The sequence below is a fragment of the Microtus oregoni genome, unplaced genomic scaffold, assembly GCF_018167655.1.
Source record: "Microtus oregoni isolate MIOR12 unplaced genomic scaffold, Mior012 000011F_ref0000422, whole genome shotgun sequence".
Lineage (NCBI taxonomy): Eukaryota > Metazoa > Chordata > Mammalia > Rodentia > Cricetidae > Microtus > Microtus oregoni.
The window spans coordinates 36,559,096-36,631,184 of record NW_024543070.1 but is presented as its reverse complement, the minus strand read 5'-3'; positions in this window follow the sequence as shown (position 1 = coordinate 36,631,184).

Genomic DNA, 72,089 nt, shown 5'->3' with positions numbered 1-72,089 from the left:
GACACTTAAGGTCATGCTCAACTTCCTTAGCGATCAGGGAAATGCAAATCAAAACAACTTTGAGATATCATCTTACACCTGTCAGAATGGCTAAAATCAAAAACACCAATGATAGCCTTTGCTGGAGAGGTTGTGGAGAAAGGGGTACCCTTATCCATTGCTGGTGGGAATGCAAACTTGTGCAACCACTTTGGAAAGCAGTGTGGCAGTTTCTCAGGAAATTCGGGATCAACCTACCCCTGGACCCAGCAATACCACTATAATCAACTTTATATGGAAAAACAAAAAACCCAGGATAGCCAAAACAATCTTATACAATAAAGGATCGTCTGGAGGCATTACCATCCCTGACTTCAAACTCTGTTACAGAGCTACAGTATTGAAAACAGCTTGGTATTGGCATAAAAACAGAGAAGTCGACCAATGGAATCTAGTAGAAGACCCTGACATTAACCCACAAACCTATGAACACCTGATTTTCGATAAAGGAGCTAAAAGTATACAATGGAAAAAAGAGAGCATCTTCAACAAATTGTGCTGGCAAAACTGGATGTCAATCTGTGGAAGAATAAAAATAGATCCATATCTATCACCATGCACAAAACTCAAGTCCAAGTGGATTAAAGACCTCAATATCAGTCTGAACACACTGAACCTGATAGAAGAGAAAGTGGGAAGTACTCTACAACACATTGGCACAGGAGACCACTTCCTATGTATAACCCCTGCAGCACAGACATTAAGGGCATCATTGAATAAATGGGACCTCCTGAGACTGAGAAGCTTCTGTAAAGCAAAGAATTACACATTCTTGACCATTACCATCTTCATATTCTTATTTTACCTTTGCTATTGAATCTACATATTTACTATTTTGCATATCAACCTATTGTATTAAAATGAGTATTTTTGTGTTCTCTTATCTCCTTCAGTTGTCATGAGCTTTATCATTTCCATTTTGTCACAACCAGTAATTCATCTCCTAACCCTACACAAAAGAGCAACATGTAGTTGGCTAGCCAAAATGATTATCAATGTTGTTACATTTTAGTAGAAAAAATAGTCTTTCTGGTATCTCAAAGGTATGAGCTACTAATTTGAAAACTTTTATGAGTTTGTTTTGTCCCAAGGCCTTTGATTTAAATTACTCAAAGGTTTATGGAGTTAGAAATGCTTGTGGGGGATCCCGGTATTGTGGCAGAAGACATGTCTATTTCTTAGTGTGTTGTTAATTAGCTTAGTTACCTTAAGCACATAACAACCTCTCTGGATGTCAGTTTTGTCAACTTTGAAATAAGAGATTGGATTACATGTTGTAAGTTTCCTCCTAGCAATGCCTGCTAAAGGATTCAGTTGACTGAAGCTGATTGAAAGATGTCATACAGCATAAAAGCTCATACTTGCAGGACTACATCCTTAAGCAAACTTGCACCTGTGCTTTTTAATGCCTTTTCTGTTTTCACTCTCACTATAATTCATCTGGAATCATTATAGCAATTAGACACCTATATGCAGAAAAACATTAGCTCAATTATGCTGATTTTTAGATGCAAGGTTTATTTTGAGAAAAATGCCCAAGGAATCAACAAAACACAAGATTATATCCCAGCATAAAGCTGGGCAGTATTTTACACACACACACACACACACACACACACACACACACACACACACTTTAGCCCTAAGTCAATATCTTATCCAATGAAAAAGCAAGACAAGAATATTTTAAAATTAAAACAGCACATGATTATTTCTTTCTTCTAATTAAAATGTAATAGAAATTATTTACTAAAGATATTTAACAAGAGAACTCAATTAGAAACATACAATAAAGAGAAAAGAAATAAAACCACCTGTGTTTGGGGTGATATGACAGCATACTGGGAAACTTCTATAGAATCAGTGATCATTCCAACCCAGATAATGAAAGAATTCAATTGGTAGCAGTATAAGGAATTAACCGACAAAACCAACAGCTGTCATATACACGAAAGTAAAATAACGGCAAGAGAATAAAATGGCAGGGGAAAACTCATTTATAATAGCAATAGGATAGTCCTTAACATTAAATTTAGGGAGTTGGGAGATGTATCTTCAGTTAAAGCACTTTCCAGGCAAGAGCGAGAACAGGAGTTTAAGTTCCAGAACCCACTTGAATGTTTAGGTGAATGCAACACATGCAAAGGGATCCTAGGACAAGCTTGCTAGCCAGACTAGCTAGATCAAACTGTCAACTGGACTGAGAGACCTCGCCTCAATGAGTGAGTTCTTTCCGTCAACCTCAGACCTCCACAATATATGTGCACACACTAAAAATCACCTCACCCTTATATGCATATGTCCCTACACATACAAACATACACACAACCATATTCATACCACACACACACACACATGAATGGAAGGAAAAATTAATAATGCATATGTGAAATTCATGAGGAATGTTTAAAATCTTCACAGACTTCCTCCACTAAATCTTCTTCTACTAAATTAGACTTGGGCCAAATGGAAGGATGCCCCCTGTTCTTGGATATGACAAATGAACTTCATAAAAAAATCATTTTAAGTTAGTTTGTAATTTTAACACAATCTAACCTAAAGAAAAATACCAATATGTTGCCTTAAGGAGTTAGAAATATTGAAATAAAGTTTTTATAGAAACAGAAATATGTAAGAATAGCCATTAGACAACGACATGGAGAAGAGACTGAAGTAGATCCCAGTGACCACCTAGTAAATGTGCTTTCTGTAAACCCTCTAAATTAAAGAGTGCCAAGCTGACTCACCAAAGACAACAACAGTGGAGCAGAAGAGAAAGCCCACAGTGAGGTCTTACGAAAGGGAAGCATGCGATATGATGAAGGCCTCTCAAACACCTGATGTAGTGGGTCAAGTTATTCATAGCTGATGCTTGGTCACCATGAGAAAGAGTCCTACAAAATACATTAGAGATTCAAACATTTAAAAAAATGAAAGAAAGCATAAAACTTACCTATCCCCATCCTTCTCTTCAATTTTTACCATTTTCCCCATCTTTTTTTTTCTCAACTTCATGTAATCCTTCTAAAGACCCACTGACCCCCTGTGTCAACTTAATACTTACTACAAGTTCATGGCTGTAGAACCATATACTGGATTATTGGTAGCAACTCAGAGCGAGTTCATGTATTAAACAGTTCTGCCATGTCTAGCAAGGACTTTTTCATTGTAGACATGTATTCCTTCTGGCTCTTGGAAGATGGTATGTGATATCAAATGCCTTTTAGAGTTATACACTCTAGTCTCTCATTCTCTGCACATTGACTAACTGTGACTCTCTGTATTAATGTCCACTGACTGGAAAAATGCTTCAAATAAATATAAGAAGAAAACTCACTTCCCTTTGAAACTTGTAAAGAACAGCTAGAAATAATTCAAAATTAAAAAGAAGTACAAGGTAAAACTGATTAAATAAAGATTAAAAACTATTTGCTTGAGTAATAAATCATAGATGAGGTCAAAAGGCAATTGAAAACCTGGAGAAAGGAGTTTCAGCAGATGTCACAAAGAGAGGGTTAGTGCCTCAAATAGTCTTAAAGGGTCAACACTATAACCACACCAAGAATTCCTAAAGCTAGGGCAGTGTGATTTAAAGTCCAATATACAAAAAATGGTAAGGAAATAAACAGCTCATACACGTTTTAAAAGAAAATCTCTCAAACATACCTAACACATCAAAATACCTAAACCTAGATAACTAGTCTAGCCAGTCGTAGGATATCCTGGAGAGGTGAGGGAGGGAGGAACACGAAAATAGCAAGCTGAAATGAAACAAAATGTATGTAATTTCTGTCATCACAAAGAGCAAAAGTTTAGAAAGACATTATTTTTTTCAAAAGTGGAGAGTCCTCACCCTTAACCATTTCATAAATGGATGTAATTTGTACCATTTGGGAGCAAAACATAGCCTTCCCATAACGAAATGAACAATGAACTTGCCTTTCAATGCAGTAGTTCCACTTCTAGATGGGTGTATTGAAAATGAACCTTCATAAAGGGATGTTGAATTTTGTCAAATGCCTTTTCAGCATCTAATGAAATGATCCTATGGTTTTTTTCTTTCAGTTTATTTATATGATGGATTACATTGATAGATTTTCGTATGTTGAACCAGCCCTGCATCTCTGGGATGAAGCCTACTTGATCATAATGGATAATTTTTCTAATGTGTTCTTGGATTCGGTTTGCCAGTATTTTGTTGAGGATTTTTGCATAGATGTTCATGAGTGAGATTGGCCTGTAATTCTCTTTCTTGGTTGAGTCTTTGTGCGGTTTTGGTATCAGAGTAACTGTAGCTTCATAAAAGGAATTTGGCAATGCTTCTTCTGTTTCTATATTGTGAAATACATTAAGGAGTATAGGTATTAGGTCTTCTTGGAAGTTCTGGTAGAATTCCGCATAGAAACCATCTGGTCCTGGGCTTTTTTTGGTAGGGAGGTTTTTGATAACAGCTTATAATTCTTCGCGACTAACAGGTCTATTTAGATTGTTCACCTGGTCCTGGTTTAACTTTGGACTATGGTATTTATCTAAAAAAGTGTCCGTTTCCTTTACATTTTCCAGTTTTGTGGCATACAGGCTTTTGTAGTAAGATCTAATGATTCTCTGAATTTCCTCTGTGTCTGTGGTTATGTCCCCTTTTCATTTCTTATCTTATTAATTTGCATATTCTCTCTCTGCCGTTTGATTAACTTGGATAGGGGTTTGTCAATCTTGTTGATTTTCTCCAGGAACCAGCTTTTTTTGTCATTGATTCTTTGTATTGTTTTCTGTGTTTCTATTTTGTTGATTTCAGCCCTCAGTTTGATTATTTCCAGTCTTCTACACCTCCTAGGTGAGTCTGCTTCTTTTTCTTTTCTAGAGCTTTCAGGTGGGCTGTTAAGTCTCCAATGTGAGCTTTCTCTGTTTTCTTTAAGTGGGCACTTAGTGCTATGAACTTTCCTCTTAGGACTGCTTTCATAGTGTCCCATAAGGACTCAGCAATACCACTCCTGGGAATATACCCAAGAGATGCCCTATCATATGACAAGAGAATTTGTTCAACTATGTTCATAGCAGTATTATTTATAATAGTCAGAACCTGGAAACAACCTAGATGTCCTTCAATGGAAGAATGGATGAAGAAAGTGTGGAATATATACACATTAGAGTACTACTCAGCGGTAAAAAACAATGACTTCTCGAATTTTGCATGCAAATGGATGGAAATAGAAAACACTATACTGAGTGAGGTAACCCAGACCCAAAAAGATGAACATGGGATGTACTCATTCATAATTGGTTTCTAGTCATAAATAAGGGTCACAGAGTCTACAATTGGTGAACCTAAAGAAGCTAAGTAAGAAGGTGAACCCAAGGAAAAACATATAGTTGTCCTCTTGGCTATGGGACGTAGACAAGATTGCTGGGCAAAAAATTGGGATCTTGGGGGTAGGGTGGGATGGGGGTAAGGGGAGATGGGGAGAGAAAAGGGAGAAGGGGAGGATGGGGGGAACTTGGGTGAAAAGGATGATTGGGATAAAGGAAGGTTGGATAGGGGAGCTCTGAAGCACAATTCTTAGTTAAGGGAGCCACCTTAGGGTTGGCAAGAGACTTGAACCTAGAGTGGCTCCCAGGAGCCCAAGGCGATGTCCCCAGTTAGTTCCTTGGGCAGCTGAGGATAGGGAACCTGAAATGACCCTATCCTATAGCAATACTGACGAATATCTTGCATATCACCATAGAACCTTCAGCTGGTGATGGATGGAGATAGAGACAGAGACCCACACTGGAGCACTGGACTGAGCTGCCAAGGTCCCAATGAGGAGCAGAAGGAGGGAGAACATGAGCAAAGAAGTCGGGACCATGAGGGGTGCACCCGCCCACTGAGACAGTGGGGCTGATCTATTGGGAGCTCACCAAGGCCAGCTGGACTATGACTGAAAAAGCATGGGATAAAACCGGACTCTCTGAACATGGCGAACAATGAGGGCTGATGAGAAGCCAAGGACAATGGCACGGGGTTTTGATCCTACTTAATGTGCTGGCTTTGTGGGAGCCTAGCCAGTTTGGATGTTCACCTTCCTAGATATGGACGGAAGAGGGAGGACCTTGGACTTTCCACAGGGCAGGGAACCCTGACTGCTCTTTGGACTGGAGAGGGAGGGGGAGAGGAGTGGGGGGAGGGGGAGAAGGGTGGGAGGACGGGGAGAAGGGTGGGAGGAGGGGGAGGGAAATGGGAGGCTGGGAGGAGGCAGAAACTTGTTTTTTTTTTCCTTTTCTCAATTAAAAAAAAAAGAAAATGAACCTTCAATGTACAAAATTGCATACACAAAGTTGTAAGTTAAAGCATCAAATATAGTTACAAAGTATCAAAAATAGTCTAACTGCCCATATAAATGATTAAATTTTGACATATGTATACAATGAAGTATAAAACATATAGAAAGGAAACTGTGAATTGATGTGATTCATAAATAAACACTGTTTTGTTTTAATAATGGAGAATATAAAAATCAGTAATATAGTACCTTTCATGAAACAAGAATAAATCATAACCAAACAGGCATGTGTTTACTTATTTGGACATATAATTAAATACAACAATAAACCAAAAGCTACAGTTATTATTCAAGTGAGGATAATGGCATGAGGTACTTGGAATGAGGAGAAGATATCTGTAGTGGCGTTTTATTCATATTTTAATAAATAAAGTTTTCCTGTAGATCACAAAAGTAAAACAGTCACACCGGCCAGCCCTACAGGCCAGGCAGCAATCACTGATACACACCTTTGATCCCAGTAGCCACACAGGCTTGCCACAGAAACCAGGTGGTAGCGGTACATGCTCTTAATCCCTGAAATAGAGAGGATTATAAAACAGGAGGAGACAGCTCTCAGTTTCAGTCTCGTTCTGAGATTCCTGGAGGCAGGAACACCATTTTGAACTGAGGTAGAAGTAAGAACCAGTGGCTGACTGCTTTGCCTTTCTGGTCTTAAATTTGAACCCAAACTTTTGTCTCTGAGTTTTTATTAATTGGACTATAGTTTTCAATTGTGAGAAATTGTCTTTTCCCATTATTCCTATTCTTAAATATATAGGAACATTGTGAATAAGCATTACCTAAAACCCCTAAAAATAAATCAGTATTCTGTAGTAAAGATGAGGATATAAATGTGGAACTGTGCTATCTAATTTAAACCTATAGATAGAAATATAGTACATTATAGACAGATAGATAGACATAGGATACATGTATACACTGATGATAGATAAATTATAAATACATGGACAATAGGTAGAAAAATATTAGAGAAATAAATAGATAACATACATTTATATATTGGATATATACATGATAGGTAGATGATGTTTAAAAATACACTCATGTACACAGACATGGACGCCAGATGACAAATGATATTTTAATTTTATGTATAAAATTGTTTATAAATAAATAATATATGATGGCTATATGATTATCTTAGTTTGATCTCTGTTGACATGATGATCAACATAAACAGTTTGACGGACTTAAAGAGAAGAAATGGAGAGAGAAATGTCATTAAATTACACTTTCAAACAAAGCTATATGTGTGCATCTGTTGATGTTGTATTGTTTCTAAAATATTATCATTTTACAAGGGAAAAGGCAACTTGTGGAGGAAATTACTTATGTCAGCTTGCAGGCAAGTTCATCGCTGAGGGAAGCCAAAGCAAGAACTCAAGGAAGAAACTGAAACAGAGACTATCGAGGAATGCTGCTCTCCAGCTTGCTCTTCATGACTTGTTTTGCTTGCTTTCTTTATACAGCCCAAGATAACCTGCCTAGGAATGGCATTGTTCACAGTGGGCAGGATCCTCTCATGTTTTAAAAAAGTGCTCCATAGACAGGCCCACGGGGCAACTTGCTGGAAACAATTTCCCAACTGAAGTTTTCTTTTCTCAGGTTAACTGTAGTATCTGTCAAGTAGACAGCACAATCATAGGTAAATGAGAGTTGAAAGATAGGGGATAGAAAAATGGATGAGTGATGGGAGATAAAATTATTGAAAGATAGAGCTCCCAAGGTCCCAATGAGGAGCAGAAGGAGGGAGAACATGAGCAGAGAAGTCGGGACCGCGAGGGGTGCACCCACCCACTGAGACAGTGGAGCTGATCTATTGGGAGCTCACCAAGGCCAGATGGACTGTGAGTGAAAAAGCTTGGGATAGGGCCGGACTCTCTGAACATGGCGAACAATGAGGGCTGATGAGAAGCCAAGGACAATGGCACGGGGTTTTGATCCTACTTAATGTGCTGGCTTTGTGGAAGCCTAGCCAGTTTGGATGCTCACCTTCCTAGACATGGACGGAGGGGGGAGGACCTAGGACTTACCACAGGGCAGGGAACCCTGACTGCTCTTTGGACTGGAGAGGGAGGGGAAGAGGAGTGGGGGGAGGGGGAGAAGGGTGGGAGGACGGGGAGAAGGGTAGGAGGAGGGGGAGGGAAATGGGAGGCTGGGAGGAGGTGGAAACTTGGTTTTTTTTCCTTTTCTCAATAAAAAAAAATTATTGAAAGATAGATGATGGATATAAAATCATTTGAACCACTAAACTTAAACCAAGACAAGCTAAACAGCCTAAATAAACCCATAACAAATGAGGAAATAGAAACAGAAATTACAAGAACTTCTAACTAAAAACTTTCCAGGCTTTGTTCACAGCAGAGCTCTAGCATAGTTTCCGAATGACATTTTCCAATTAAAGGAGGTGGGAATCACTAGACACGTGGTTGATTCCAAGGTTAAGAGAGGAAGGCGCACAAGAGCCTTGAACATTTTGTGGTCCTAGAAATTAGAAACGGCCAGAATAAATATAGGGGGCTGTGGAAAGACAAAAGTTGACAATATGAAAAGTTTTCTAATAACTAAATTGCATAACTTTAACACAATATAATGACAGCAGTAGTTTGTTTGTTTGTCTTTTTAAGACAAGGTTTCTCTGTGCACCCTGACTGTCCTGGATCTGGCTTTGTAGATTGTCCTGACTTTGAGCTCACAGAGATCTGCCTTCCCCTGTCTCACAAGTGCTGGCTTGAAAGGTGCACACCACCACTGACTACCACAGTATGAGATCTTTAACTCACAGATAAGATAAAGTTTATAAGTCCACAAAGGAATCAATAAATATTCAGGGCAAAGGAAAGAACTTTCTATACAATAGTGTTCTAATGAATAAATGTAAGCAATAAATGTATTGAAGATAAGATAAATTGGATACTCAAATTCCAGGCATAAATTTAGATAGAAACAGGTGTCAGCCTCAGAAATAATTAAGTTTGCAAGTGAAGAAATCTGAAAATACCATTGTGAGAATTATTAAAGTTGACATTATCCCTAATGAGTCATATCAATATCATGAATTTCTTGATAGGATACATTGAATACTAAAAGTAATTTCTGTTATATTCTTGACGTAAGTGCATAAATGCATTACAATCATGAGAAAACATCAATTTCAACTTGATGGCTATTTGGCAAAGTAATTTATGAGTTCTCTTCAAATGATTCAAGGTTATAAGGGAAAAGAAAGCCCATGGCTAGTCATAATATAGAGCTGAGAAGTAAAAACAATTAAGATAATTAACTGATACAGAAAAAGAAGACCCTGTAGGATCTAGAGTTTAATTAGGATATCAACAAAAATTTCTTGGATTTTGTATAAATTGTATAATAAATCATCATGAGAAGCAACCAGATGTGAAGTCTAAGTTTATGTCCATATGTCTATATACTTAAATCAGAAGAAGAATAAATTCATATCTAGAATCTAAGCTCTTCTAATCACCTTCACTATACCCCATTAACCTGGAGCCATCTTTCCAGGGCCACTAATCTCGTCCAAGGTAGTTTCTTGGTTCTGTTCTCCTTACCAGAATTTTCTATGAAAAATATCAGCCATGCTGCATCTTTTCTTTCTTCAAGATCCTCCAGTAGCTGTTACTTGTTGTAATATGAGTGGCAGGGCTACGTTCCTGGCACCCGGCCACCCACACGGCTAGCTTTATACCTGAAATAATTACACGGAAACTGTATTCTTTTAAACATTGCCTGACCCATTAGTTCCATCCTCTTATTGGCTAGCTCTTACATATTGATCTAACCCATTTTTAATAATCTGTGTAGCCCACGAGGTGGCTTACCAGGAAAGATCTTAACCTGCATCTGTCTGGAGTGGGAGAATCATGGTGACTCCCGAATCTGCTTCTTTCTCCCAGTATTCTGTTCTGTTTACTCCACCCACCTAAGGGTTGGCCTATCAAATGGGCATAGGCAGTTTCTTTATTAATTAACCAATAAAACAACAGATAGAAAGATGACCCTCCTCCATCAGTTACTGTCATGGAGGAAAAGCAAAATCCTAGCAAAGGATTTTTCCATACACTGGTGCCGCTTCCTGCTTTTCTTCATTTAAGTCCCTGTTGTTCCTTTGGCCATGCCACAGTCTTCAAGTCTTGCAGAGCTACTCTGTGTTCATAACACCTTCATTTCTGCCCCTGTACAGAAGCACTTCTGCTGAAATATTCCGGGCTGGCACTATTTAACAGTTACATCTGCATGTCACTTTTTTCACAACATCAGCTTTTCCTCGAGTTCTATAAAAGTACTCACCTTCTAGCACATGAGCTGGATTATTTGCTATATTTTCTTCTTCCTTTTTCCCCCTCCACTGATGGGCTCCTCCTCTTGGTTTTAGTTCCTTCAGAGAAGATATTTCTTATTTTTATTAATGAATCTTTTAAATGGGAACAGGTACATGATGATATTCAGTATACATGAGCTGAAATTGTTAATAATCCATACACTCATACTATGAAAAGAAATGAGAAATTTATGGTTTATTTTTAATTATCAGCTACATCTTTGCAAAGTGCACATGTATATCTGAGAGTAATGTGTTTTTTCTTATTTTCTACCAGAATTTTATTTCATGCAAATATTCTAAGCTTCCAGGAAATGTCTTGATACCCTCCTATATCAGCTCTGTTCCGAGTTCTATTGCTCAACTGAACTGATTACCAAACTCAATTACACTAAGGTTGAAAAAACATGAATAATAGTCAAGACATGAACACTGAAACTTAATGTTTGATTATTTTTAATTGGGAGTATAGGTCAGAGGCATTTTTTTCATAAATTAATTTCACCATAAGTTTATATTGACATTGTATTGGTGTCACAAGCCATTGTTTATTTTAGGTTCATTTAGTTTTGGAGTAAGATCCAAACACAGTTACTATTCCCAACAGAGCCACAAAGGTCATTCATGAATGGATTTTTAATTAGTCTTACTGTTTCAAAGCAGATAAAAATAGACTTCGTGTGCCTTCCATTGGCAGTGTCAATGCTTTTGCCAAAGTATAAGCTGTGGTAACTAACAAGAATCTATACTAGAAGGCTACCTTTAAGAAAGAGTTGCTTGCTTTTCAGTGCAATTTCTCTTTGCTTTTTTTTTTCCCATGCAAAATAAGAAATGGGTGTTGGCAGTGTCACCAACTGACACCCCCTTCCTGTATGCTACAGAGCTTTTAATCAGCCTTTTGTTTTGTTTTCTGTTCCTGGTCGGTTGCCCCCTTTAACCTTTTCAAAACAGTTAAATTTCTTCAAACTGTCACCAAAGCCATGTCAGCAGCTTAAACACGGCTACAGCTGACATGGCTCAACAAAGCCAATTTGATCTTTCACCCCTGAAGGCACTCTACACAGCATGCCAGCCTTCACTACCCAGGGCCTGACTTCAAGTTCAGCCCCTTCACCTCTTTATGGGGAAGGAAGCCACATGGGTCCATGGCAGCATTTAACAGCACCTCCCCTTATGGGTATTAGCACCTGGCTCTTTTCTGGGTCTGACTGCTGACTAAAGGGAAAGATGCTGAGAAAAAAGAGAAAAGTCCAGTGGGTTGCCTGCATGGCTTAAATAATAACCCAAGAGTACCACTGCCAGCTCCAATGACTGGGTGACAGCTTAGTTTCAAGGAATGCTTCCTATCTAACTCTTGATCGATTCCCTGTTTTTCCAATTCCCTTCTTGTTAAAAAAGGAGACAAAGACGAAGATCTCTGGGAGGAGATATTCAAATACCTATGTAATCAACCCTGCAAATCTATGGGTTCTGTACTCACAGATTCAACACACCTTAGGTTTAAAATATTCATTCAAGAAAAAAATGTATATATAGTAAAGGCATACTTGTCCATAATATTATAACAACTTTAGTGTAATATTTATATCATAATAGGTAATTTAAGTCACATAGAGATGATTTAAAGAACAAAAGAAGCTAGGTCGAGGCTATAAACATGTACTCTACTGTATATATATATATATATATATATATATATATATATATATAAAGGATTTGAATAACTCTGGATTCCAGTACCCTAGGAGAACCCTAGAACCAATTCTCAATGGATGTTGAGTTCTAGCTGCAGTTGCTTCTCCTAGACATTCCCATTTCAAACAGAGTTATTAAACATAAAATTCTAATTAATTATTGGAGGAGAATACACAACCACTAATACTAAACCAGTATAGCCCCTTGAATGTTTATCTTTATACTCACAGGTAAGTGTAGTCTTCACTGCTCATAGAGGAAACATCTCTTTGCAACACAATGAGACTATTACAGAAAACCACAATCAATTAAAATGTAATAGAAACATCTCCAAAACACTCTTGCAAATTATGGTTTGGGGAACACTGCAGAAGTGGTGCGTGTTGGAGAGCCAGAGAATCAGGAGTCTTCTGTAAGATTGTGTATCCTAATAACACCAGAGGATATAGCCACAAAGTCTCACTGACATGACTGCCCAATTGTGAGTTGAACAAAGATGACACTAATGAACATGCCAAATTGTACACATAAAAGCTCATGAGGCCTTGACCCTACACAACAAATTGTAGTCAACTGAAGACAGCTAGAAAGAGAAGAGGCAGCCTTTCTCTAACAATTCAAAGAATCCCCACCCACCCACCTAAAAGATAGAGGCCATTAGTTTGAAGGAGAATGGGAATTGGAGAGAGGAAAGGGAAGGGAGAAATACAATCAAACTATAATCTCAACAATTTTTAAGTCTATATGCAAAGTGACTTGGATCTTCAGCTTCTAAACCATGTCTTTTAAGACAAATATCTTGATAGTTTGGTCCCTTTAACTTAATTAATAATCACAAAATGGCCTAATTCATAGAACATAAGCAGTTTCATGACAATTATTAGTGGTAGGTTCCAGGTCCTTATGACAAGCTCCTCGAATGCTAATAAATACTAAAAAACTATTTGTACCCTCTGATTGATATGAATACTATTTCTGGATTGTAATGGTTTCATTATCTGAGTCTAGAAACATTACAGGGATATCAAAGATTTGTTGGCCTAGAATGGTATGGTCATCTGACAGGGTCAAAAATAGCAAAAAGTCCTTATAACTTGAGTGACAGACTTCAACAATGAATATATCTTCATGTGTCTTTCATAATTCACTCTAAGGTCATCTCAATCCTGCTTGCCATCTACCTATGTAGTGCTTTACCTTTCATTTTTCCAGATGCTTGAGTTTGAAGACAAGAGATTTCAATTTCAATAAGCAATCAAACTTAAAAGCCACATGCTGAAGAGATAGTTCAGTCAGTAAAGAGCTTGTTATACAAGCATCTGGATCAAAGTTCCATCCCCAACACCCACAGAAAAAGATGAGCGTGGTGATGTGTGTTTATAATCACAGACCTGGGAAGGCAGATAGAGTTGTAGACATTGCGTTCATTGGCCAAACAACAAAACCTGAACTGAGAGTCCCAGGTCCTAGAGAGACTTGTCTCAAGCAAAACACAAGGGTTCCTCAGAAACAACACTGAGGTTAACCTCTAGAACACACATACACACACACACACACACAACTATTCCGTGACCTTTGCATGATGTAGTTTATTTAAGTTGTTTTTCACTCTGCTGACTTAGTAAAATCTTGCTTTAAAAAGATTTCTTACTTGTTTGCCAGTACTCCGTATAAATATGTTCGTTTGCATTTACAGTGTCATGTAATCTGTAGAGTTGATCAACACTCCTATAAGCCCTTTAATACAACTGGAACTGATGGAATTCTTTCATTATTTGCAACACTTCTTCTTTGTGTCAGGTTGTGGTCTCACAGGAATTACAAAAACAATAAGATACCTCTTGCCTCTCAAAGTGTGGCCAGAATGTAGAAGCAATAAACAACTTGAAAAAATGTCATATACTAATTATTCTGTTGGTGGAATCAGGGTGATGCATTTTTATGGATTGGACACCATAAATCTCCACCTTTCAAAAATCATGATGTTCAGCCATTATATTAATGCTCAAAGGTCAGGAGCACACAAGCATGTCCTGTAAGACAGTGATGGAGATGACCTTCAATAGCCTTATTTGTTCACAATTTCCTGCTGAAAACAGCTGAGTTTCATAAATCAAAGGGAGACTCATGAAGCAGTTTTAAAGAACCAGCAGTAAAACAAATTGAATAGATTAAGACCAATGTCCACTAAGTAGTCTATCTAGAAGTCTCTGAAATTGCCAAAGCATCGAATTTTAACTGGCAGTTTTCCTAGCAGTGACACTTCCCTTCAGGGATATTAATCTGATTTCATTTTCACTTTACAATCCGACTGCAGTTACTATTCTCTCTTTGCAGCTATTCACAGCAGATAACTAACTATCATGGGACATTAGGCAGTGCTTTTCCTGATTTCTTTTTAGAATTTGCTAGTAGGTTCCATATGTTTCTTTTTGTTTCTTTTTCAACAGAACTTTTAAAGATATTTCAGCAAAATGCAAGCTTTGTTATTTGCGGTTTATGGAAAATCTTCCTCAACAGCTGGGCAACTTTATTTATAGCAGGAACCATCGTTCAGTGCACTTTCTAAGCCGTTCACATCTCTTGTGCCTCACTTCTTAAAGGAAGTTGTAATGATTCCAAAATAACCGCTTGCTTTCTTGAAGTATTTATTCTCTGCAAAGAATCACAGGGACTTCCGGAATTTTCATGGAAAATTTATGTGGGAGGAGTGGTTCATCTCAGCTTCTAAAAGACCTCTCCAAAAGCAAACCTTTGCCTCAATAGAAGAAAACAAAGGAATTCTTCAATAGGCTATAAATGCTTGGGACTTAAGAGATAAGTGGAGAAAACTATTTCTTTTCTATGTTTAACATCTTAGTTGCTAATAAGGTGCCCAGTGAAATCAAAAGCAACAAGAGAAGGTGACTGGTCAATGAGGAACCCATGATTATCATGTGCCTAGAATGTGGAAGGTCTTGGCCACAAAAATCAAAGACATTATTACCAGGAATTAATAAAGCCAGGGAGATGTCTTTAAACAACCATCCGTGAATGAGCCAAAGATGGTTCTGGGGATTAGCTTCAGAAGAGGAGGCTTGAACACATGTGATCATGAACTCCACACCTTTTTATTAGCATAGATTCCCTTCTTCATCATCTTCCTCTTTCTGATAATCTTTCCATTATAGCCATAGAAGGTCCATATCTTCTAAAATGGTCTTTATTGGGCACTGGTTCCGAATCCTCGAGGCACCCAAGCGGGCGGGAGTCTCTTTGTTTCTATGGCCTGCCTGCACCAAGCAGGGTAGGCGCTTTGTTTGCGACCTGCCCACCAGCACGGAGGCCTGATCTCTCGGTGCCAGGAGACCCAGCGTTGGGGTGAGTTTCTGACCCTGCAGCGCCAGCCAGCCCGGGAAGGGGAGTTCAGAGCTTCCTTGGCCCCCTATCCTTCTTGAGCTCTCGGCAGGGCCCCCACTCCCTGCATACCTCCTCTTTCTTCCTAGCCCACCCAGCTTCCATCCAGAACCCTCCCCAATTTGCCCCACCACCCTCTTTCTGCACATAACATCACCCAGCCCAGCCTGTCTGGGCACTGGGTCCGAATCCTCGGGGCACCCAAGCAGGCGGGAGTTCCTTTGTTTCTTTGGCCTGCCTGCACCAAGCAGGGTAGGCGCTTTGTTTGCCACCTGCCCAACAGCACGGAGGCCTGATCTCTCGGCGCCAGGAGACCCAGCCTTGGGGAGACCCAGCATTGGGGAGAGACAACGTTGGGGAGATCCAGCATTGGGTAGGTAAGGAGACCTGATCCGGTAAAGAAGATCCATAAGGGAGCATTTGGAAGAAGAGATGGGTAGACGCCAAGGCAAGAATTCGCACAACAAGCTGAAAAGCAACATGAAGCCACCAGAAACCAGCGACCTCACAAGGGGAGGACATGAACACCTTAATCAAGAAGAAGTAGAAAAGGTTGACTTCATGAAAGTGATTGACGCCCTTAAACAGCATGTAAAAAATGCCCTTATTGAAATGGATGAGAAATATAACAGAAAGTTTGAAGAACTGAATAAATCAGTGAATGATACCCTAGAAAACCAAGGAAAAACAATCAAACAGATAATGGAAACGGTGCAAGACGTGAAAACTGAAATGGAGGCAAAGAAGAAAACACAAACAGAGGGCCGGCTGGACATGGAAAATTTAAGTAAACAAACAGAGTCTACAGAAACAAGCATAACCAACAGAATACAAGAGATAGAAGAAAGAATCTCAGATTCTGAAGATACCATAGAGAAAATAAATACTCTGATCAAAGAAAACAGCAAGTCCAACAAACTCTCATCACAAAATATTCAGGAAATATGGGACACAATAAAAGATAAAAACTTAAGAATAATAGGAGTAGAAGAAGGAGAAGAAGTGCAGCTCAATGGTCCAGAAAATATATTTAATAAAATTATAGAAGAAAACTTTCCCAACCTAAAGAAAGATATACCTATGAAGGTTCAAGAAGCATACAGAACACCGAATAGGCTGGATCGAAAAAGAACATCCCCTCGCCATACAATTATCAAAACACAAAGCATACAGAATAAGGAAAGAATATTAAGAGCTGCAAAGGAAAAAGGCCAAATTACTTATAAAGGTAAACCTATCAGACTTACACCTGACTTCTCCATGGAAACCATGAAAGCCAGAAGGTCCTGGATAGATGTTCTCCAAAAACTGAGAGACCACGGATGCAAGCCCAGATTACTATACCCAGCCAAGCTTTCATTCACTATAAATGGAGAAAATAAAATTTTCCAGGATAAAAACAAATTCAAACAATACGCAGCCCCAAATCCAGCCTTACAGAAAGTAAGAGAAGGAAAATCACTAACCAAGGAGTCCATCAATGACCACAATAACTCAGACATCTAGAGACCCTTCACCAACACAAATCAAAGAAGGGAAACACACAAACTCTACGACTAAAAAAATGACCGGAGTTAACATCCACTGGTCATTAATATCACTTAATGTCAATGGACTCAACTCACCTATTAAAAGGCACAGGCTAAGAGATTGGATACGAAAACAGGATCCAACATTCTGCTGTTTACAAGAAACCCACCTCAACCACAAAGACAGGCACCTACTCAGAGTAAAGGGCTGGGAAAAGGCTTATCAAGCAAATGGACCTAAGAAACAAGCAGGTGTGGCCATACTAATCTCTAACAAAGTTGACTTCAAACTTAAATCAATCAGAAGAGATGGAGAGGGGCATTTTATACTCATAACAGGAACAGTTCAGCAGGATGAAGTCTCAATTCTGAACATCTATGCCCCTAATTTAAAAGCACCCACGTACATAAAAGAAACATTGCTAAAACTCAAGGCAGCCATCAAACTGCACACACTAATAGTAGGAGACTTCAACACTCCTCTCTCACCAATGGACAGGTCAAAGAGACAGAAACCTAACAGAGAAATAAGAGAATTAATGGAGGTAATGAATCAAATGGACTTAACAGACATCTATAGAACATTCCACCCAAATAGGAAAGAATATACCTTCTTCTCTGCAGCTCATGGAAACTTCTCAAAAATCGACCACATAGTCGGTAACAAAGCAAACATCCACAGTTACAAAAAAGTATTAGTAACCACCTGTGTCTTATCAGATCACCATGGATTAAAGTTAGAATTCAACAACAATGCTACCCCCAAAAAGCCTACAAACTCATGGAAACTGAACAGTCAACTACTGAACCATACCTGGATTAAGGAAGAAATTAAGAAAGAAATTAAAGTCTTCCTGGAATTCAATGAAAATAAAGAAACAACATACTTAAACTTATGGGACACTATGAAAGCAGTCCTAAGAGGAAAGTTCATAGCACTAAGTGCCCACTTAAAGAAAACAGAAAGCTCACATTGGAGACTTAACAGCCCAACTGAAAGCTCTAGAAAAAAAAGAAGCAGACTCACCTAGGAGGAGTAGAAGACTGGAAATAATCAAACTGAGGGCTGAAATCAACAAAATAAAAACACAGAAAACAATACAAAGAATCAATGACACAAAAAGCTGGTTTCTGGAGAAAATCAACAAGATTGACAAACCCCTATCCAAACTAATCAAATGGCAGAGAGAGAATATGCAAATTAATAAGATAAGAAATGAAAAGGGGACATAACCACAGACACAGAGGAAATTCAGAGAATCATTAGATCTTAATACAAAAGCCTATATGCCACAAAACTGGAAAATGTAAAGGAAATGGACACTTTTTTAGATAAATACCATATACCAAAGTTAAACCAGGACCAGGTGAACAATCTAAATAGACCTGTTAGTCGCGAAGAATTAGAAGAGGTTATCAAAAACCTCCCTACCAAAAAAAGCCCAGGACCAGATGGTTTCTATGCGGAATTCTACCAGAACTTCCAAGAAGACCTAATACCTATACTCCTTAATGTATTTCACAATATAGAAACAGAAGAGTCATTGCCAAATTCCTTTTATGAAGCTACAGTTACTCTGATACCAAAACCGCACAAAGACTCAACCAAGAAAGAAAATTATAGACCAATCTCACTCATGAACATCGATGCAAAAATCCTCAACAAAATACTGGCAAACCGAATCCAAGAACACATTAGGAAAATTATCCATTATGATCAAGTAGGCTTCATCCCAGGGATGCAGGGCTGGTTCAACATACAAAAATCTATCAATGTAATCCATCATATAAATAAACTGAAAGAAAAAAACCATATGATCATTTCATTAGATGCTGAAAAAGCATTTGACAAAATTCAACATCCCTTTATGTTAAAAGTCTTGGAGAGATTAGGGATACAAGGGTCATACCTAAATATAATAAAAGCTATATACAGCAAGCCGACAGCTAACATTAAATTAAATGGAGAGAAACTTAAAGCCATCCCACTAAACTCAGGAACACGACAAGGTTGTCCACTCTCGCCATACCTCTTCAATATAGTACTTGAAGTTCTAGCAATAGCAATAAGACAACATAAGGGGATCAAAGGGATTCGAATTGGAAAGGAAGAAGTTAAACTTTCATTATTTGCAGATGATATGATAGTGTACATAAGCGACCCCAAAAACTCCACCAAAGAACTTTTACAGCTGATAAACAGCTTTAGTAATGTGGCAGGATACAAGATCAACTCCAAAAAATCAGTCGCCCTCTTATACACAAAGGATATGGAAGCAGAGAGGGAAGTCAGAGAAGCTTCACCTTTCACAATAGCCACAAACAGCATAAAATATCTAGGGGTAACTCTAACCAAGGAAGTGAAAGATCTATTTGACAAGAACTTTAAGGCATTGAAGAAAGAAATTGAGGAGTATACCAGAAAATGGAAGGACCTTCCTTGCTCTTGGATTGGGAGGATCAACATAGTAAAAATGGCAATTCTACCAAAGGCAATTTATAGATTCAATGCAATCCCCATCATGGTCCCATAAAAATTCTTCACAGATCTTGAGAGGACAATAATCAACTTTATATGGAAAAACAAAAAACCCAGGATAGCCAAAACAATCCTATACAATAAAGGATTGTCTGGAGGCATTACCATCCCTGACTTCAAACTCTATTACAGAGCTACAGTGATGAAAACAGTGTGGTACTGGCATAAAAACAGAGAAGTTGACCAATGGAATCGTATAGAAGACCCGAATTTTAACCCACAAACCTATGAACACCTCATTTTTGATAAAGGAGCCAAAAGTATACAATGGAAGAAAGAAAGCATTTTTAACAAATGGTGCTGGCATAACTGGATGTCAACCTGTAGAAGAATGAAAATAGACCCATATCTATCACCATGCACAAAACTCAAGTCCAAATGGATTAAAGACCTCAATATCAGTCAGAACACAGTGAACCTGATAGAAGAGAAAGTGGGAAGTACCCAACAGGAGATGGGCACAGGAGATCGCTTCCTATGTGTAACCCCAACAGCACAGACATTAAGGGCAACATTGAGTAAATGGGACCTACTACAACTGAGAAGCTTCTGTAAAGCAAAGGACACTATCACCAAGACAAATAGGCAACCTACTGACTGGGAGAAGATCTTCACCAACCCCGCAACAGACAAAGGTCTGATCTCCAAAACATATAGAGAACTCAGGAAACTAGACTTTAAAATGCTAATTAACCCAATTAAAAAATGGGGCACTGAACTGAACAGAGAATTCTCAGCAGAGGAAGTTCAAATGGCCAAAAGACACTTAAGGTCATGCTCAACCTCCTTAGCAATCAGGGAAATGCAAATCAAAACAACTTTGAGATATCATCTTACACCTGTCAGAATGGCTAAAATAAAAAACTCCAATGATAGCCTTTGCTGGAGAGGCTGTGGAGGAAGGGGAACACTCATCCATTGCTGGTGGGAATGCAATCTCGTGCAACCACTTTGGAAATCGGTGTTTCGGTTTCTCAGGAAATTCGGGATCAACTTACCCCTGGACCCAGCAATACCACTCCTGGGAATATACCCAAGAGATGCCCTATCACATGACAAGAGCATTTGTTCAACTATGTTCATAGCAGTATTATTTGTAATAGCCAGAACCTGGAAACAACCTAGATGCCCTTCAATGGAAGAATGGATGAAGAAAGTGTGGAATATCTACACATTAGAGTACTATGCTGCGGTAAAAAACAATGACTTCTCGAATTTTGCATGCAAATGGATGGAAATAGAAAACACTATCCTGAGTGAGGTATCCCAGACCCAAAAAGATGAACATGGGATGTACTCACTCATAATTGGTTTCTAGCCATAAACAAGGGTCACGGAGTCTACAAGAGGTGAACCTAAAGAAGCTAAGTAAGAAGGTGAACCAAAGGAAAAGCATATAGTTGTCCTCTTGGCTATGGGAAGTAGACAAAATTGCCTGGGAGAAAATTGAGATCTTGGGGGTGGGGTGGGATGGGGGTAAGGGGAGATGGGGAGAGAGGGGGGAGAGGGGGAGAATGGGGGGGAGCTTGGGAAAGGGGGAGGATTGGGATGAAGGAAGGTGGGATGGGGGAGCACGGAAGCACGGTTCTTAGTTAAGGGAGCCACCTTAGGGTTGGCAAGAGACTTGAACCTAGAGTGGCTCCCAGATACCCAAGCCGAGATCCCCAGTTAGTTCCTTGGGCAGCTGAGGATGGGGAACCTGAAATGACCCTATCCTAGAGCAATACTGACGAATATCTTGCATATCATCATAGAACCTTCATCTGGTGATGGATGGAGACAGAGACAGAGACCCACACTGGAGCACTGGACTGAGCTCCCAAGGTCCCGATGAGGAGCAGAAGGAGGGAGAACATGAGCAAAGAAGTCGGGACCACGAGGGGAGCACCCACCCACTGAGACAGTGGAGCTGATCTATTGGGAGCTCACCAAGGAAGGCCAGCTGGACTGTGACGGAAAAAGCATGGGATAAAACTGGACTCTCTGAGCATGTCCAACAATGAGGGCTGATGAGAACCCAAGGACAATGGCAGGGGGTTTTGAAACTACCTAATGTGCTGGCTTTGTGGGAGCCTAGCCAGTTTGGATGTTCACCTTCCTTGAAATGCACGGAGGGGGGAGGACCTAGGACTTACCACAGGGCAGGGAAATCTGACTGCTCTTTGGGCTGGAGAGGGAGGGGGAGAGGAGTGGGGGGAGGGGGAGAAGGGTGGGAGGAGGGGGAGGGAAATGGGAGGCGGGGAGGAGGAGGAAATTTGTTTTTTTTTCTCTTTTCTCAATAAAAAATGTTAATAAAAATAAAAAATAAAAATAAATAAATAAAATGGTCTTTATTAATAAAGTTTTGCTTGTTCACTTTTACTCTAGTCCTTCCATCTTTCAACATACTGACAAAATTCAGAAGGAAATGTATCAATCTCAGTAGATCGATGTATGTTATTGGTTGGAAGGGAATTCATGTTGTGTGACTCACTATGATCTTCTGCCAAAGACACTGGGAAATTTGAGATTAGATAACTTAGTGCCCAAATAGGAAAACAGGCACAGATCCAGTAAAAGGATAACAAGCATTATCACATATAGCGTATGTTTATGTTTTCGCCTGTGCTTTTTTCAGATCTTCTTAAAAAGAATCTTTTCTCCAATGGTGGAAAATAGGAGATTTAACTCTTTACTGAAAACAGTAGATTATTAAATGTTGGTAACTTCCAGAAAAAGTACACTATATAGACTTGTAATTATTAGATGGTTGCCTTATTGCCAAAGTCAAATTTATGATATTAAAGATAGTACATAATGCTATATAAAAATGCTGTAATTTTAGATATATTAGCAAAAGGAAATAATATGGATTTATTTACATACATTTTAAATCATGCTTGCTATTTCCAACCTTCATTTAATATAACATAAACATTTCTAGGACAGAAGCAAAAATCAGTGTTTTCTTGGACAGCATGTTATTAAAGACACAAAAGTCGTTATATAATATTAAAAATAACAAGCATACTACGTCATGAATCTGTGATATCTACTCCTTCCCCTACCACAAACCTGTAACTTCCTAGTTCTGAAAAATAATCTCTGCTCTAGAACTTAGCAGATGAAGGATTCATAGAGAAGTCAACAGTTTTAGTCTGCTCCACAGCCTTACCTTCCTTAGCCAAACCTGATCCTTATGGTTTAGAACTTAGACTTGAATCCCTCTTGTTTATCTCTTACATAAGCTCTCTCTCTCTCTCTCTCTCTCTCTCTCTCTCTCTCTCTCTCTCTCACACACACACACACACACACACACTTCCCGATTCCATGAACCTCTACTCATAGAACCATAGAACAGCTATACAAAGAGCAATCAATGAACTAAATGTGAAAAAAATCCACATTTACATCCCAGGCCTTCCTAGATCATCAGCAGAATCTTCTGGTAGCATTCATTGATGTTTATTGTATCAGACACTATTCTTAGCTCTTCTCATTCTTCAGTTTACTTCTTGAAATATCAATGTGACATGACTATTATTACTACTATCCCTATTTTTCTTCTGAAGAATCTGAAGCACTGGCATGTTAGCACATGGGTTAGTAGTAGAATTACAGTAACTGACAACTAATTCATTCTCCTTGAACTTCCCTCTTCACCAGTGAGCTGGTGATAAGGTTGATTTTCTTATAAATCGTCTGGATGACTCAAGAAAATGTGGACAAAATTTCCAAAGTACAGAAAGCTCTATAAAAGAGGTTGTAGGAATGTAGTTCAGTAGCCTAATACACATGGAGGCTTGGGTTCATTCCTAAGAAAAGCACACAAAAGTTCTTCAATAGTACCAGTCTGTAATCTCAGCACCCAGGAGGCAAGGGCAAGGGGATCAGGAATTCTAAATCATGCTCTGCTGTACAGTGGGTATGAGATCCGCTGGTGATACATGAGACACTGTGTTAAGCAAACGCTCTATAAAATAACAACTTAATTGTTATCTGTTAACTCTTTGAAGTCCCTCCTTCCCTGACCTTTGGTATCCTTCATGGATATAAACCAAGTCTGTTTTACAATTTCTTCTTTTATCCTGGATGTCTTTTCTTTCCAGGTCAGTGTATATTGACTCATGTTTGTAACATGAGCCAGGCCAGTCAAGACCAAGCCCCTGGAACCATGCTGGACAAAGCAAAACATCCCATCTGGAAATTGATTTTTGGGTGTAGGGTGCTCTGTCTTACTGTTTTTATCTCTGTATTTAAGGCACACGTAATCTCTAGTACATGGGCAGGGTAGTTTATCCCACTCACTCCTCATTTTCATTTTTTTACTGAAGATTTATTTGTATGCAAGCTGTACTTCATGACTTTGAACCTCTTCTTTAAGACTTTATCTTTTAGGGAAATAAAAGCACAAAAACTTGAGCCCGAATGGAATCTTTCTCTTTCTGTAATAGAAGAAAAACTCCATTATCTCTCACAGCAAGGCTGCCATGGTGCTGCAGCCCCGTTCGCAAGCTGCCTCAGATGATTATATTGGGACATCTGGAATAGCCAAGTTAGCAGCAGGCAGAACGTGTCTGCATGTCTCTGCTTTGAGGCACAACATCTCTTCCTGGGGTGAACCCTAAGGGAGATAGAGAGCAAAGTCATCTCTGAAGATTCTTTCTAATTTTGCCTTCCAGCATTCTTTTATCGTCAAATCGCACAATTTTGTCTGAACATATAAACAAAGAAATGGATTCAAAAGAATTGATTTATGGAAAACTATGCAAATAATAGGAACATGTTTACAACAAACATCCAAAGTTTCTGCCTTCGATTCCAATTTTGTGTAGTACACCAATGCTAATAAAAGATTAACAAATATTTACACATCTCACTTTGTGCCAGCATGACCCTACCTCAAAGAGATTTTACATGCTATCTCTTAAATATAATATATTAAGCTATTCTTTGAGCATTCACATACAGACACAGTATACCTAGATCACATTGACCTTCTATTCTCTGCCTTCAAATCCCCTGAATCCCCCAAGGTCCTCTCCCAACCTAACACACCCTCTTTTGCTCATTTTAAAAAGAAACCCACTGAGTCCTGTTAGTGATGCCCATATGCACAAAGGTGAGACCACCATTGGAGAATCATAAACCTATCAGGGGCCACAGCCCTAAAGAAAACTGTCTTGTCCTTCCGAAGTAGTTATCGATGCTCAGTATTTCCTCAGCAAGGGGTGGGATCTCCTGTCCCCGTCTATGTTGGAATGTTGACTGGCTTGATTTTATGCAGGTTTTGAGAAGGTAACCAGACTTGCTGTGAGCTCATGGGTGCAGTGGTCCTGTCATTTCCAGATGACACTGTTTCAAAGCATCACTTCCACTCTTTGGATCTTAAGTTTTTACAACCTCCTCCTGCATAATATTGTTGAACCTTATGAGTAGGGCACTTACTCTCCATTTCTGAAAGTATATATAAATATGTGAAAAATTACACACTCCTTGACACATTACCCACAGGTCAAAAGAAAAGATGGCCATAAATATGCATGGCTTATACATTATTAGGTATTCAGTTTAAAACAGTGAAACCATTGAAGAAAGCAATGAAGGTGGTCCTTAAAATTAGCAAAAAATTTTTAATCTCACTTTATTGTTTATTTAAAACAATTGAAATTTAGATATCAAAGAAAGTTCACTGCAGCACTATTCATAGAAATTCATCAATACTTGGAAATAATCTACATGTCCACCAAGAGATAAATGTATAAAGAGAGTAAGTATGTCTTATACACCCAATGGGTTAATATTCGGACATTAAAAGTAAACTCTCATCAGGCGATGAAATCAGACAGAGACAGAGACCCACATTTGAGCACCGGACAGAAATCTCAAGGTCCAAATCAGGAGCAGAAGGAGAAGGAGCATGAGCAAGGAACTCAGGACCGCGAGGTGTGCACCCACACACTGAGACAATGGGGATGTCCTATCGGGAACTCACCAAGGCCAGCTGGCCTGGGTCTGAAAAAGCATGGGATAAAACCGGACTCGCTGAACATAGCGAACAATGAGGACACTGAGAACTCAAGAACATGGCAGTGGGTTTTTGATCCTACTGCACGTACTGGCTTTGGGGGAGCCTAGGCAGTTTGGATGCTCACCTTACTAGACCTGGATGGAGGTGGGTGGTCCTTGGACTTCCCACAGGTCAGGGAACCCTGATTGCTCTTCGAGCTGATGAGGGAGGAGGACTTGATTGGGGGAGGGGGACGGAAATGGGAGGCGGTGGCAGGGAGGAGGCAGAAATCCTTAATAAATAAATAAATTTAAAAAAAAAGAAAAAAGTAAACTCTGTAACATGGGACAACATTGATGACCTTGAAAAGATTAAGGTGAGTAAAATATGCTGCTCATGAAGAATACAAATACTGCAGAAGTTCACTTATCTTTAGTATCTAAAATTTTCAAATTCATAGAATCAAGGATTATAATAGTGAGTTGTAGGGCAGAATAGATTCTTATTTCATTATTATTTTTATTTATTTATTTTTGTTTTGTTTTTATATCCTTACCACAATTTCCCCTCCCTTCTCTTTTTCCAGTCTCTCCTTCACCCACCCTCAGTCTCCAATCTACTATTCCTTTTTTTTTCTTCAGAAAAGGGTGGGTCTCCCATGGGTGTCAACTAACCATGGTATATCAAGTTGCAGTGATACTAGGTACTCTTCTGTTAAGGCTGGACATAACATCCAGGTTGGAAGAAAGGGTCCCAAAAGCTGGCAACAGTCAAAGATAGACCCTGGTCCCACAATTAGGAGTCCCACAAGAAGACCAAGCTACACAACAGTAACATATATGCAGTAGTCCTAGGTCAGTTCCATGAAGGCTCCCCAGTTTTTGGTTCGGTCTATGTAAGCCCAGGCTAGTTGATTCTGTGGGTTTTCTTGAGTTTTCTTGACTCCTCTAGCTCCTACAAGCCTTCCTCTCATTCTTCCCTAAGATTCTCTAAGCTCTGCCTAATGTTTGGATGTGGGTCTCCACATCTGTTTTTATCAATTGCTGATTAAAGCCTCTCTGATGACATAGGCATAGGCATAAATATATGAGTATAGCAGAATATCATTAGGAATCATTTAATTGACTTTTTTTGCTAGTCATGTTTGGTTCTATCCCAAGTCTCTGGACTGTACTGCCTCTGGATCCTGGCCCTCCAGGAAGTGTCAGGAGTGATCTCCCTCTCACAGCATGGATCTGAAGCTGGAGTAGTCATTGGTTGGTCATGCCTGCAGTTTCTGTGCTACCTTTCCCATAGCACATCTTGTAGGTAGGAAACCACACAACGACTCAGCAAAGAGAATTATAGACCATTTCCCTCATGAATATTGATGTAAAAATACTTAATAAAATTCTTACAAACCAAGTCCAAGAATATATCAAAAAAAGTGTCTACCACAATCAAGTGTGCTTCATCACAGAAACGCAAGGATAGTTCAATATATAAAAGTATGTCAATGTAACTCAGCACATAAACAAACTGAAAGAAAATAACTGCATGATAATCTCCTTAGATGTTGAAAAGTATTTGGCAAAATCCAACACCCCTTCATGATAAAAGTTTTGGAGAGATTGGGATTTCAAAAGATTTGCCTAAATATAATAAAGGCAATATGTAACAAAACAATAGCCAAAATAAAATTAAATGGGGAGAAACTCAAAGCAAGTCAACTAAAATCAGAAACAAGACAAGGTTATCCACTCTCTCCATATCTATTCAATACAGACTTGAAGTTTTATCTAGCACAATAAGATAACTAAAAGATATCAAAGGGATACAAATAGGAAAAGAAAAAGTTAAAATAGTGCTATTTGCAGATGATATGATAGTATACATAAGCAACCCCAAAATTTTACTAGAGAATTTCTATAGCTGATAAATACTTTCAGTGAAGTGGTTGGATACAAAATTAACTTAAAAGAATCAGTAGCCCTCCTTTATGCCAATGATAAACAGGCTGAAAAAGAAATCAGGGAAACAACACCCTTCACAATAGCCACAAATAATATAAAATATCATGAGTTAACTCTAAACAAACAAGTGAAGGACTATGTGACAAAAACTTTAAGTTTGAAGAAGGCAGTTGGTGAAGATATCAGAAAATGGAAAGATCTCCCATTCTCATGAAATCAGTAGGATTAACATAGTAAAAATAACCATCTTACCTAAAGCAATCTATAGATTCAAGGCAATTCCCACCAAAATTTCAACATAGTTTTTTATAGACCTTGAAAGAACAATACTAACTTTATATGGAAAAACAAAAATGCAGGATAGGTAAATCAATCTAGGACAACAAAATATCTTCTGGAAATATCACCATACCAGACTTCAATCTGTATACAGAGCAATAGTAATAAAAACCATATGGTATTGGCATAAAAAAACAGACAGATTGATCAGTGTAATTAATTATAAAACCCAAAAGTAAATCCACAGAACTAAGAGCACTTAATTTTTTATTTAAAAAAGTTATAACTATACAAATGAAAAGATAATCTATTTTCAACAAATGGTATCAGTCTTACTGGATGTTAAAGAATGCAAATACATCCATATCAATCATCCTGCATAAAACTCAAGTCCAAATGGATCAAAGATATCAATATAAAACCAAAATACACTTAACATGATAAAAAAGAAAGTGTGAAATAGTCTTGAAATCATTGGCACAGGAGATAACTTCCTGAACAGCAACTCATATTCTAAGATCAATAATTAACAAATAGAATCTCATGAAACTGGGAAGCTGCTATGAGGCAAAGGATATTGTCATTCAAACAAAAGGGCAGAACGGGAGAAGAATTTTACCAACTTCGTTTCTGTTAAAGTACTAATATACTCAAAAAATTAGATATCAGAAACCCAAATAATACAATTTTAAAATGGGGAACAAATTTAAACAGAGAATTTTTCAAATATCAAACGTTTGAGAAACACTTAAAGAAATGTTCAAAAATACTTATCCATCAGGAAAATAAAAATCAAAGTAACCCGGAAATTCCATCTTTTAAGTGTCAGAATAGCTAAGATCAAAAACACAACTGACAGCTCATGTTGACAAGGGCTTGGAATTAGAACAGTCCTCCATTCCTGATGGGAATGCAAACTTGTACAGCCAGTTTGGACATCAGTATGGTGATTTCTCAAAAATTTGGAGTAGATCTACCTCAAGACCCAAGTTATACCACTCCTGGGCATATATACCCAAGGGATGCTCAACTATGTTCATAGCAGCTTTATATGTAATATTCAGAAACTGGAAAAAAGCCTAGATGCCCCTCAATCAGATAATGGATAAAGTAAATGTGGTACACATATACAATGAAGTATTACTCAGCCATTAAAAAGAATGACATCATTAAATTTACTAACTAATGGAAATAACTAGAAAAGATTGTTCTCAGTGAGGTATCCTAAATCCAGAAAGACAAACATGGCATGTATTCACTTATAAGCACATATTAATCATAAAGTAAATTACAGTCTAATCTACAATCTATGTATCCATAGACGCTAAGTAATAAGGAGGGATCAAGGGAGGACACATGAATCTCACTGTTACAGGGAATTAGAATAAACAGCACAAGTGGATGAGAGAGGAGGCTAGGAGGAGGGTGGGAATGAAAACAAGAGGGATCAGGTAGGGGGAGGATGGAGGGAGAGAGTCCTGGGAACGAAAAATGAAATTGGGGAATCTCCGAGAGGGAGGCATCTCTGCAAAGAGATAGAACCCTAGTGCAATGTAAACTCTCAGGAATCTATGTGGGCTACCCCTGCTTAAATTCTTCACAATAGGGGATACAGAGCCTGAACCAGCCATCTCCTATAACTAGGCAAGACTTCCATTGGAGGGGTTGGGACACTAATCCAGCCTCAAAACTTTCATCTTATAATTTTTCCTGCCTACAAGGAGTAAAACATTAACAGGCCCAAAGTTCCAACTAAGCAAGAAGAGTAAGTTCTAGTGAAGTTTGCATATCTTTGTTTCTACAGCCACCTGCACTGTTGTGTACAGTCAAAAATTTGTTAGACAGTAGATATTAGATAAAAAGTCTTACTACAATAAAAAGTAGGAAATGAGGAAGACAGACATAAAAAAAGCAATCAAGCGAGCTTGATCTTGTATCCCCGTGATTGTCAAATTTTCTATCCCAGTGAAAGAAATACCTGGTTCAGACAACTTGTGGGAGCAAGGATTTAATTCAGCTCGGATTTCAGAGGTCTCAGTCCATCATTGTGATTTGAACTTATGTTGTTAGGAAGAATATCATGGTGGTGGGATAACAGAGAAGAGAGAGGTTCACCAGCTCATGAAAGCTGGAGAACAGACTAAGGAACATAGGAAAAGCCAGGACAAGACATAGCCCCAGTGACTACTTCCTCTAACAAGTCACATGTTCTAAGTTTCACTACTTCCAGACAATGCCATCATATTATTAATCTATCAGAGAATTGATCCTTTGGCTGAGTCCGTAATCTCAGCATCCAGTTACTTACCCAAAGCCCCTCAGCTCACAACACAGTGCACAAGCCTGCAGTGGAATTTTACACTTAAACTATAATAGCCCTAAATACTTATAGTGACTATATATATATATATATATATATGTGTGTGTGTGTGTGTGTGTGTGTGTGTGTGACATTATACTAGTGAATGTCCTCCATAATAGAATTATAAGTTGTAGATATAAGTCATGAATCCTGTGGATTTAGATGAGGTCCTGGCTGGTAAGGAACTATCTAAGAGATAGAGTAATTATAATTTTGGATATTTATACTTAACTAAGTAACAATAAGCAGAGAGTGAGGAAAAGAGGTAAAGGTAAGATTCTAATGGTGGGTGGTATTGAATAACTATATAACCATGAAAAATCTGTTGTCCTGCTTTGGAGTTTATTACATCATCACTATCTAATCAGTCTCTAATATTTAATGTACTGGAGTCAGGTGTATAGGAAAATAGTGATATTTACACCACACTGACACTAACTTCATTTAGCTGGTTCATTCTCCTTGGAGCCTTTATGCATTTATTGAATTTATCTGTCTATGATGTAAATGGAATTCAGTTTTCCACCTTTTCTACACAGAGACAGGACCAGTCTTTGCTTTCTAGGTAGATGTTCATTTCTACAATTTTTACAGAAACTACATGTAGCTCTTTCTATAGTCACACTTACACAAAGGGTGTAATTGTGGGTATGATGTGTATGACTTTGTGTATCAACATAACACAAGAAAATTTACCATGTGTTCTCCTAAGTAAGTATAATCAGAACTAATCTGCTATGTTTGCAAATCTATCAACACCTGACTTAAAATTCCATGGGAAATTATAGACCATATTGTTATCAATCATACATTTTTGACAATATTCACTAACTGATATTCTTATATCATGAACATTTGTTAGTGTTACATTATATTTTTAACTGTAAATATCTGGGTTGGAGAATAAACTACAAATAAAAGATTTATCCCCCAACCCAGATCTTTACAGCTAAAAATAAAGCAATTAAATACTTGTGTGATGACCAGTATGACCTCAATATAGTGAACCCATTATGTAAGAAAAATAGACAAACATGTTTGTGTCTTTCCACAATATCAGAATTAACTGAATAACAATAAATTACAAGGTATGGTTATTTTAGTGAGGAAATTTTCCAGATCCTTCCAGTCTTCACTCTTCCCGAGAGCCCTGATCAGGGCAAATAAAGTTTCTTTTGTTCTAGTCTTCATTACTGGTGCTAACTCTCAGATCACAGATTACACACTACACAATAACTGTACCTATGCTATATGTATGGATACATGTAACGTATGTAATGGCTGCAGAGGATGAAATAGCTGATGAGTTTCAAAGAGCTCTGAAAAGCCAATGTGTCGGAAACTGATTGGGATGCAAGAGTTTCTGTACTGATAAGAAAAGTAACCAAGCCGGGTGGTGGTGGCGCGCGCCTTTAATCCCAGCACTCGGGAGGCAGAGGCAGGCGGATCTCTGTGAGTTCGAGGCCATCCTGATTTAGAAGAGCTAGTTCGAGGACAGGAACCAAAAAAGAAAAAAAGCTACAGAGAAACCCTGTCTTGAAAAGGAAAAAAAAAAGAAAAAAGAAAAAGTAACCAAATGAGGGCAGAGAAGAAGCAAGAGATACTGCAGAGGTAACAAGTCAGCCAGTGCAGTTAACGTTTTGTGAAGGCAGCTTTGGAACTGACTCTGTCTACAGAGGCAAAAGGGCAGGGCTGGCCCCAGGCCAAGCAATGAAGGCCTGAGTAAATGGTGGATTGCAGTTCCAGGTGAGTGAACAGAAGTTACAAGGAAAGAAGTTTAAGCATAACATATCTTTAGTGAGGCCCAAGATAAACTGAAGCTACCAGGACAGTCAGATGTTCTTTTTTTCCTGGTCCTTGAGACACACACTGGGTTGTCAGATGAGAGATTGGTGGCTGTCATCACTACAGCTTCAGGAGTTCTCCTGTTGCTTGGGGCCAGATTGAATCTTTTCCCCTACATGGCACACCTGTTAAGTTCTTAGAGCTGGTTTACATGACATTACTTTAATATGATCAACTGCCCCTATGGCCTCAATTCTTCTCAATAAATTATAGAATGACACACTTTCTACCCACAAAACCAAATCATCAGTCTTTGCTCTATAGGCAGTGCTGGACAAAGGGTCCTACCATTCGCTTCTTCACACAGATGCACAGCCATCCTCCACCTTTAAAAAAAGGCCTAAATCTACCTGGAGAATGGAGTCTCTTGTGACAAGGCACAGCATGAAAATAACCACTGTTTTAGATAATACAGAGTAGCTTGGCCTTAGCACCAGGTGTGCATAGACAAACACCATATGATGTGGGAGTCCTCTCTGTGTTCTGTAATCACCATTAATAAATAAAAAAAACTGCCTTGGCCTGTTGATAGGGCAGAACTTAGGTAGGTATGGAATATTAGATGGAATGCAGGAAAGAAGATGGCAGAGAGGAGGATGTCATGGATCCACAGCCGGAGGAAGGTGTGCTGAAACTTTGCTGGTAGGCCACCAAACTCTGGTAATATACAGATTAATAGAAATAGGTTAAATTAAGATGTAAGAGTTAGCCAATAAAAAGCTAGAGCTAATGGGCCAAGCAGTGATTGAAATAATATGGTTTCTGTGTGATTATTTCGGTTCTGGGTGGCCAGGACAAACAAGCAGCCTCCTCCTTCAACAATACTGTGTGACATCAAAGACTGTGACATTTGGGTTCAAGAATCTGCAGAACCACCTGTACTTTAAGACAGCGATAAGGAAACAAGGAGATGTACAGGTGTGTGGTACTGATGGAAACACTTCTAATTACTTCTTTAAATGACTTGTTAATTACCTATTTAGTGTGGGGTGGTGTGTGTATGTGTGTGTGTGTGTGTGTGTGTGTACTATGCTGTGCAGACAACTTGCAATAGTGGGAGTTGGTTCTTTTCTTCTACTTTGTAGCTCCTGGGAGTTGTGCTCAGGTTGTAAGGCAGCAAACATCTTCACCCACTTGGAATTTTGCTAATCATATTTTTTCTTTCTTAATTGGCAAGTCTTTTCTTTATTTTGATGAAATACAGTTTCTATTTCTGGCTCAGAAATAAGTTCTAAGATCTCTGCATACCAATTCTCCTGGCTTTCCCCTCTGTACTTACTCATCCTTTTCATGGTACATGGAATACACTCCATGAATCTGCAACTATTTGTAGCTTCCTCTCTGGCTACTTGAAAAATATGCAATCCTGAGCAGCAGTTACTTAGCTAGTCACAGTAAACAGTTGCCAAAATGGATTTCATCCAAACTGTAAAGACTATCTATTAAAGTCTCCTTCCAAATGCTCCAATACCCAATAACTGGTAACTAGTCCATGCTTAATTTAAGATGTAATTGTTTTAGCTTTATAGCATGTAATCTAGATATGGGCTGTTGGACAGACACATAAAGTGTCAACATGCAACAGGATAGAAACTTCTAATTATTTTTATAAATATTTAATACAGAGAAGCCAGACCATGCCTGAGAATTGCAGGCTTTGTAAATTACCATGGCAACAATTAGTGTTCTATTCTATGTACAGGTACTAATGAGGAATTTGGGACTTTTGCAATGATGGAGCATGCAATCTTAATCAGTGAAATTGATATTAAAGTTACTCTTGAAAATAAGAATATATCTAATTTTATTAGTAATGTGTTTCTCCCACTTGCTTGTATTAGAATTATTTTGTTCTCATGAAAGCATAATTTATCATGTACTTACATTTACATGGTACAATAAGCAAATAGTTTTTTAAGTGTAATCATAAGAAATATATTTCCTCTGTAAATTATATCAATGGAGTAAAATTAGCCTAAGAAGTTTCTCTGACAATGGATAAGATAAACGGGCATACATTATCCACGAGTGAATATATACTTTTACATAATAGAATGAGCCTTTATTGAAATTTATTAAATATATTAAGAATTGTCCAATCATCTTCCTTTACTATAAAAACATTATTTATCAACACTATTATAACCATTCATTTAGTGGATATTTAAGAACAAATATACTTGCATATGTTCTAGGAATGGCACCATGAACTAGAAAATGGGGTCCCACTTGTGTAGGTGCTAGGAATTGCACCATGGACTAGAAGACAGGGTCTCTGATTGTTTTGTAGATTAAAACTTACTAAGAGAGATGGACAATATACATGAGTATAAATTTTACTTTAATAAAATATCAAAAAATAATTGGTTTCTGAGCTAATTCTAGTAGCCAAGTCTCAGCTGGTTGGGGAAGGTTGTACTTAGTGTGCTGCAATTGGTGTTTCAGGATGGTGTTGCCAAGGAAACTGAAGTGGTATAGAACTCTCATAAGACATGTAAGAGCTTCTGTAAATGATGAGGAAGATATAACAAATAGTGGGATGACTTTTAGAAGGGACTACTGAGTATTATGAAGCAACAAGATGGAGTACAATGGTGGAAAACCAGTTCAAAAGCTAGGGAAGAAGAGAGTCACAAAGTTGTGGAGATCATGCATGTGACCAGCGATATTACAGGTCACTCAAAGCAACACATAGACAGAAGAGCCTCCTACAACTCACTGGTAACAGAATCATTTCCTCACAAGATAACCATTTTTTCAAACCTGGAAGCTTATGAGGGAACATTTAACCATGATGAAGACCTTGAGAGGAAGAGATTATTCTGGGCTATCAATGTGGGCTCCATGTAACAGAAGGAGATGGTAATGTGAAGCAACATTCTGTGAGTCTGAGCACTGAGAAGAAGTATTGGCAGAAGCTGGATCAGAATGAGGTTATAGCACTGACTTTGGAGACACAACAAACCAATGAGTTCTTGGACTCTGAAAACTGGAAAGTGCAAAAACATGGATTCTCTCATAGGAGATCCAGAGAGGAAGGGAACGGAAATATTGTGGATAGCTTGTTTATAACCCACTGCTACCATTGTGAGACGTCATATGACAATATAAGAAAATTAATTTGTAATGTTTTCAGTGACTCAAGCTGTGGTGATTGTGACAACAAGAATAAAACTAATGCTGTGGTTTGAGCAGGGGAGAGAGGAATGCGCTTGTTAAATTCAGTCTGTTCTACTACAGTGTGTGGAGCACTAACATCTGAGAGGCAGGATGGGGACATGAAGAACACTCAGAGAGACACTGTGGAGATCACCTGTGGCCACTGTGGAGACCACCCGTAGCCACTGTGGAGACCACTGTCTGTCATTTTAGACATCATCCACAGCCATTGTGAAGATGATCTGCAGTTCGGGAAGTGAAGACAATAGCGGCGATAAGTGACAATATCACTAGTAAAACATAGAATAAAATCATCATGAATATAGTTTTCAAAGCCATAGGACTGGACAAATCTATCTTAATGTGCAGCCCAATATGGCACCCACTTGCTGAATGAACTATAAATTAAAATTAGTGAAATTAAATATTCACTTTCCATAGCATAGTAATCCCGCAGAAATGCTCAGGAGCCACATGTGATAGTGTAACTGTACATTGGATCCTATGGAGAACAATACCGTCAACACATAAGATCATGCTGGAATGGAATAATAGAGGACAAAACAGCGTAAAAGAAAAGCATGGGATAGAGGTGTGCGGTCCTTGGGCTTCCCACAGGTCAGGGAACCCTGATTGCTCTTCGAGCAGATGAGGGAGGGAGACTTGATTGGGGGAGGGGGAGGGAAATGGGAAGCAGTTGCAGGGAGGAGGCAGAAATCCTTAATAAATAAATAAATTAAAAAAATAAAACAAACAACATCTTTATAAAAAAAAGAAAAGAAAAGCATGGGAAGGATTGAAAATAGATCAACTGTCAGAAAGGGAGATACTAGCCCAACAATGTAGCCTGAGGTTGCTTAGTGTTTGCCTGTTTCAAGACTCAAAAGGATCGAAACACAAAGACATAGCTCAAAAATGTTTCTACATGTATTTAACACTAACTCACTGGCATGGACTTAGCCACTGAATCAGCTAATAGCTGCTGCATTGACTGTTTCTCAGGTTTTCCTTATTGTTGAGTCCTTCCAGGACTGGAAACTTGGCTCTGCGGGAAACAGCAAAGAAGCATCTTAGTGAACAGAGAGGTGATGTAGCATTAAAGAACACTTGTCATCCTAATTATACATCACATCATCTTCGAATGGGAGGTAGCAGAGAAGGGAGGCCTGCGGAGAGAAGAGGGGAGGCCTGCAGAGAGAAGAGGGGATGCCTGGGGAGAGAAGAGGGGAGGCCTGGGGAGAGAAGAGGGGAGGCCTGGGGAGAGAAGAGGGGAGGCCTGGGGAGAGAAGAGGGGAGGCCTGGAAAGAGAAGAGGGCCAGTCTGGGGAAAGAAGCACAGCCTGGGGATAGAAGAGAGATGGCCTAAGGAGAAATGACTTGAAAAACAGAAGCAGCTCATTTCTTATGACCATTACCAGACTCACTCAGAGAAGCTCAAACTAAAGTTTTCTCTTTTTGCTTTCTGTTTCCAGGCTAACTGCCATTCTATCACTAATAAATGATCACTGGCAGAGGATTCATCAAATGTCTATTTGTCCTCAGCAGCAGAAAAGCATTCAGTGTCTTGGACGCAGTTGGCCTCTGACACTCCACTGTTCGATGGCTGTGATGTGTGTGTGCAAAGGCCAGGAAAGGGCAAGACTCTTACAAGGAGTCAGATCTTAGGTGAGGGATGAATGGGACTGAAAAACGGGAAACGAACTTTGAGAGTCAGGGTTACGAAGAAGGCAGAAAGAAGTGGTAAAGGGGCAGCTCTCCCTCTTTATGACTGTGTGATAGCCTTCACCCAATTAACATTTCTCCAGTTCACTCAATTTTTCAATGTCCTCTTGTTTTTGTTCTGAGATAATGTCCAAAAGTAGAGCCACTTTCTCCTCACATAGGTGTCACCTCACTGACACTAAAAGAAGTATAAAAGAAGTATATTGAAAACAATGAGTAAAATCTCCTCAGAAGACAAAATTTATTGAGAAAAGAGAAAGACTAAAAGTAGAAGAGATAGCAGCTCTATTCAGCCAACACACATTTGTTGAGCACTTACTCTGCTGAGCCTTTCCTTGGTGTGAGAAACACAAGAACCTGACAAGGCTAAATCATTTCTCAGGAAACTCTTATTCCTGACAACATAGGTTTCTGGGGCAAAGCAGGTGATTTCTCTGCCTTGCATTTTTGTTTTGTTTTGTTTTTCAAGACAGGGTTCCTCTGTGGTTTTGGAGCCTGTCCTGGAACTAGCGCTTGTAGACCAGGCTGGTCTCGAACTCACAGAGATCCGCCTGCCTCTGCCTCCCGAGTGCTGGGATTAAAGGCGTGAGCCACCACCGCCGGGCTCTGCCTTGCATTCTTGAAGATGGCAAAACTTAAAACCAAAGAGCAACAGCTTCACCTGTCCAATTCTGTCAATAAAAACCTGATAGTAATTCCACATGATTTATAGGAACACAGTCATGGGTTAGAATTCAGGGATTGGGAAAACTCCCTTTCCATCACCTAGGTTTGTACCCCCAGTTCTACAGTAATGACTGAGACGCTACTCCACTCGGGTCAGGGTCCAGTCATTAACTCATCAATAAAATGTCAGCAATGCTATTCACAATCAAGTTTCAAAGCCAACAAGAACACATTACCTGGGGATAGGAATCTAAGATGGCGAGCTTTCCGTCCCAGTAAAACAAGACAAAATATGAGCGCATTGAGCATCTTAAGAGAGGTAGTAAAATGTTTCAAGGCTGAGAAGATGGCTCAGTTGCTGGAGCGCTTGTCATTCAAGCATGAGAACTTATGTTCAGTCTTAGTACACACATTAAAAATGTAGACCTCATTTGGCAGGCAACATGTTATAATTTCAGTGTTGTGGAGGTGGAGGCAGGTGGATTTTGGGGGCTAGTTGCCCTGACAGTCTAACGAAATCTGAATTCTGAGCTCAGTGAGACTTGCATCAAAAATAATATGGAAAGTGACAGTGGATGACACCTGATGTTAATCACACACACACACACACACACACACACACACACACACACACACATGGGGGGAGAGAGAGAGAGAGAGAGAGAGAGAGAGAGAGAGAGAGAGAGAGAGAGAGAGAACTTTATATTTTTATATTCAGGGCAATTAAAGAAAACAATATTTTTTCTCCTCTTTTCAGTATACTCTGTTTCCTTAGCAGTTCCTTTTGTTAAACCTGTGATGATTCCACATGAAATATGAGTTTTTATAGTGACAGAATTGACCAGTATAGGTAACATAGACAAAATTAAGCTCTGCTGAAGTTCATGGCTCACATAGGTATTGGTGATCAACCTAAAAGTGTAGAAGAGGAAGGAAGGTTGGGGACAACAACCCAGCTCACCAATGTTTCTGCTGAAGGGTATGATAGAGGCATGAAGAGTGCCTGTCCTTAGGAATGCTACACTTTACTTAACCCAGCAAAACCTAGATTTGTAACATATAGAATAATTGTCTATCCTTCAAATCCTTCTATACTTTCCTCGATTTTTCCTTTATCTCTTTGTAGGGAATATAACACAAAAGCCTATACAAAGTACTGCCTGACCCTAGCTTATTAAAGCATGCATAGGTTCAGAGTTCTGGGAACCCTGAAATTGGGTTCTCATTAGTTTTAATATCTGTGTGAGTTTATTTTTTTTGTAGACAGCTGAAAACTATTGTTGAAATAAGAGCGGTGGGCTGTGTCCCGCCACCCGGCTAGCTTTACCCAAAATAATTACACGGAAACTGTATTCTTTTAAACATTGCCTGACCCATTAGTTTCAGTTTCTTATTGGCTAGCTTTTACATATTGATCTAACCCATTTCTATTAATCTGTGTAGCCCAAGAGCTGGCTTACCAGGAATGATCTTAACCTGTGTCTGTCTGGAGTGGGAGAATCATGGCGACTCCCTGACTCAGCTTCTTTCTCCCAGCATTCCGTTCTGTTTACTTTGCCTACCTAAGGGTTGGCCTATCAAATGGGTCTAGGCAGTTTCTTTATTAATAAGAAATCACTTCCACATCATTTTCCCTTTTTCTGTTTAAACAAAAAAGAAAGGCTTTACCTTTAACATAGTAAAATTACATATAGCAAAACAGTTATCAAGCAAGAATTACAGTTACAATATTTATATCTATTTTATCTTTTATCATAACTAAGGAAAACTATAACTATCTATTCATTCTTCAACTCCATCAAAGACTCCAGAAGGATATAATACTACCTAAGTAAACAAGAAATAAGAAAACTCTAGAAATGACAGAGACATCTTGCTGCCTGGACAGTCACCCAAAGTTCTTTTGTATGGTTGGGGCATCCATCTTCAGCCTTCAGGCCCATAGTATCCAGCAGACATTTCCATGAAGCAGGAAATTTCAAAGACAGTTCAGTCACTATCTGCTGTGTCCTGCAGAATGTCTCGGAGACTCTTTCATGAGTCATGAACCCCAAAAGACCGTCTCACCTTTAGGCAAGTTCAGAAGTCCTCTCTCTGCGGGTTCTCTGTGTCCATTTTATGCAACAGTCCAGGCAAGAGCAGTTTCTTGCCCAAATCGCTATCCAACTCCATAAGGATCCTCTTCGATGCCCATCTTCCTCTCGAAGTAGATTGGTGCCACCAGGAGCAGATATGTCTCATTGTCATGAAAAGTCCTAAGTAATTAAAACATTAAATGCCATATTCTGCAGTCTTTGAAAGATATGAAGAATGTCTACCTAACTGAAATGTATCTCTATATATCTAGAAAATCTAACTAACATGACTACAAGCTTGACTATTATTGATGATTAACCATTAACCTATATTTCTTAATTATACATTACATTTTTAAATGAACTACACAATCACAATACCTTAATCAAGATCAGAAATACATATACATATAACAAAATTGACCTTAAAATCCATACTAATGCAAATTATTCATACCTATATCAAACTATAAAACCTTAGCCCTGTCTAATGACACAGGTGTGGGTTCCCAGACCCTAAGGAGCCTAAGAAAGAACAGGTAGTAAGTTAAAGCCAGTATGATGCTATAGTGAAGATTCAAGGGCAGCCCAGGTAGCTTAGCATGAGCCTGTCTCAAAATAAAGGGGGAAAGAGGAACCTGGATCTGTTAACTAGTATACATGAGGCATCACTAGGTTCAACCCCCAGTGTGTGACAACGAAGACAGTTCTTTACTAGAGAATATTCCAAGGTAGATCTGGAGACATTCATGTTTACAATAAGGACCTCACAAATTTTAATATCACCCTGATGACATTTCTTGTGACTAGATCTCCATCTCTGCTTCTCTCTATCTCATCTTTCTTCATCTATCTTCTATTTCTCTTTTTCTTTCTTCTTCATCTCTTCCTTTCCTCCCTCCCTACCACCACAAGCTTTTGACATAATACAGCAACTGTAGGACTTGCTAATAAGAATCATCAGGGAAACATGATTCAGATGGATGCCCCAATGGTACAGAGGAACTTTGGGTGACTGTCCAGGCAGCGAGTTGTCTCTGTCATTTCTAGAGTTTTGGACTTCTTGTTTGCTTAGGTAATATTATATCTTTCTGGAGTCTTTGATGGAGCTGAAGAATGGTTAGTGATAGTTACAGTTTTACTTAGTTATGATAAAAGATAAAGTAAACATAAATATTGTAACTGTAATTCTTGCTTGATAACTGTTTTATTATATGTAATTTTACTATGTTAAAGTTAAAGCCTTTCTTTTTCGTTTAAACAGAAAAAGGGGAAATGATGGAGGTGGGTCTTGTATCTTATCTGTTGCTTTCATTGGTTAACTAATAAAGAAAACTGCTTGGCCTGATAGGACAAAAAATTAGGTAGGTGGAGTAAACAGAACAGAATGCTGGGAGAAAGAAGCCGAGTCAGTCAGTCGCCATGATTCTCCCACTCCAGACAGACGCAGGTTAAGATCGTTCCTGGTAAGCCAGCTTGTGGAGCTACACAGAATATTAGAAATGGGTTAGATCAATATGTAAGAGCTAGCCAATAAGAGGCTGGAACTAATGAGCCAGGCAGTGTTCAAAAGAATACAGTTTCTGTGTAATTATTTCGGGGCATAAGCTAGCTGGTGGCCGGAAACTGGGTGGCGGGAAGCAACCCTCCACTCTTACTACACTGAGTCAAAATCATGCTTGCACATTTACTGATAGTGTGACTTTGGTCAGCAGCATCCTTCAGCATGAACACCTGAACATAAATAGAGGACCAACCGGAACAGCATCACCTACTCCACAGAGTTGCCCTCAGTAGCAAAATGAGCACTAGAGAGATCAGCACAGCGGAGATACTAACACATGTAACTGATGTTTGTGTATGTGTTCACATGTTCATATGTATAATCAGATGCATGCTAGCATATATGTACTTGCATATGAAGAATAGAGGCCAACAAGTCCATGTTAGATGTCTTTCTCAATTGCTCTCCATTTTGTTTATTTATTTGTAGAGACTAGGCTGTTGGCCTGTGAGATCTCCACACTCTCCTATCCTCAACTCCCTACCCACCAGCAGCACTGGGCTTACAGACTCATAACACAGTGGTTTTCTTGTAATGTGTGTCCTAGTGTGCAAATGCAGGACTTAATTTTTGCACTTTAACCAATGAGCAATCTTTCCAGTCCCACATTATTATATCCATATGTGAATAGCTCCTTTTGGTCTCACTATGGAATATCTCTAAAATTCTTCATCTCCACAATTCAATATAAAAGACTGCACTTTAATGATAATTTTACATCCTTGAGCATTATTTGGTTATCCTTGCCATTAACAAATGAGTTAAACTATTATAAATGTGGGTGTTTCTAAAACTGTAACCTCTGTAAGATAAAAGTGGACAGGAAACCTATGTTAAAATATGCTGACTGACAAACAAGGCAGACCAATAAGAGATCTTTCTCTGACCTCTCTCTTGAGTATTCTTGAAATCAGTATATTCTTCTCTGCTTCCTAATCATTATATTCTGATAATCCTCTATCTCTTATTTTTCTCTCCACCCAATAAGTTACATGAAAATAAACTATGGATGAAAGCATACAGACCTACACAGGGAGAGCCAAACAGAAAATATGTCAATAACAATGGATTTAAACTAAGAAACCAAGTTAACCTATACTCTGACCATGTTGGGTGATAACCAACAAGAACCGTTTGCTCGGGTGAATTCTCCTAATATCTGAATGCAAAAAACTGTGTTAAAAGTCACAAAGGTAAAGGGTACATAAGAGGTAACTGAAGGGTTTCTAGTTGTCAAAGAAAGAAAATTTTAACTAAAGAAACAGCCGGGCAGTGGTGGCACACACCTTTAATCTCAGCACTCAGAAAGTCAGGTGGAGCTCTGTGAGTTTGAGGCCAGCCTGGGCTATAAGAGCTAGTTCCAGGACAGGCTCCAAAGCTACAGCAAAACCCTGTCTTGAAAAAAACAAAAAAAAGAGAAAGAAACAAATAACAAAATGTTGCATTGTAGAATCAAATACAGCATATATTTGTGCCTGTGTCTCATATACATGTTTGTATATCAACATATATAATACATACTCATTAAACACACAGCTGAAATTTTACAAAATAAGATTAGGTAAATATCCTTTGCAGAAAAATTTCAGATCATTGCTATTGGTGCCCCAACCTAAAGGTCAGAGAACAAAGCTCTTCACTACTTGTATTTGGTCTCACTAAACTCACAACTTAGAAAGAAGGGGAAGAAAGAATCACCTTACAATTGAGAATCCTGACATTTTATCACTCCATGTCCAGTCAACATCTTCAGCAAAGCTGTGTGGATAGTTAGCACTCTTGGTGCAGTTGGGTAATGTTGACGCTGAGCCCGGCAACCAGTCTTGATCCTATGCAAACATAGATCTAATAAAGAGACACTCAACAAGCAAACTCCAACTGGAAGACATTCTACAACATGGCTGAGTGGTAGTACTCCTCCAAGTTGTCAATATCATCTCAAACAAACAAAAAAAAATGTGAGAAATTTTCATAGCAGAAATGAGTCTGAGCAAACCAAGTGACTCTAGAGAAAGTATTTCCTTCCATCACTGATTGTTTCATTAATTATGGCACATGCATCATATTAATGAAAGACTCTACTAATGGGAATTTAAGTACAGGCTCCTGGTAAGCCTATTATTTTCACAATTTTTCTTTAGTTGCAAAACTACTCTTAAGACTGCTGTAAGTGAAGGGTAAAACATGGCTGTTTAGAGAAATGAAAGATGCTATGCTACAGTCTAAGCCGGGTGCATGCCAATGTTAGGGAATACTGGGGCAGAGATAAGAGGGCACGAAGATGCATGGCTGTCCTGGCTCACAAGTGAGGGCAATGAGACTTTCCTCCTGTGGTCATGGGGTATAGAAGCTTCTCTTTCACTGTCTGCTTCATCTACAAGCTAACCATGCACATGATTTACCATGGGTCCTGCAAGCATGGCCCACCACATAGACCTTTCCCATCTCTCAATTGTGACCTCATAATCTTCACAGGCTTCATTGGAATTTCTTTTCAGGTTAGATGTAAATCTTATTATCAACTTTCTGCCAGTCAGTGACTTATCCTCCTTTAAAACATGTGCTATCTGAGTCTACAAAATCATTTTGGGACACTATGATGAAAGGGCCAGTGGTAGCTTCTTATAGAATATCCAAGAAAGAAAAAAGATTAATGTTAAGTGAAACATAATAAAACATTTAATACATGTGACAAACACATAAATATATCCCTGTATTATAAAATATAAATCATAATATAAATACAGTCTGGCCTCTGTATCAATATAACTCTGTAGGAGAAGGGCCCACTTTTTCATCCTGGTCACCTGGCTACCTTAGACCGAAATAACCACATAAAAACTGTATTAATTAAATCACTGCTTGGCCCATTAACTCTAGCTTCTTATTGGCTAACTCTTAAATCTTAATTTAATCTGTATATCGCCACGAGGCAATGGCTTACTAGCTAAAGTTTTGGCATGTCTTACTCTGGCGGCAGCTCCATGGCATCTCTGTCTCCACTTTCCTTCTCCCAGCATTCTGTCCAGTTCCCCCCCTTCCTAAGTTCTGCCATATCAACAGGCCAATACAGTTTCTTTATTCATTAATAAAAGCAACACATAGACAGAAGGACCTCCCATATCATATCTCTATGTATTTGAGCCATCCAGGAATCAAAACTGTTTTGGAAAAGAAACCCTACATCTGTGTTGAACATGTAAGACTTTTTTCTACCATTTATTATTCTAAAACTAAAACAGCACAGCTACTGATGCATTGAATTTACATTGTATTATGTATTAGAAGTCACCTAGAAATGATTTAGAATATCATATACAAATGCTATATCAGAGAATGAAATTGAGCATCTGATCACTTTAGCATCCATGTATCTATTTCCAGAAGCAATCTTCAATGGATACTGAGGTATATACACAGAAGTTTTCACCTGCTATATACCGGAACAGTACAGCTGTACAATAATTAGGTAAAATAAATCCATGTTCAGATAATTAATATGAATTAATACATCTGTTTGTAGAATTTATCAGACCTGCACTGAATTCAACAGGGATGGCCAACATCTTTCATTTCCTACACCTACTGTGACAATTTCATCTGGAGGTTGACTATCATGAGATATCATGTGGCTGTGTGGCCCCATGAGTCTCCCCTCTATCAATCAAGGCTGGACATGTTCTCACAACAAAATTGTAAGAACAAAAGAGGAGATGGGGATGGCTGGTGTTTTTCCTAGCATCTTCTCTAAGAATCATAGGATGGGAACGTTATTGGCCGTATCAAGATATAAGGTTCTACAAGGATTGAGGGGACACACTCCTTGAAGGTTACGGACTGCTAAGTCACTTTGCATAGGGTATAAATATGGTTGAGACTATGATGATAGCAGTGATAATGGACAAATTAGATAATTAATAATATCAATATGCCACACAAAATAAATATGTAGTAAGTGAAGGATTAATTTATGAAATGTTCACAAAGGGAAGAACATTGGCTACATATTTAAGCCAACTGTAGAAATGTACACTAAGTGTATTCACCATTTGGTCTGCCTTGAAAGAAATTCTGCTTTCACTGTTTTGTATAAAGGATCAGGAGGGGACAGAATGTAGCAGCTTTGTGTCCTGGAGTGAAATTATCATTCGGTTATTAACTCTGGTGCTCAGTAGCCCACAAGAAGTAATGTGGCATCCTTCAGTTTTGCCTTATCGATTGTGACAAGGCTCCAGGGAACTGATGCTCATGAAATTCATTTCATGTCTCACTCACAGAATGCCCGAATTTGAAAATACCTTTATGATGTTGCAGGTTTCGGTTTCCTAGTGTGTGATCTCACAAACTCGCGGTCTTCAAAAGAGAGAACATTAGCTTCTCAGAAACCTGAGCTTCTTTGTTAGGGGACCCTTGAGGCATCGTTGCCACAGAAACACACAGGAGCATGCAGGTCACTTTTGATAAAATGTCATGTACTGTATGGTAATAGGAATAAGTTTTTTATGCAAACTCAGAGTTGAATAGATGGCATGGGCTCAGATAAAATAGACCCAAGATAGCCTTATGTATAATACATTAACAATAGATCATAATGCTCTCATATCACAGGTTTCTCAGAATACTTCTTACCTATAAGAAGTACAGTATGGTGATGATAGCACCAGATAGATATATAAATGTGCAAATAAACGTAGGGATGTTTTTAGATCATCTAAGGGAAAGCAGAATTAATGTCTTTCTTTTGGTAAATCTGATGTGGTAAAGACACACAAAAGACCCAAGAGAAAGGCATAACTCCCCCCACCCCAATTCATTTTCCAGTGTTTTCCCAATGTTGTTTTTTATCAGGTGCATTCCTTTTCTTGTTACAAGTTACAATAACTACATTACACATTTATATTTGGTTTCTTTTCCATCAACCCAACAACAAGCAATGAGGGTGATTTTGTAAATACTTGTCTTCCTCCTTGTCAACATCTGTGGCAGATGTCACAGAACCTGGAGCATTTTCTAGTGAAGGCCTGATCAAATTTAAATCCATTGCCGATAGCCCCCTGGATAGTTTCATGTGGAACTGGAGATAATCAAATGAGAGAACAATATGGCTTCCCTGAGCCCTCCTTGTATGACTTGCTCAAGGCAACTAACTCTTACTTTGCAATTTGAATTCACTGCCTTCTCTCCACAAAGCTTCCCTTACCAATCACTCTTATCTTGATACTTCTGAATATCTGGACATCCTGATGAAGGAGTAGTCACCTTCATATGCCTCTACACTTACATGTCTATTTGTACTTAAAATCATTTGAAGTCTTTTTTTAGAAATAAATTCTAGGTCCAAGAAATACTGAGAGACCCAACCCTGGTGGTGACTGCTGTTTAACTTATTTTATATGTTATGCATAGAATAATCAAACTATATTTACATGATTATTTCCCAAAGAATTTAATAAATTAATTTCTTTAGACAGTTAAACTGTGAAGTACATCTTTCTGGCAGATTTCCACAAGGAAGCAATAGGAACGGCAGGAGAAGCCAAGCTTTCTGCTCAGACAGGCTTGCTCTCACACACAATACTGGTGGTAACTCAGCTTGAAGAATAAATAAATTGCATCTCAGTTGGTGTGGAAGAATTCTTTCAGCACAGCATGTATAAGATTTTGTTCTGTTTGCTTTTAGGATTAAGAAGCATTTCTATGTGGGTGTTATGTAGGAACAGGAAACTGCCACCCCTGTTTATTTTCAAATAACCAACACACTCCTATATAACGTGGCCACACTAATATTTTTCCATCATAGTATTTCTCTTAATTATTTGGGTATCTCACCCTGATCATCTTCATTAATGGTCTTCCCAAGTCCAGCCCTACCCTAGTGATGTTCACCTAAGAAAAGAAAAACAAGTTCAATTTGTGCTTCCCATATACTCACTGAAGCATGGTCAAACTCCAAGTGATCAGTCCCTTACAGGAAAATAAGTCCTTCCCACCCCTATTTATGCCAGAAGCCATGAATCGTGATATTGCTGCTTAAAGAAAACCCATGCTTTACCTACTCATGCATACCTGAATACCTACACACCTATACACTCAATGCCAATCAGTTAATTTGTCTATAATCACCAATGTCTTTTTTCTTGTAAGAAATGGTTTTGGATGCTTAGAAAGTGGTGATTTTTTTAGACCTATTTGCCGTGCAAAGAAAACCTGAAGACTTAAGCTGTTAGAATTGAGGGTGGCCAACCCTAAATAGGACACTAATACCAACCCCCTTCTCCCAAGGGTGACAACACGTTGTGGTGGAGTAGTTGTAAAGACTGTAAGAGTCAGAGATTGGGAAAGTTAGCTGAAAAATGTCAATTTCTGGGCATGGCAGGGCCATTGCTCTTGTGAGCTCATAGAAAATATGGTTGCCTACACAAGACCTGTAGAAATCATAATCCCAATGTGGATGATAGAGGAGTTCATGAATCCCAATTCCTATCCACAGAACTTTTGACAGTTGATGGTGTACTAGGGGAAAAGAATCTTTTCTTCAGGGATATGGCCCCAGTAGGTTGCTCCATGCATCAGTGGTGACCCTGCACCCAGGCACTTATGGGCAGCACTAACTGAATTCAGTGGATTTAAAAAAAAAAGTCTGACGCTGATAGGTGGAGGGATTTGGGAAGACTTTGTGGATGAAGTGGGGCATGGATATAATAAAAAAGCAGTATATACACACATGTATAAAAAATTATCAAAGAATAAATAAAAGCTATATTTTTAAAAAATAATAAGGATATGACAAAATATTAAGTACAAATCTCCAAGTGCATAAACTTGAAAGAAAAACCATATCCTAGGGAACAGCTATTTTTCCTAGAAATGGAATAGAAAACCTATGTAGGCTTGGTCATCGGTGACAGCACCATCCTCTGGCTTCCCTTGGGGCTCTGCATCTTTCGCAGACTGTTACATGAAACCTTCCCTCTTTGTTCACGACACAAAAGCCTAAGGATGCTTTTTTTTTTCTCCCTCATAATTTGTTTCACAGGCCCTTTGTGATTCAGCGATAAGGGGATACTCAAACTCTGTAAGTACTCTGGGCTTGATGATAAATGCCATGGTTGGACATTATTTCCATTCAAGTGTGCAAAGCCTAGAGAACTGATTGATAGCTGAGGGATTGCACAGTGACAATGAGGCTTCTCTTACAACTCAGCAGTTCCTCTGATGAAAGGACTTGACCTGACTCTCATCCACATACCTGCAATTCTAACACCAGAGACATTTGGAAGTTGAGATTCTCAGTGATTGTTATCATAGCAGGATAGGGAATCTAAATTTCAGACATCCAAGATGCTGAAGTCACCCTGTGATCCTGTCCCACTTATCTGGTGAACAGATTGCCACCAAAATTCTAGAATAAGAGAAGACAGTATTACAGAATTACAGGCAACCTTACCGGAGCCATCTTCTCTCAAAAAAAAAAAAGTTTTTTGAAGTTTATATTTTGAGAACTGCAAGTATATTACAACTTTTTGAAACTAATTTTAGTCAGCCTCGTCAAAATCCACCTAACTGGGAGGGAACCACAAAGTTAAAGTAATTTGTATAGATTTTGAATTGCTGATACAATTTCAGAATAATGTACAGTGTCAGTTTAATCAAACTGCATTAGGCGAAGACGAATCTTTAAGGGATTAAATGAATAATGAAAATGGCCATTTTAGCCAAGATCACAAGGTTATAGATGTGTGTGCCCAAGTGTGGGTTTGCACATGCACACAAGCACACACAAGTGTAGGGGTGTGTTCAGGCTTGAGAATGATCTACAAAACATGACACTAAAAAGATACAATGAAATAATCAAGAACTTTATAAGTATACCAAACCCAAGTATCTTTGAATTACAGTAGCAATGAACACATACTCTCTCTATCTTTGCAGAGTGTTTTATATTTACACACACACACACACACACACACACACACACACAAAGATTTCCTAGTTCTATGGAATTGTGAACATTGTGGAGATTTATAGGACATAAAGGGAAATTTTTATTCTAATAGCAAAAGAAGGTGTATGTGTAGGAGGAGGGAAAGGAAGGCACCAAAGGCAGGAATTTTCTCTCTTCTTCTGCAAACAGGAAGAGGAAAGTGAGCGGGTGTGGCAGGAAATGATAGGCCTGTTTTCAAGCTGTGCCGCCCGTGCTTTCACCGCAATGATTGCTCACTGCTTCTTGTCATCCCTCCTTATGCATTTCCTTCCACTTTCTTCTTAGTTCTTGTTACATTTCCACTCAACTTCTAATCTTTCTGTTTTTCATAAAAATCTTTGTAGGTGGATAACACACACTCTCTTTGCAGAGATATGGCAAAGGAGGTTTTGCAGTATGGGATAGAGATGAGACTCAGCTAATAAAATGGGGAAAAATGAAGATTATCAAGGTGTGGGATGGCGTGCAGATGGAAAATTGCTGGGAGGAAACAGCTTCCCCGCAAGACCAACTGACCACTTAACAGGGCTTTTTGCTGAGGGTGAAGAGCAATGAATTTAGTCCTTCATTAAAGTCACTAGGCTCAAGCATGGTTCTTGTAAAAGCTTGGCTAAAAGAGCCAAGGACGCAGGCAGACTGTGCTCTAATGAGCACAGTGAGCAGTAAGGACCTGAGACTCTTCACCTAAAATGCGACAAATCTTCCCTTCACTTTTGTTCTCTGACCCACCCTAGAGAGATATTTTCTACCAGATTTTTGAGCACAGCCCCAAACGTTGGCTTCAAGATTTAGAAACAGGCTGCAGTGTGGTGCCACACACCTGTAATCCCAGTAAAGGAAAGGCAGAAGGATTGCTACAGTTGGAGGCCAGAACGTCTCAAGAAAACAAAACAAACTAAAAGACCAACACAATATGTCTCAGAAATAAGTGTATATGCAGCTAATCCTAAAGACTAATCGTGGACAAAACTCCCTTCATCAAAACTGAGCATTTACATTTTGTTTTGCTACACAGGGTTTCAGCAGATATCTGTGTTCAGCTCTAGTCTGCACTGTCCCTCACAGCAAGCACATCAGTGTGTCTCAGCACTGACAATGTCCAACGTGTGTTCCAAACAATTTGTTCCTCTCTGGACCAATGGCCTCTTTGTCAACTCACCATACCTGACTTCCTGAATTACTCCAACTGCCTTTTAATAGCTCCTTCTAATTTTGTTTGGCTATTGTACCATCTGATCTCTTCCATGGTTTCTAAGCAAAAGTAAGGGAAATAACATTTTAAACTTCAATTCTATCATATGACATGCCCCAAAAAAATCACTTCTCCTGGATGTTCCAGAATGACTAACAATTTTTCAACTCTTTCTTGCTGTAAATAGTAATCATTTTGTAGAAATAAAACCTTAAATTTTGAATTTAGATTTTTTTTCCAAACTTGATGTCTGTGGCATTACTTACTCTTTCAGTGCTAGGCAGTAACAGTAAGATAAAGGGCCCTGGCATCCACACAGTCAGAAAGGAAAGCAACACTGTAGTATATCATCTTGGTATGGATGCTGGCTTGATGTTCTCAAATTCCATTATGTCAACAAAGTGTCTACCTTGTGTGGAGCTGTGGTTTGCCACATATTACTATAAATTATGTTTTTGTTGGACAATTGTGCCCAGCTGTAAGCTAGATTTATGTAGCCTAGTCTATGCTGTCCTACTCAGTAGGTTAGGTATACTGAATGTATTTTCCATTTACACATTTATAATGTTTTGATTTGCAATGAGTTTTAGGGGTTTAACTTCATTATAAGTCAAGAATCATCCGCATTTAAAATATAATCCAAACTTATTGCTTGAGTCTGTAGACCTGAACATGTGTGGACCCCTATGTTTCTCCCCATATTCATCTCCTTTCAGTCTCCCTCTGGACATGGCTTAATTTATCTCACCTCAAGTGTGCAGGTGTCGTGTGTGTGTGTGTGTTCTCATGCATACATTTCTAAAGATGGCAGGTGATCAAATGTGTATGCATGGGTTTCCCTTAGGCACCATTCACCTGGTTTGTTTTCTAGCACAAAATCTATGACTTGAACTTGGACTAGAACTTGCCATATATGTTAGCCTGACTTGCTAATGAATCTCAAAGATCTTCATATCTTCTCATCCTCAGTAGGAAAATTAAAAACACATTGCACAATGACCCACATTTTTAATGTGGGTTCAAATTGCATTAAGGTCCTTTTTGCAAGGCGAGCAGTTTAATAACTGAAGTGTCTACAGTGCAGGGTTTATGTTTATGCTTTATCTATGCAGAATTAATTTGCCTCATCTCTGCTTGTTTTTCTTACACTGCCTTCTCTCTACTGCTTTCTTTGCATTTAGAGGTAGCCCTTTTAGCTCTTCAGTGCTTTGCTCCCTTCATCGCACTTCCTGGATCTAAAGTCTTTTGTTCCCTTCCATTTTTTCACTTGTACTACCCTGAAACATTAATTCCTACAAAACTAACACTTGAACAACGTGAGGAATTGCCTGAAACTTAGTATATGCCCAGTAGTTGGTTTTCTTAACAAATGAAAGTCCTTAATAATATCTCAACAGGACTTTCTAGTAAATGTATGTCTGTCGGATTTTTAAAACTTATTATCTGAGATGTGAAATAATTTAAAATTATTTTAATGAATATCAAATTCTCTATTCAACTTTTCCAACTGTGCTCCAAGTAAGCTTATCGATGAGTGTAAGTCATAAGATAGAAATGCCAGGAAGAGCTAGAGAAAAGGTATATATATATATAAAGAAGGAAGAATTTACTAAATTAGTAACTTTGCTTCCCCTTTATGGCATAATCTTGCCAACAAATAAAAAGATTTTAATGTGGGCTACTGAAATGGAGGTCCTCAAGATCACAACCACAGTTCCTCCAGGATTAGATAGGTTCCAGTAGTTAGGACAATGAGCCAGACTTGTCCCTGCACAATCTGTGAAATCATTAGGACTGTCCTGAACTGAGGTCATGTTTCTTCCTTCACTAGGAGCAAATGCAGGATTTAGAATTGTTTGGACTTGGAGGTGATGGCACATGCCTTTAATCCCAGCACTTGGGAGGCAGAGGCAGGTAGATCTCTATGAGTTCAAGGCCGGCCTGATCTACAAAAGCTAGTTCTAGGACAGACTTCAAAGCTACAGAGAAATCCTGTTTCAAAAAACAAACATAAAAAAAAGAATTTTTTGGAAGACCAAGACAGCTGGTTGAAGCCATTTGGCCTCTGGCAGATGGTCTGGCAAAGTCCTGAAACATACAGTCTCCAAATAAAATGCTGACCCTTTCTTCAGATAATCAGGAAGGGATCCATAATTATGACATCCAATATCCATCTCAAAAGAATCTGCATTTCATAACTGTAGTCACTAGTGTAGGTTCAGATGTGTGGCAGATGATGGGATTCCAATGTCCATCATCAAAAAGAGTTCCATCATCAAAAAGGCTAGTACATTATTTTATGGAAATATTTCACTCCCAAAATAAAATTAACTCACTGATAAAGATATCACACAGTTGGTTTTAGGAAGCCACTCAAACACTTGCCCAATCTCAAACACCATCCATACAAAATGAACTTCGGCCACTCTGAAACAATAGGGTTTCAATTTTACACTTTAACTAACCAATATTTTTTATTTACTTTCATACTTACTTCCTTATTCTCATGAATCTTGTTATGTTAGTGCCCAGAACACTAACTGAATTTGTCTACCATGGCAAAAAAAAAAATTTTAAAAAAAGTAAAACTGTGACAGAATTAAAATTCAAATAAGTAATTAGGTTATAAACTCTTCTATGAGTCTTGTGTCCTCTGGAAAACATCCTGTCCATTTTTATCACATATATTAGCCTATATATTAATATAGGGATATTTCTAGTAAGGGATGGATACATAGTTTTTGTACTCTCTCAAATGTATTTATTCAGATTAATGTTCATACTAAACATATCCAACATAGATTAATCATAGTAGCTTCCAAAGATCCTGTTTCAAAGACTTTCTCTTCTTCCTGCTTAATGTCATTCAATTTCTTTTTTAAAAAAAATTCCATAAGTCAAATGCAGTGATACAACTTAGCCAGAGCCATGGAAACTTCAGGGAGACCATCACCAGCATCATGGGAGACAGCCTGAAGTGAAAGCCTATCTGTCTTTGTAGGAAATGATGCCTCGTGTTCTGCAGGCCAGTGAGCCCCAGCTGCTACAGGAGGTTGGCACTGTGTTTCCCTGAACACTCTTGGGTTGACGGGGCCTGAAATTGAGTTTGGGTTCAGAAGCATAGGAAGAGCTAATCCTGAAACAGGCTGAAAAGAATCTGGAAATGAATGGACACTAAGAGTGGTGACAGAGGAGAAAAAACTGAGAAATTAATGATTATGGGGCAATATAAAGCAGCAGAGTAGTCAGGAGACTGTTAACTCGAGGGACAGAGTGTAGCCCAGGCTGGGCTTGAACTCACGATGATATTCTTGTCTTAGGTCCTCCTGAATGCTGAGATTGCAAATGTGAGCCACATCCCTGACTACTAAAAAGCCTTTACAATAAATATTCAATAAATGTTTTCAATTTTTAAAAAAACTTTCTACAATGACAAACCTCTCCATGTACTAACTCCTTTGGTTAAAAACACTCTGTGTGTGGTGTGTGTGTGTGTGTGTGTGTGTGTGTGTGTGTGTGTGTGAAAGAGAGAGAGAGAGAGAGAGAGAGAGAGAGAGAGAGAGAGAAAGAGAGAGAGAGAGAGATTGGAGAAGGTTCAATTCCTTTTTAACTCTACATAACATAACAAGGAGAACAGAAAATCCACTTACGACAATGATATGATTAAGTAGGAAAGAGTCCCAGAACTAGAAGTGACCTCAAGAATTCAATCCCACTCTGATCTTATAGTCATTTCTGAACAGTGCCCAATCTGGAGAAAATTTAAAGTCAAAGAAATCCCTTTAGTAACTGCATTTAAGATGGAGAAGGGCTCTTGCTAACCCCATAATGGCTCCCTCAATCAGGATATTTCTTTCCTCGTTCTCATCTCTGTCCTTCTCCCTTCTCAATTATCCCATTTCCTCACCCCTCCTCTTCTCCCCTCCTCTTCCACATTCACCCCCGTGCTCCCAGTTTTGTCAGCCGATCATGTTTATTTCGACTTTCTCGGTGGATCTATATATGTTTTCCTTAGGGTTCGCCTTATTAGTTAGTTTCTCTAGGATCATGAACTATAGGTTCGATATCCTTTATTTATAGCTAGTACCAAGTTATTCATGTTTTTAGTATGCACTTATTCATCTTTTTGGGTCTGAGTTACCTCACTTGGGATAGTATTTTTTAGTTCCATTCATTTGCATGCAAAATTCAAGATGCCATTGTTTTTTACTGCTGAATATACTCTAATGTATACATTTACTTTATCCATTATTTGGCTGAGGGGCATCTAGGTTGTATCCAGGCTCTGGCTATAACAAATAATGCTGCTATGAACATAATTGAACAAATGTCTTTGTAGTATGATTGAGCATTTTCTGGGTATATGCCCAAGAGTGGTATTGCTGGATCCTGAGGTAAGTTGATTCCCAATTTTCTGAGAAACAGCCACACTGATTTCCAAAGTGGTTGAACGAGTTTGCATTCCCACCAGCAATGCAAGAGTGTTCCAGTACATCCTCTCCAGCACAGGCTATCATTGGTGTTTTTGATCTTAGCCATTCTGACAGCTGTAAGATGGTATCTAGGAGTTGTTTTGATTTGCATTTTCCTGATGACTAAGGATGATGAGCATTTCCTTAAGTGTCTTTCAGCCATTTGAAATTCTTCTGTTGAGAATTCTCTGTTTAGTTCTCTACCTCATTTTTAATTGGGTTATTTGGAATTTTGATGGCTATTTCTTGAGTTCTTCATATACTTTTGAGACCAATCCTCTTTCTGATGTGGGTTGGTGAAGATCTTTTCCCATTTAGAACACTGCCTTTTTGTCTTACTGTGTCCTTTGCTTTACAGAAGCAACTCAGTTTCAGGAGGTCCTATGTATTTATTGTTGCTTTCATTGTCTGTACTGGGTTGTATTAAGGAAGTGATTTCCTGTGCTCATGAATTGAAGGCTACTTCTTACTTTCTCTTCTACCAGGTTCCGTGTGGTCAGATTCACATTAAGGTCTTTAATCCATTTGGACGTCAGTTTTGTACATGGGGATAGGAATGATTCTATTTTCATTCTTCTACATGTTGACATCTAGTTATGCCAGCACCATTTGTTTAAGATGCTTTCTTTTTTTTCATTGCATAATTTTATTTTCTTTGTTAAAAATCAGGCGTTCATAAGTGTGTGGATTAATATTCGGATCTTCAGTTTGGTTTCATTGGTCAATGTCTCTGTTTTAATGCCAGTACCAAGCTGTTTTCATTACTGTAGCTCTGTAATAGAGCTGGATGTCAGGGATGGTGAAGCCTCCAGAAGTTCCTTTTCAGGATTGTTTTGGCTATTCTGGGTATTTTGTTTTTCCATATGAAGTTAATTATTGTTCTTACAAGGTCTGTGAAGAATTGTGTTTAGATTTTGATGGGGATTGCTTTGAATCTATAGATTGCTTTTGAACCTGGCTCTAAAGAAATTCCTAGGTATCCACAAGGATGACCCCAGCTAAAACCCTAAGCAATAGAGGAGAGGATGCCTGAACTAGCCTTGCTCTTTAGTCAGACTGATGAATATCTTAAATATCACCATAGAACCTTCATTAGCAACTAGGGAAACAGAGACAGAGATCTGTATTGGAACATTGGACTGAGCTCCCAAAGCTCCGTTGAAGAGTGGGAGGAGTGAGAATATGAGCAAAGAGGTCAAGACCATGACAGGGACACCAACTGAAACAATCCACCTGAGCTAACGGGAGTTCACCAACACCAGCCAGACTGGGAAGGAATAAGCATAAGATGAAACTATTCCTTCTGATGTGGTTGACAGTAACATGGCTGGGGCAGACTGAGAGGCTACTGGAAATGGCACCAGGATTTATCCTTAATGCCTGTGCTGGCTTTTTGGGAAACTATTCTCTTTGGATGAATACCTTGCTCAGCCTAGATATACTAGAGAGGGCCTTGGACCCTCCCAGAAGCAACGTGCCTTATCCCTCTCAGAAGTGGAATGGGGGGGTGGAGGGTTAATGAAGGGAATGGGAGGAGGCGAGAGAGTGGGAACTTACATTGGGTATGTATAATGAAAAAAAGATAGTTTGTTTTCTTCTTTGAAAAAAATAAATAAGTAAAAAGAGGGGGAAGGACTCCTGGATGATGGAGAGATAGTCATTTTTGTGCTGTCTAGAAAGCTGGAAAGAAGACAGTCCAATGCTTAAAATTTCCCAAGCTCATGGAGCACAAAAGAGATCTCTGCAGGATTTCTGCAAAGATAAGGAAATGAGCTGGCATACACAAGAGACTGCTTTAATGATGCCATGTATAGGCTGCAGACAAGAAAGTGTCTTGGAATAGAACAGTGAAAGCAGGAAATCTCAGTAGTGATTGAACAGAGGCAAGCACCATAGAAACATGGCTATAGGCTTTAGGTCTCCAGGAAATTCTTTTAGGGATTGATCAGGATGGGCTTTGATCAGTGAGGGTGCATTATATGATTTTGTGGTATTCAGTAAAATAAGAAATAAGAAAATTCAAAAAATTTAATATGTGAGTTCAAATATTTTCAGTTGTATCTGTGCCTGAATTGGAATCTTGATCCAGTCTGTACCAGGATGCTCCTCTCTGACAAAAAAGACTTAAAACTTAGAGAAAACAAACTGGTCTAACTATACCCTACAAATCATTGTACTGGTAATAAACACTAAGTACGTTCTTGTATAAGTTTAGTGTGTCGTGATAAATAGAAGCAGTGGAAGAAAGAACAAGAAGGCAGAACTTTTGCGGTCCTTGCTCACACATTACCCTGCCTCATAAATTACAGAAAGGACGCAGAGTAGCTACTGGCAATGCAAGGACATCTTGGGCACTGACACCAAGATGAAATTTCATTATCAAAATTTTCGCAAGCACTAAATTAAGATCCTTCTTTTGAAGCATTATCTCATAAAAAAAATGATTGGCTAGCCAGGTATGAAAGAAGATGCAATTCAATAATTGCCCCACATTTTTTGCTAAGAGCGGTTTTTCTTCTCAGGTAATGAAACAATAATAACAACAAAACCCAAAGAACTCTTGACACAAAGGGACCAATTCAGTGTTTCACAAAAGCTCAGAAATATACGTACGTGCTGCAGTTCTAAGAGATATCCTTCCTCTCTGTCACCATGGAAATTGACATCAAATTATTTTCAGTGTAGTTTGCAAAGCAGAATGAGTGCTTCTAGCACACAATAGAGGCATTCATGTTACTTAATGAAACTGATCACTGTGCTAATGGAAATCTACTTGATGATGAATGATATTTGGAGAAATCTTTTTTTATTCTCAAAAAGCAGAGTACATGAGCTTGCTTTGTAAGAAAAACTACTCAACGACTACACAAGAAGTCGTGAGTGGCAGCAAAGCTAGTTCAAGCCCAGCTCACTCATTTAAGGCAGAGGCAACGAGATGAAAGCTTTCTTTTCAATTCTAGTTTCTTTTCATTTAAAAGGAAAGGGGAATGGATACTCTAGCTCCAAATGCATCTGAGAAGAGCAGATGAATTAATAAATGTTGCGAAAGCTAACGGTCAAAAGGGAGCTTATAGAAAAGCAAGACGCCACTGGCTAGGTGACATCTAAGAGACTGTAAATAAAAGACACCTTAGCACTTAGATGTAGCCTGACCAACATAGTCATAATTAGCTGGTGCTTTCCCTAAGAAAGCCAACTGAGGAGCAGAGACGCTGACTCTCTACCAAGAGTATTAACTTCCCATTCTTGTGATCAGTGTACACATGCTCTGAAATGCATGCTTTCATCTACACTATATTGATCTCCATCATTTTCTGGGGATGAGTTGGAGATGAGAGGGCCTTTCTCAATGGTCCTTTTGTCCCAGGTAATAGATGATAGATTAGCACTCTAAGAGGCTGTTCCTTTGTGCATAGATCTCTCTTATTATACACAAAAATGCTGTTTCCATGGGTTATGACCAGGCCTGTTGCACATCTCCTTATGCCAGAACTGACGATGTAGGGGAAATCAATTGCAGAAGTTCAAACTGAGAGCAAGACTGGAGAAAATAAACACAGACCAGAGGTTTACTCCTAGTAAAGTATTCTAAAATTGACGCAGAAAACTAACTTCTTCGCTTCCTTCCTTCCTTCCTTCCTTCCTTCCTTCCTTCCTTCCTTCCTTCCTTCAGTCTTCCTTCCTTTCTGTTTCTTGTGTATTATATATATGTGTTCATGTAAGTATGTGCATATGTGTGTGTGTGTGTGTGTGTGTGTGTAGGTTAGAGGTCGATGATGGTATCTTCGCCACTTGTTCTCCTTACCTTATTTTAGAGGAAGGGTCTTGCACAAGTTTACCTAGACTGGTTAGCCAATGAGTCCAGGAATCTACATGTCTTTGTTTTACCAAAATTGGTATTACAAAGGGGCAAAACACTATGCCCAGTTTTGACATATATACTGGGTGTATGAATCAAGTCCTCATGCTTGTCTAACAAGCATTCTAGCAACTGAGCCATCTCCCTATCCAGCATGTCCTTAGAATTGCTTTAAATTTTGTTCAGAGGTTTTGAGATTAGATAGACACCACCTATAGTCTCAGGAGCCCAGCCTGAGAGAATAGAGCCTAAGTACTATTAGACTCTAAAAGCGCACATGGGAAGCAGAAAAAGGCAAACCTCCGTTGTCATCATGGTGGGACATGGTGGGATGTAGACAGACATGTTGCTGGAGAAGTAACTGAGAATTCTACACCTTGATCAGCAAACAACAGAAGGAAACTTTCACACTGGATGTAGCTTGAACATGTGGAACTGCAAAACCCATCCCCACAGTAGCACACTATCCAACAAGGACACACATACTCTAACAAGGCCACAGCTCCTAATAGTGCCACTCCCAATGGACCAAGCATTCACACACACGAGTCTATAGGGCCATGCCTATTCAAGTCACCACACAATGTAAATGACAAAGGAGAAATAGTTGTGGATTTGCATAATTTAGTCCCTTAGGCAGCCTGCAGTCAGTGATAGCCAATGGGACCAACATAGAATTATAAGTTTACTTAAAACATTGTAAGAATTTTTGTGGCTTAATTTTGAAACTCCTTGCATGACTCCTAAGTGTGAAGTTTGTAGATGACAATATTATGAAGCAATATCAAAAGGCTAGACATTCCTTATTTAAGGATTAATGACAGAAACAGACATTTTGGTGTGCTTATATATGAATTTTTTTCAAATTTGAGTTGATTAAACCACTATATACTTTAGATACAAAGGGGATATTATTTTCATGTCTGAGACTATCTTCACTCAGAACTCAAGTTATGTTATGCTACTCTTTTCAACGACTTTTATTCATATCCTATTTTATGGATTTGATATGACCTCCATCAGCTACCATATAATTTATATTTTTCTTTTTTTACAAGAAATAGAAATAGCAGGTGTGGTTATACAACATGGTAATATAAGTCTTGGGCAGAGGCCATTCACCTCATTGAGAATAGGCTGCAAATATCTAGAGAGGGAGATTCTGAGCATGTTACATCCCCCAAGAGCACACGTCACTCCTAAATAGCTTATGCCCTCCAGTTGAGGTTTATATGCTAATGTTACTGCATTACCTAAAATAATGCCAAACACACACGTACATCTACAGGGGACCTTACAGTCATAGCAATGTGTGGCTCAAATCAAGGGAGTTGAGGGACCATGGACTGAACCCTCTAATATCAAGAGCCAAAGTAAATTTTTTCTCTTTTAAGTTGTTTCTAACAGACATACTGGTAGCCATGGCAGAAGAGTAACTAGCACTCTTCATTTTTAAATATACATGCATATATAGTCATTATGTATATATACATAATGACTATAAAGTTTTAGAGCCTGAAGAGTACTGGAAATTTATTCCTTTCCCTTTAAAGTCAGGCTCTGCTCTTCTATGAAGTAACTCTTGATCATCATGTGCAGATGCTCAAGGTACCACTTGGAATCCTGAGTCACTAAGCAGAAGGACCACATTCAGACAGTGGTCCATGGTGTTTCCACTACTTTATCCTGCAATATCTGGAGCCTTAAAACTTTTATGCTGCATTGTGTCATTACTAGCTATCAACTCCACTTGGAACAATAAAGCTATGAAACAATATTATTAATGAACAACTCTAAGAAACTTCTAACAATATGTACGTGTTGCAAACAAGTATGCTAATGACTTAAACACATTTTTTTTCATTGACCGTTCAAGACCCTTTTTTTGACATGTCTTTTCTGAGTTATGGAAAAATAAAATTGTGAGAATCAAAGGTTACTATTAGAATATGACAGAAGAAAACAATATCTGTTCTTTCAATCTTGATGTTTTAAAGTTAGAAGCTATGACTCAGTATCCTGGGCCACTCATCCATTTGTTGATTCCATAGATAATCCAGAGTGCTTTCTATGGGCTGAGCATTCCATAAGCACTGAGTTATGCTGAATAATAACTCTGTGTTTCTTTTTCTTTGCTGGAACATAGTGAGCAAGTAAATTAAGTCTTGCCTAACATACCACGAAGGAAATTATGCATGCAAGTTGAGCAAGGCACAGTTGAGGATGAAGAGGTCAGTGAGGGTTCACATCATGGACGTCAGAAGAAGCATCAGTGAGAGTAGAATAGGAGGTAGCATCTAAAGAATACAAACACCTTAGTAAGTAAAAATGAAGATGAGAGATTTCAAGAAAAGACAATAGCTAAAGCCTTCAAGTTCAAGAGACTATGATAGAGTTAAGAAACCTAAAATCATATCTGTGGAAGCCAGAGGTTAGCAAAGGAGGAAGTGAAGAATAAATGACATCTAGAGAGAGAGTCAGCTCTAGATGGGTAGGCAAGTCATACGTCTCATCTCAGTCTTTCATAACAAGTTGGCAGAAATGGTGTGGCTTAAAGAAAAACTTTTTTACCTTATAGGCCTAGAGACTGGCAAGTCCAATGTCAAGGTTCTTGTAGATTCTGCTGTGATGAGGTCTCTTGTGCAGACACTCGTTTCTGCTTAGAACCTAACAAGAACAAACAGGGGAAAGAAACAAGCATTCTGTGTTTCTGCTTCTGAGGCACGAATTCCATTCATTAGGAATCTACTCTCATGGCCTGCTCACTTCTCCAGGACACACCTTTCAACACTGTCACATTAAGGGTTAAAGGTTCAACCTCAAAATTTTAGAAATACACAAATATTCTTTTGTCCATAAAACAATATTGAAGAGTCAGATAATCATTTTTTAAATGTTGAAGATGTACCACAGAACAGTTTTCAGGGGACCAGACTATTCTATATACATGTAACATATATACAGATATAATGTCAGGAAAACATCAATTCCTATATTGGGTGTTGCTTTTTATCATAAATCATTATAAATATTAACTAGATATTGATCACATTAAAGAACACATCTACGGTAATTAACTAGTGAAGATGGAAGGATTACCTTGCCTTAGATTTGTGAAGGTTCAAATCTGTGGCAGATGTGTTTGATGACTCTGAGATGTGTCCAGGTGGCCCATTACTGAGGAAGCATGCAGAGAAGCAAAACTGCCAGTCCCATGGCCAAACAAATGAAAACGAAACAAGGAAGAAGTCAGGACAGCCTTTAAGATCGCATCCAATATGGTCTAAGAATTTTCCATGAGGCCCCTCTTCCCAGAAGCATCATTCTGGAGCAGACATCTAGCACATAAAGAGTTGGGTTTTTATCCAAATTGTAATAAACCTTGACATACAATGTTTATTACCTGTGGAGATAGTCACGTAGATTGCTTTTCTGTTTTAAGGTTTACTTGGTCACTGTATGATGTACTTTTTTATGAGGATGTTAGACTCTGTTGCTAAATTTTTTTAATAGTACTCCTAAGTGAAATGGCACTATAGTCTGACTAGTGTACTCTCTGTTAGCTTTGGTATTCAGGTAAATTTCTCTCATAAAGTCAATTATTTTCTTATTTTGGTTGATGTTCAAGATGACAGAAATAGGCTTGAGGACACCTAACCTTGTGAGGACAGTGAGTACTATACCATAAACACATCTGGCATTCTGGGATGTATCAATAGGCTATCAATAGGCTAAGGTTTTTGGAATTTTCTTGAACTCATTAAAATTTGTCTAGAGAGAATGTCTTCTCTAGTGATGTTATTTTGATACATGGTGACTATCCATACTGTTAAACATTGTGTATAGATTTTCCAGTGCTCTCCATAGAGTGATGCACAATCTATTTTTTTCAGTTTTGCTTGTATGCATGTGCATGACATGAATGTACATATTGAGATTAGGGGATAACTTTGTGGATTTTAGTCCTCTCCTTCCAACTTAAGATGGGTTCTCAGCATCACACTCAGGTTGAGTCATCTGCAGACCTGGAAGTCAGTAATCTAGATTGAGAAAGACTCAGAAGAGGGTTAAGATTCTTTATCTTATAGGTACATTCAGAATCACTGGAAGGTTTGTTAAAACATGAATCATTTCTGTATATTATAATCTACTAAGCAGAGTATGAGATTCTGGAGGCAGAGTTAAAGTGTAAGTTCAGAACAGGGTTTGGATAGTACTGATTCTGGTGACTCAGTATGTAAACCACTGTTCTAGATCAAGAAGGATGGAGCCCTAAAGAGAACCAGGTAAAAATGAGCCAATAAAATGTACCCAGAATTAGCATGTAAATGGAAGTGGAGTCACTGAAGCCACATGGAGAGAAATGTTTCAAAACAGGTCAGAAGGGGAGGTTGATCCCACTACCAAAACTTCATTTTCTTTCTTTTCTCTTATTTCACTGAGAGTTTCTAATTTAATTAACATCAGAAGATAGGATTTGCTTTTATTGTATTTTGACTTGAATTCCTTAGTAAAACCTTTCCTTTGGCAAATGCATTCAAAGTTAAATTTATTAGACTCAAATATCTAAATTAAATAACAGATCCTAGGTACAAAGATGGAAAGCTCCTTTTTTTATACTCTAGCAAAAGAGTAGTAAGACTGCATTGTTAACACGCTCAAAGATCATTTTATATTTTATATGATATGCCATTACATTTGTATGCGAATTTGAGTGCAACGAATATGCTGGAAACTGACCTAAAAATCTGAGTAAAACTTAAGGAATTTTCTGGGTTTTGTTTGTTGTTTGTTTTATATGTATTTACCACCCTCACTCACCATCTTCATTTAATGTAGGTCATGAGACATAAATAGAGCCCAAAAGAAACAAAAATGACCTTCCCTCCTCAACAGCATGGAAAGAAACCTAAGATGTGGGCAGAATTCCACTTATCACATAACAGTCTCCTCCTGAGCCAGTGTGGTGGTTCACATCAGGATTCCTGGCCCTGAGCAGGCTGGTGTGTGAGACCAAGTTCAGGACCCCTTGGCTGTGTAAAAGACTATTTCAAAGAAGGCAACAAAGTAGGGTTGTGGGTAGTCCGATTGGTTTAAAAATACACGAAAGAAAAGGAAGTAAATAATGATGACATCAATACAGCACTAGAACTTGAAGCCAACAATGTTTATTTATTTTCATTTTCATTTGTAAAACATCTCCACTCCAAAGTTGAAAATTTGTGTTTTCTACTTGGAGCGTAAAGGCAGCGTCACAAGCAGTAAAAATATTCTCTTATTTGCCTCTGACCTGGTTTCTAAATGTCCTCTGTGTGCTATTTGTTCTTCTACTAGGAAACAAACAGTTTAAGTTTCTACAACACACAAGATGACCTTCTTGTTGTGCCTTGATCCGGGGGCCTCTAAGTCCTACTCAAATTTCAAAGTAGCCTTACTTGAATATGGCAAAAGCAAAGTGTAATATGCCCCTGAAAGTGAGGCATTGTCCCTTTCTCAAGAATTCTACAATATTTCTTTTAGTGATAAAACCCATATTGACTTTCCATAATGAGGTTTTGTTAGAAAGTCCATCACAGGTGGGCAGTGTGGACTGATGAACTGAAACTCACTGCACAATCTTACTATCTGAGAGTGGTTGGACAACCAGTCATTCTAAGGTGGTCTCCAGATGAGAACAAGGATCTATGCTTACCTGCTTCTTCTCAGGGAGTTTCAGGGACTCCTGTAGGACAGGGAAGAGCATGGAAGATAACTTTCTTCTAGCAAGGTAGAGGGAATGAGAAGAGGAGGAAGTGGTAAAGACAGGCATCCAGGCCAAATATGTTGAACACAGAGACTTCTAGTTCAGTAAAAGAAGAGAATTTTATCTCAAGTTTGAAAATGAGAGTTCTACACACACATGTGCATGCACACTGACATACACACACATTAATAAATGCTGAGGAGGCTAGTCAACTTGATCAACAAAAAGAAAAATATGGGCAAATACTTCAAAATAATAAAAAAGCCATTTAAGAATGTTGGTAGTAGCCAAATGGACTCCAGAAACATCATAGAGCTGGGGTGGAGGAATCTCATCCAATTGTAGCCCTGGCTTTCCAGCCCAGGTCGTGAACGGATTCCAACAACACCTCCACACCAATCAGGACACTCTGGCGCCAGGCATTTGGGCTCTATTATGATCTCTTTGTGATAAGGAAGCATGGTCCTGTCCAGTGTCATGACAGACGAATTGGGACAGCTTCCATAATGAGATTTTCCTTTTTTTCGTTTAAATTTTATTTTATTTTTTGGGGGTGGTGGGCATTGCAAGGGCAGAGGGTGGATATGAAGGAAGAGGGACATGAATGGGATCGAGATGCATGATATGAAAAACACAAAGAATAAATAAAACGAAAGCTAAAAGAGTGTTGGAGTAGTACTCCCTGTGAAACTGACTGCACTGCTCCCTTTCAGCCACTGTTTGGATTAGTCCTTAAAAACACATGCTAATGATAGAAATGGCTCCATGTTTAAAGCTCCTGCTGCACATGTGTGTGGGGACCTGAGTTCAGATCTCTAGAACCCACATCAATGCAAGGTGGCCATGGCCACCCATGATCATTCCAGCAAGGAGTCTCCCTAAGCTAAACAGACTAACCTAGCCATACTGACAGGCTCTGGGAGACCCTACTACAATGAACACGTTAGAGAGCAATTAATGAAGACTCCCAGTGTGAAACTCCATCCTACACAAACACACACACATACACACATTTAGACATCACATACACATACGCACAAGGAACAGAAAAATGTACTTTACTAATGACACGTATATGTTGCACATAGGATCTTTCAAGGTTGGAAGAACTGAATTTGTCCCAGCCTCCCGGTGGCAGGCAAGTGCCTTTGTGCTGGGGAGACTGCATGCTGCACAGTCCCTCTCTCTGGTGTGCATTTGTGCAATCACTCAGTTCACACATGAAGGCAGGAAACAGATAAGCAAGAAGCTATGGAAACCCCAGGAGGAAGAAAGAGATTAGGATCATCTTAATGTTTCCTAGTACAATAGAAAGAAGGGTTTTCAGACACCCAGACCATTTCAGCCACTTTATAAAAAAGCAATAAGGTAGACAAAGATATGCTCATTTCTATTTCAATAATAATATGTGTCAGGATCGCTTTGCATGAAGGTTAGCTGAGCCATCCATCATTGCTGCTCAACTGCACATTTTCTTGTTCAGCATTGATAGAGTTTTATTTTAACCTTAGAAGTTTCTCAGGGGACTCTATTAAGGACAGCATTATTTTTTATTCTGCTCTGTTACTTCTCTTTTATAAACTTTGATGTATTCAGACAACACATTCTGGCTAGGAAAATTTAATTAGGTGAGTCTACAAATTAATTGGTGCAATTAGACTGCTTCTGACTGCCTTGTGTTATGAATTTATTTATGCGGTAATTATTATCAGATGTCTGGGATAAAAGCCTACAGAGCTAAAGGTGTTACCTTTCAGATGTGTGCTCAGCACTCCACATTAATTAGGCAGAAACAAAAAAAATGATGATAATAAAAGCATGTACCTTACAAAGGAGAAGAAAGGGGGAGAAACCCTGTGTCACATAAGAAGTTGGTAAGCATCTTGATGACAAAGTCTTAAAATGACCGTCTTTATGTATATTGGCAAAACTGAAAACATGAGACATTACAGAAATCACTCTAAAACAATTTTCCAGCATATAAACTATATGTAAATGGGAACTACATGGTTCATCCTCTAAGTGGAATCAAGTTCTACTTGTTCAAAAAAATGGCTACAGGAGTCTATTGTGAAAAATTAATGGTTTTGCATTAAGTTTGGGTTTTGATCTGTGAGATCATTGACAATGACAAAGTTTATGGATAAGTCCTAAGGAAATAACAGTGATACTTCAAAAGGCTTCCATAAATCCTTTCCTGTACCCCAGTCATCATCACAAGGAACTGGGGGAGTCAGCACTGATACTACATCATCATTTCAGAGGAAGGAAGATGGAAAAAAGCTGGTGCTACCGGAGACAGAACAAAGAACAGAAGTTTGAAAGTCAAAAAGCAGAGCGAGAGTGAGTCATTGGGAGAAATGCAGATGGATACCACCTTCTCACAGAGCGGCTTATAAATGGATTCATAATCACAGTGGAATATTCATGTCTGTGGTCCAGTCACCAGAAAATGAATTGCTATCTTAAATAAGTAATACCAAGTTTTAAATAGCCTTACACTGTGGAATCATAACTCAGTGATAGATCACTTATCTACCAAGTTTGGGTTTCATTCCAGAACACAAACAAACAACAAAAAATCCCAGAATTATGTATTAAAATGCTCAACTCTCAGCTCAACATGTATACTGCCAACCTTCAAACCCTAGAAACTTATATAATTGTCAGTGATATTTTCGCAGACATGAAAACTGGAGCAAATATGTCTTTAATTCAGTTATTCCCACACTCATTTAATAAATGTTAATCACATACTGTATGCATGTAGGATATTTTTATATATTAGGACACAGTAAAATTCTTTCCTGTTGGGGATTATATTCCTTTGAGGGAAGTTGAATAATAAACACCCTAAATAAAAAACAAGATACAGATTCACTGTGTTAAGATTGAGTGTTGTGAGTTACTGAAAGTAGTTGATGTTAGTTTCTGAAATGTTATATTTTAAATAGGGCAATCTGAGAAAGACCATTCTGAGTTTTTGACATTTGACATGAAACTCAAGTTAGTTATTAGGGAATTCAGTGTGCAAAGAAAATGACACAGATATCTCAGCAATTATTTTGTATAATACTGTCTTATTGTTTTTAGAATACACACAAAACTTAGGGTTGAAGGGGGAGGGGAGAGGCAAGGAGAGGAGCAGAGAAAAATGTAGAGCTCAATAAAAATCAATTAAAAAAAGAAAAAAACAAAAAAAGAAATCAAAGGGGGATTCATATTGAAACATTATCCCATGGAACTACTTGCTTCATACAATTAAAGTAATTGGCATTTTTCATTTGGCATTTTCATTTTGAACATGGTACATGTATGACTCTACATTCCACAAATAAAACAGCCCTCTAGAAATAAAAAAAAAACTCAGATTTAAAAAAAAACATAAGCCTAAATATTTAATTGTTCAGTAAGTATATGTTAATGTCATCTATTACATACATATGTTCACAAATTTCAGAAATTCAAAAACCAGACATTGTTATGTTCTCATAAATTATTAGCTAATAAAATTATTAGAAGAAAATGACTAATAAAGTATTTAAAAATCAGTGCTTAAAAGTATACACTCCACACAACGAAGTAATAGTGTATTTCCTCCCCAAGCTCAAGACCTGCTCCATCACAGGTTTTCAGCTGTGTTTGTAGTATTAGACTTGGGTTCTCGCTTGGAGAGCAGGCCTCAAATCCAATTAAGGAGCCGTAGGACATCCTCCTAACAGTTGTGCCACTAATGCAGCAGTGGGCACATCTTGCCTGGAAGGGTGGTATTGTATTTCATAGAATTCACAAACAGATATGACTGTGACCTTTGCCCAAGCAACCTGTATTGCATCATATGCAACTATGGACATTAGTTAACAGGGAGAAACTTCTAGATCAGCTCAACACTGATTTCTCTGCATTTTGCAGGCAAACAGTATGGTGTCTTTGGTCTTATCAACTCATTTATTGGGGCAATCAAGAGAAAAGGCAAGAACCTATATTTCTTGGGAGGCTTCATGATCAACTCCTATTGTGTATCTCATACCTGGCATGGGTTGTTTAGTGACAACCAGTGTTGTCACTAGTCTAGTGATATGAGATTTCCATTTGTATGCTGTGAATACCATTGGTTAATAAAGAAGTTTTTTGGGCCTACTGCAGTGTATAATTGGGCAAGGCAAAATTTCCAAGTAGATAGAAGAGGAGAGAGTAGGTGGACTCATAGAGAAAGCATGTAGCCAGCACAGGAGACAGATGCCAGACACCCGACAGAACCTTACCAGGTAGGCCATAACCACGTGACAATACACAGATTAATAGAAATGGGTTAATTTAAGATATAAGAGCTAGCCAATAAGAAGTGTGAGCTAGCAGGCCAAGCACTGCTGTAATAATACAGTTTCTGTGTCATTATTTTGGATCTGGGCAGCCAGGAAACGAATGAGAAGCCTTCCCTAGCATTCTAGTCTCTATTGTTAATTGGATTACCATATATTAGGTTTCATGTGGCTTGTTTGTACCTCAGTAATGTTTCTTTTACCTTTTGTTCTGCCTCCTCCTGTCTCTCTACCTCAACCCCTTTCTTTATGAGAATACACACCCTTCATATTCCCTTTCTCCATTTCCATTTTACCTATTTGTTACCATCTCTGATCCCTTCAAGAAACCTCCCCACTATACTGTCACCTGTCTTGATTCCAGAAGTACTCTAGATTAAACATATAAAATTAAAGCATTGAAGTCATGATCTCCATAGGAGAGAGAACGGATGGCCTTAGTCTTTCTGAGCATGGCATGCGTTATGTCACTCGGTATAATTTTATTAGTTTCATTCATTTACCTACAAATTTCATTTTTCTTTATAGATGAAAAAATCCATTGTGTAGAAGCACCATGTTTTCATTAACTATTCACCAGTTGATAGGTATCAAGGCTGATTCTAACTCCTAGCTAATGTAAATGGAGTTACAATAAACATGAATGTACAAGTATCTCTGTAACTGTATAAAATTCCTTTTGGGATATCCCAGGAGTAGTATGACTGGAACCCATAGTTCCATAAAGTTTTTGAAGGTAACTATATAGTCATTTCCAAAGTGGCTGTACTATTTTATACCCTGATCAGCATTGTTTAGAAATTCCCTTTATCCTTCCTTTCATTTTCTCCTTCCTTTCTTCCTTTCACCCTTCTCTTCCTCACTCTCTTTCTTCCTTTCTTCTCCTTTCTGCCTCTCTTCTCTTCTCCGATCCTCCCTTTCCTCCCACACTTTTCTTCCTCCTGCTCCTCTTATTCTTCTTCCTTTTTTCTTTCTATCCTGTTCTTTGGGTAGTTTTGTGTTGCAATAATGGCTGCTTGTTTGTTTCCCTGCTGCCCGGCAGCTCAGAACAGAAATAACCACACAGATGCTATATTATGTAAAACACTTCTTGGCCCGTTAGCTCTAGCTTTTTGTTGGCCAGCTCTTACATCTTAATTTAACCCATTTCTGTTGATCTGTGTATCACCTTGAGGCTGTGGCTTACAGGGTAAAGTTCTGGTGTCTGTTCTCCAGCAAGGCTACATGGCTTCTCTCTGACTCTACCTCCTTCCTCCCAGTATTCAGTTTAGTTTTCCCGGCCTTGCTAAATTCTGCCCTGCTATAGGTCCAAAACAGTTTCTTTATTCATTAATGTTAATCACAGCACACAGAGGAGAATCCCACATCAGTTTTGCATAGCCATCCAAGGCCTTTAGGTGTTCTATGAAAGCATTGTTTTTTCCACTGAGCTGTTCCAAGTTCCTCCAGTGCTGTGTTAGAATTTAGCTTTGTTAGGTTTGTTTGTTTCTAATTTTAAAGACTATTAAGGTGTTTTTAATTTTCATGTCTATATTGCCACATTCTTATGAGTATTTCCTTATGACAACTCACTGGTTATAGAAAGGTTGTATCATAGATTACAATCACATTTCATATTGTTGGAGATTTTCTTCGAGGCATCTAATAGTGTTTTGAAAGATTTCAACAATATTGGGCATATTTTCTTTTTATAGTGTTTATCTGTTTTATACAAAAACCCAGTTCATTAATTGTAGCAAAATTCACCTATCTTTACTATAGATTGAATTACTGGCAGAATTGTACTGTTTCCTTTCTATTGGTTAATGAATTTTTTCTTACACATTGCAATGTTTTTGGTCTTATTTCTATTACTCTGTCAAATATATTAATGTTTACAGTTCAAAATACAAATGTATTATGTCTATTATTGCAAACTTTCCCAAGTTTTACTTTGGCTTTTAAAGAATACCTCATTAATACTCAGAAATTTTGTGTGTTTATGCGCACAGCAGTGTTTTCATGGCATGTCTATCATCCTGTTTGTTAGGGTTTCTTCCATGTCTACTTCTGAACTTCTCATCCAAAATCAAGAAAAGTACCCACATTTCTCTTCAGAAAATGTTTTTTCACTTTTGCATTTTATATCTAAATGTCAGATCCATATGGGATTTATGTTGATCATGATGAGAATCAGCCATCTAGCTTTACTTCCTTCCAAATAGTCTTGGCTCTCACTAATTCTCACATTTTCTGGAATACCCCAAGAGTGTGCACAGCAGCATTATTCTGCTTCTGTTCTGGTTTATGTGGAATACAAAGGCTGGAAAGAACGTATTGGTCTACCTTCCCCATCTGACTGTTATCTATGCCAGTCAGTCATGAACCTGTGCTGCATGAAGCTCTTAGAACTACACTTTAGAGAATACTTCATTTCATTTAACACTAAAAGGACATTTTTGTCTTTCTGGTATAGTTTATGAGTAGAAAAATAAAATCTCTCATCCTAGCCAATCTAAATGGAGAAGAACATCTAACTGCTGTTTGTCTCTCTGAGCATGTGAGAAATGGCTGGAAGCACTTTCTAATATATCAATTGATAGCTGTAAGATGTAAGGTGATGTTAATAGGTGCCTACTTTGGGAAAAGCTGTCATTCACTCTTCTGGCATCTATGTCCATATGTAACTTTGATATCCAGAAAAAAAATTAAATTTAAATTCAGTTGACTCTTCTGATTCCTTAACAAACAAATTTCAGACATCTGGGCATAGTTTTAACAACCCTGAATCTCTGTATGACATCCTATTGATTTTTCTGGGGTAAAATGATTGGAATGAAGACAGTGAACAAAGACAAGTCGCACAATGATTAAGAAAGTTTCCTTCACAGATGTGCTATGGCCAACATGAAGAATAACCCCTGTAGGCATCTGAAGTGACTCTTGAGAATGCAATTGGAAAGTTCATATCTATATTGACAGAATCGTGATTTTATTTTTTTAAAAATTTATTTCTTAAAGAAGATAAGAAAACTAATCTTTTTTTTTTTAATCCATCAGCTCAAT